The following is a 70,610-nucleotide window of genomic DNA, read 5'->3' as shown; positions in this document are numbered from 1 at the left end:
TTAAAAGAGACATTCTTAATTTAAGGCAAAGTGATTCCATCACATGTTAATGTCTATCCCTTCCCTAAAGTAAAGAATATGTAATTTGAGAGCAAACAGTGTCTGAACTGACTTAATGATTGTATTCTATAAAGTATTTTTAATCCAAAAACTACAATGAAAGGGAATAAAGTAGTTTTTTGAGGACACTATAGGAAAGCAACAGAATGGGGTAAAAACCGATGATGGGAAGGGAAAGAAAGGAAATTTCCTGACTTCTAGGAAGAAACAAGAAGACTGAATGGTTTTCTATGAAAGGAACTAATTTACTGTAATATTTTTATCAGGGGTTTTCAGGAAAAATTAATCTATCTTACCTTTTCTTCATAATCTGTGAAATTTCACTATAGATGAATTTAGCCCATTGTTACTCAAGGTCATTTCAAAAACTAGCAGGACAGACATTTGGAGACTAAGCATTTTTCAACAGAATCATGTGTCATGCAGGATATATTGCTTTCAGATTTATCAGAAAGGCTGAAGAGCAGCAGAGATGTCTGCCACACCTGTGTAAAGTCATTATGTTCAATCCGAATCTCATGTGGAAAAAAAGCAAATAACAGAACTGCTGTAGCAGGTCTAAAGGAAACCTGAAAAGCAAGAAAGCTTCACTGAAGTAAATGTCTCATATTCTACTCAAATCCTGCCTTTAGTTTTTCTCAAAAGCACAGGGCTATGAAACTGTTTAAATCTGCCCGCTGCTCATATTTAAACAGCTGGAAGTTCGTTCTTCCAAAGTTCAGGGTCCTGACTCTGCTCCTCACCAAGGCAATGCTCCTCAGGATCACAAACCCCCAGGGCACAGTCACTACAGCCCAGGCTGCTCCACTCTTCATTCCTGATGAGCTTTTTGTGCATGTGAGCACCAGGTCCAGTAGCACTTCTCCTCTGGCAGTGCCTGCACCAAGAAGTGGTCCCTGACACTCTCTGGGGATGGCTCAGAGCCAGCTGTGCTCCCTCCCTGCAGACAGCCCAGAGGACTGAAACCCCAGCAGGATGAGAGCTTGGGAGCAAGATGCTGCTGGAGCTGAAACAAGAGAGCCAGCAGGGCCCACAGGTCAGACCCCTGGAGCAGATCCCGAGCATGAGGTGCCCTCTGTTGGTCTGGTCTTTGATTTGTGCCCACAAGCTCTCAGCCTGCTCTGGCTGTTCCTCAGAGGAACAGAGGCTGCTCCTCTTCACAATCAATCCATTCCTTAACACAGAGCACAACACACACACACCTCCTGCCCAGCCTAGCGCTGTAAATGCACCTATTTACAGGTATTTCCCTGTTGCTTCCCAAAATGTTGGAGTTTCCTGGCTCCTCTCTGACACTTGGGAGTACATCCCCTTTCCCTGTCAAATCTAATTTAAAGGTCTGCTTCTAAGTCTAGCCAGAAGGCTGTAGCCAAGTGGGGGGTTGGTCTCTTCTCCTAGGTAACAAGTGATAGGACAAGGAAACAGCCTCAAGTTGCACCAGGAGAGGTTTAAGCTGGATACAAAGAAAAATTTCTTCCCCAGAATGGTTCTCAAGCACTGAAGAACAGGCTGACCAGGGAAGTGATGGAGTCACCATTCCTAGAGGAATTTAAAGGACATGTGGCACTTGGGGGAATGGTATAGTGGTGGCTCTTTTACACTACAGCAGGGAGACAACTGGCATTTTTTTTCATTTACAGCTGTGGGGAGTTTGCCTACTTTGTGCAGAGCCCCTGGGACCTCACTCCTTAGGAGGGTTTGCACTTGGAGTGATGATGCCCTGGACCCGCTGAACGGGGTGGGACAAAGTCTGGGGCTTCCAGCTGGGTGATGTCACTCTGATGGCTGTGACACCACTGGAGACAGCTCACAATGGGAGCTGTCAGCAGGGCCATCATCATCTTGTCAGCCAGAATATGAGGCTCTGGTGGTTGTGACATCATTCAGGACGGGCCACAATGGGACCTATCACCAGGGGCATCCACAGGCAGCCTCAGCCCCACTGCAGCTGGACTTGGACAAACAGCAGGTTGTCATGCAGGGGAAAGGCCGAGCTGGGTGGGGGACCAGGGTGACCCCCAGGGTGTTTCTAACCCAGAGAGAGAGCTGAGTGCCCAGAGAGACTCTGAGGATGAGCTGTGTGCCCTCAGCTCCCTACTCCCTCCCACCTGATGAGCCCCCCTTTCCTCTCACCTCCTTCAGGCCATGTCCTTGATGACAACGTTGTTTCTGCTTCTGCTGGCTGCCCAGCCTGTCCTGAAGGAGGAGAACAAAAAAGACGTGGCCATAACCAGAAAGATGCTGGAGCGTGAGGTGCATCTGCGTCAGGAGATGATTCGCCTCATCCAGGAGATTGAGGAGAACACAGAGGAAAGCACACTCTTTTCCACACTGAGCTGGCAGTGTCTGTTTTGGACAGCTCTAGCAGCCCTGGTCCTGGTCACTGTGGTCCTCTGGCCAGACAGGCCAGGGATGCTTCATGAGCCTCCTCAGTTATTCATAGCCCACTGTTCTGGTGTCCCACAAGATGTCTCCACGTTTGAAATCAAGCTGATAATTGGTGAGCAAAATGCTTCCACTGGAAGCAAGAAAGTGTTGTCGAAGGCCTCTAGTCTATGATCCTTTGAATCATTTGTGCACCTTCACAAGGTTAAATAGATCTGTGCAGAGCCAGAAGGCACCAGTTTCTATGTGGTGGCAGTAGTAATCTGCCAACAGACTCCTCTCTTTGGAATAATATAAAATATTATATACACATATAACACTACAAATTACTCTCTTTTTACAAGTGTCATCAGAGTGTCAAATCCATCCAGCCAGTCCAGTCTCCCCATCTCTGCTGTCATAATGCACGTGTGAATCTAGAGATTTGCACTTTTCTAGGAATATCATTGTATGAGAAACAACACTTGTTGTGAAACACAGGGGTGGGTACTTGGGCACACAGAAGTATCAGCACTGCAGACTATGAGCAGTGCAGATCTGGGACTCCAGTGTAGCCTTTTTGCTGGCTTTTGGAACACACTGCTCTGCAGGCATGGCATTGCCACTTCCTGCAAAGCCAGAATGATTCTTCAGGGATCAATGTGGAGACCTGTGGGGCTGCAGCTCCTGTTTACAGTGATGCTTTTGGGCAGCAGGAAATGAACTGCAGAGGGAGGCATCAAGGACAGAGCCATGCCAGACACCAGGCTGCTGTCACACTGGCTCAGGTCAGGATGTGCCCCCTGAGGCTTCCACTCATCACCTCACAATGGTGCCTCGAGGGAGCTGCCCCCAGCTCCTCCTGCAGCCCTCAGAAGGTGCTGTCAGAATCGAGGGTGTGGGGGTTTGCTCTTCTCTTACCTCCTCTTTTTTCCTCAGGCCCTCAGGAGAAGCAGGACGACGCCTCAAGACAATGAAAGGAAAGGGTTTGGACTGCTATGTAAATAAAGAGCCACCTGTTGGGAACCTGAAAAAAGGGTTTTCATTAAGAAATCTTCATGAGGAAATCTTCATGAAGAAATTTTCACTAAGGGGGAGTGCTGCTGCAATGAGAAGGTACCTTAAAAGACAACCCAACTAGTGCAGGGTATAACAAATGTCTGCAATAGCAAACACCAAGAAACCTAGGAAAAAATCCCAGGCTGTGGTACTCCATCCCTTTAACTGCTTTAACCTTGCTGCTGGAAAAGGATCAGATTCCTTTTTCACCCCAGAATACACATCTCAATTGAGACTTTTTTTTTGTTTTGAGACAGAATGTGCACTGTGGGTACAGGGCTGTTTATGACAGCAGCAAACTCAAATGTTGATAACGGCCTTTCCAAAGAGAACAGACCAATTTCCTTGCTCAGATTTAATGTGGAGTTTTGTCTAGCATCTCCAGCTCCATAGCCCTGGAACAGATGTGGGAGCAGCCCATGAAGGGGTGCTGTGACCCAGGAGGGGATGCTGCAGCTCATGAAGAGATGCTGTGGACCACGAAGGGATGCTGCTGCTCATGAAGGGATGCTATGGACCACGAAGGGATGCTGCTGCTCATGAAGGGATGCTATGGACCACGAAGGGATGCTGCTGCTCATGAAGAGATGCTGTGGACCACGAAGGGATGCTGCTGCTCATGAAGAGATGCTGTGGACCATGAAGGGATGCTGCTGCTCATGAAGGGATGCTGCCTGCTCCTGGCAGCAAGTTGCCATGGCTACAAGGTGAGGTACTTTGGGGGAAAAAAAGGAAAAGATGAACTCTGGCAGGCCTGCTAGTTTGCAGCCTGCCCTGAGAGTCACAGTGATGCCTTGTGTGGACAGGATAAGGGTAGGAGAAGCTCTAACCTCTCAAAAAGCCACCAGGGCTTCCAGCTTGGTTGTCAGATGCAAATTTAGAAGAGGAAAAAATTATTAGTTCAAACCTGATCAGTTCATTTTCTCATTCCTCACATACACTCCTTAGCCTTTCAAGCTTAATTAAAAAGGGGCAAAAAGATTGTGCTGGCAAGGGGAGCTCACAGCATTCTCCTCACAGCAAACACCAGATTTTGTGCTACAAACAGGGGAAAACAGCCTGTGTGTCATGAGACTGCAAAGTGTCTGCTCCTTCCTTATGCTGGGTGTCCAAACCTTGTCCTGCTGCTTTTCAGTGAGACATATTCAAGACTTTTATGCTTTATTGGGGGGTTTTGTGGTTATTTTTATTTGTTTGGGGTTTTTTGTTTGGTTTTTTGTGTGTTTTTTGTGTTTTTTTTTGTTTTGTTGTTATTGTTTGTTTGTTTGTTTGTTTTTTTAATATTGCATTTTAGAATCTTTTGAATGCTGAGAAAACTGCTCCAGGGGTGTGGAATACTACAAAAAAATTTCTTCACTTGAAAGAGTGATTAAGCACTGAAACAGTCTCTCCAGGGAAATGGCTGAGTCACCATCCTTGGAAGTATTCAAGGAATGAGTAGACATGGCACTTCAAAAAATGGTTTAATGGGCATAATGGTATTTGGCTTAAGGCTGGCCTTGATGATCTTGGAGGCCTTTTCCAACCTTAAGGATTCTCTGATTTTATGACTGGCTTGAGCTTACATTAGTTGACAGCTCAGCTGGCAATCTCCTGGCTTGTTTGCTTCTGAAAATCCTTTGGCCATGCCTTCACTGCAGGACAAGGTACTCCTGCTCCCTAGAAGTCCTTCCTAGGGCAGGTTCTGGGAATGGCCAGCTTTCCCCAAAACTATGATAAAGAACGATGGAGAAAAACTGTTTTTTTTAAAAAAAGGTATATGGTTCTGTATGCCCTATTTTTCAAACTCATGTAACTGCAGCACTTCAAATCCTATTGGAAATTATTTATACTGTAAAATTGCAGAAAAGTTATGTACTCAGAGTTCAAATGGAATATTAAAAGTCTGTGTTTGAGGACTTACTACGAATCCTAAGGGAAATGGCAATTTAAATTGGACAGATCCATCTTGCAAATTTCTGGAATATTCATTGCCACTGAACTATTGTATCTTTTTTCTTGAAATTTTTTTGTCTTAATTTGTCAATAACCTGTTGCATTCAAATGTAGCCAACCAAGGTAAGATCAGAATTTTAAGTTAGGGGTTTCTTTTTCTTTTCCTCTTTATGTGGAATTTTGTGGAATTGAACCTTGGGAAATATTTTACCTGTCTCTGTAAGAATGTTACTGTTCCATTCAGTATTTTGCATGGTCAGGACAGCCTCATATCTGTCAACAGGACCAAACTACATCAAGGCATTGCTTCTCAGGCTGTAAAGGTGGTCATGATCAACTAACACCAGCTACCAGCTTCACTCAGAAAAACAGCAATCATTTTCTCCTGCCTATTAAATACTTCATGTTACTTGTGTTTGCTAAGAGAAAGATTGTGACTTTATGCATTTTTGCTCAATCTTTTTATGACTCCTGAATACACTGGTATTCCCACAATGCAATTTTCATAAAGGTACTCTCTTTTCTTGTATAACTCCAAAGAGGATAAAAACCCTTTTATATTTCACAATATTTTGATTTTTTTGTTGTTTGTTTCATTTGGTTTTATTTGAGAAAATCAGAACAGTTTGCTCCTGTCTGTGGCAAGGCTGATATCTGTTCTTTGTGCTCCTTCCTGAAGGGTTGGTTTTAGGGCCTGCATCATCCAATACCCCAATAACTTTTTAACCAGGAAGTATTTGGGCACTAAAACCTAACAACAGCAGAAAGTGACCTACTTTTAAATTTGAGAAGAGCAAGTACTTTGCCCTTGATAAGTACTTCCTTGAACATCAACTGATAGGAGTCCAAGGTATCATACATTAATGCTATTTTTCTTACAAGGAAAAAAGGGCATCATGCTTTCCTTTTATTGCTAGATAGCATGGCTCTTCACAATGAGGTAGCCAACTGATGGCAATCAGGAGAGCTCAGTAAGAAGAATTTGTTACCATTTCATTGCATCACTTGTTCAATGAAGCCAGCTGCCACTGCTTGTTCACTTTATTTCTCAAGATAAAGTCACTTTAGCTTCTCTACTAACTTTAAATTTAATTTCCTGAATAGTCAATGCCTTTTAAAGAGTGCAGTGCTGGTCTTCCCCAGCCAATGTTCCTTCAAGGTACTGTGAATCACAGAGCTAGAAAAGGCAGATGTGCAGGGAAAGTGACACATCTTGCTGTCCTACTTAAGGCTCAAGTCAGGGAATAAAAGTAATGAACAGGATATAAAGCAATATGGGAACACCATTGTCACTTAACAGCAAACTCCTTTCATTATTTACAAAAAGCTTTAATGTACTTGTGGATATAAAAAGTGAGTGGCAAGCCAACAAAGGAGTTATTTTGTACCTCTGAGATGCCATTGATTACTCTGACCTAGAGCAGCTGGTGAGAATGTATTTTCTAGGAACATTTCACCAGAATGGAAATTACTGTACAGGAACATGTCAGCTGCAGTGAGGAATCCATGCACATAATGCTTCAAAAGGTTTTCCTAGAACCTTTTATTTCAGCACAAGAAAAAGTGCATCATGGGTGCCCTACCAGCATTGTCATTTTTTCAGCTAGAGTTCATCTCAGGCAGGAAGTGAGACATATTGCTTCAGAATTACAGAGGAGATACTACTGGTTTCTTGGAGGAGCTGTTGACTCTCATCACACCTACTGAGGTCTTGGTCCCAGCCACAGCATGACTGCAGATGCACTGCAGGTACAGGAAGATTTGGAATGCTAACCCACAGCTAAATCCCCTTGTGGACTCATAGGAAGCACTTGTCTCAGTTGGCACTAATAGCTGAGAGATGATGAGGAGCATGTTTGCACATTTCCATTCAGCTCTTCCTGCCCACGGGTCTGTTTACTGAGCATCACTGCAAAGCTGGAGCATGAGGCTTTAATTTCACCTGTGGCTTTACCCAAATATCACTCACAGCTGGATATCACAACTCACCTCAATAGCCAAGCCTCCAGACTTCAAAACCCCACAGGAGGGAGCATGTGCTCAGTCCTTGTTACCCTGAAGGATCATTATTTCAGCTGAAAGTCAATTGCATCCAATGACAGAAATGAGCTCCACATCTGCTGGAGTTTCTGAGCTGGGCACAAAAGTTCCCTCATTATCTACTAAATGAGAGGTGGATCTGACCAGAGACAACAACAAAAGCATGTCCCCTCTGGAAAGAGTTGTTTAATAGATAAAAGTTTCTTTCCTTTGGCAATGCAGAAGAGCACAGCCATGAAAACTACCACAGCAAGTCACTGCAATGCTTCTCCTCATAATCTCTGCAAAAAAAGAGGGACTTGAATACCCTCACCTTTATTAGCAGAAATCCCAGCAGATCCTCTTGTCATTAACGTCATATAAGAGGATAACCTGCCTCTGGCTTCTCAGACTCTTCTTAGGCTGTTGCTGCTCTTCTTTTCCTCCCTCTACAGGGATATCAAGAATAAAATATGAATGAGCACTCTCCAGAACAAAATTGGCTGAAAATGGTATCTAGGGATAAGCAAATATGAAGAAAGAAAAAAATGCACATCTCTTGGATATTTATTGGCTTCTCAGGGTTAAGAAAGCTGAATTAATTTGGGAAAACTTTCCAAGGAATAATCACTTATGTTTATAATGAACTGCAGCATAGCCTGTGTGTGAGGGCTAGAATATCTTTGCAGCCTCGATCTTCTTGAAGATAATAAATACTCTTATATATTGGACATAAGACTATACATGACAGTCCATACTAGTAGTAGTTATTTTTTAATTAAAATATTTGAAATTGCAAGTTAAGATATTGCTTTGGTTAGTGTTGAGAGTTTAACATTGTTCAAATTTCATCTCCTTAGAGGAAACAGTAAATTAAACTGTTCACATATTGTTCTCACAGTCACTTCTATTAGTCAGAGGCAATCCCTTGATTTTTTGGTAGCATAACAGTTCTTAAATGCACATGATACCACTCAGTATCAAATTATGAGGTATCCATACTCTGAAAATATTTGAAAGAGTAGTATTGTATACCTCCTGTGCTGCTTTCCATGGTGTAGCCTGGATCTACCCAGTACCATGCTGTCATAATATCTCTTCAAAAGTCTTGCTCTTAGAGGTATCTGCCAGCATTATTTGTGTTGATGTACCACTCCAGGGGTAGGGGAGGGGGTAAGAGAGGCTGTGACCAGGTAGAGAATCATGAAGGGCAGGGTTCCAGTGCCCCCAGTCCAACCTTATGGTGCAGCTTCCAATGCAGCATGAAGTCCCCAGGAAGGGCCCCTGACTTCTACTGAAAGAGGGTGTCTTGGTTTGAAAAGACAGGTGTCTGCTAAGGAAGGCAGGAGCCTCCCCTGAAATGGAAAATGTAGACCCCCCCCTCCCTCCAAATTGTTATAATTTTGAAATTAAGGGGCTCTCAGGCAAAGATATAGGAGCAGGAATAACAGTTGTTTATTGGGAAGATAATAAAAATAAAATAAACAGTGCAGTAATACAAAACAACACTGACAGAGTCAGAATACAACCTGACCTCCTGTGGGTCAGCAGTCCCCTTCAATGGTGGCTGCAGCCCTCCTGCAGTGACAGGTGTGGTTGGATCACTGTTGGAGCAGTGATCCTGTAGAAGAGTGGAGTTTTCCAAATGAAGATCCAGTGGTGGTGTAGATGAGCCTCATCTTCCTCTGGGAATCCAGTGGGAAAGGCTGGCTACGGTGTTGCAAATCTCAGCTTATATCCAGGTAGGAATGCTTGGCTCCTCCCCCCGGGTGAAGCACCTCCCAGTGGGATGATGGAATTTCATCTGTGACACTCAATGGCCCATGAACAGCAGATGTCTCCCTGGAGGGAGGATTGGTTGTGTAAGAGATAAAGAAAAACTGCCCAATTAACAGAAGATAACTGCCCCACCTCTAACAGTCAGGAATAGAACACACCCCCCATTTCCAGCCTAAGACAGAGTCTCTAACAAACCATCATCTGCTCTGAAACACCACTGAAACCTGCCTAGTGGCACTGTGACACTGTCCAAAAGAATAAAAATGTCACTGATTATGATTATTACTCATGGCATTTAAGGCACTAACCACAGGAAAAGCTTGGATGATCCACATCTTGTCACTCCAGGGGTAAGCATACTCCAGATCCCATTATTGTGCACATCCCTCAGCCACTCCCTGCAGCCCCATAACATCTGCTCTGGGGCTGAATGAGGTCTGAGCTCTGTCCTATCTCCTGGCAGAGACACATCATGGGGTGGGCTGCATCCAGACAGGTTCTGATGGTTCCCCTCATTTGGAGTACCACATGTCACCACTTGGTGCAACTGAATTGTTAATAACTGTAATAGCAATAAAAATGATCAATAAAAGGTCAGGAATATTTTGTTACTGCAAGGAATTGCATCAATTACAAGTCGTGAAATCTCTCCCTGCAAAAGCAGCATGCACATGAGTTACTTGCAACCTCAAGGCTTTAGTCCTTTTTTCCTTGAGGGTTTTTCCCTTTGGGAAAAAAGAAGTTACCAATTAACTCAATCCTGTTAAATGTGGCATGGAGAAACTTATTGAAGAATGAGCTTTGGAAAAAAAAGATGGCACAATTAAGTACCTGTAACCAGATACAGGAAAAAAGGGGTTTATACCTTCACACAAAAACTAAACTGAGTTTACTGATTGCCAGAAGTAGTCATAGCAAGGAAGGATTACTCCATACAGGAATGCTTCCTCACACTTTTTCTTGGACATCAGTTATTGATCAACATTAAAAACAAGATATTTTTCTAAGTAGAACTTTATTCTAAACCATGTATTAAGTCATAGGTGTCATGACTCATAAATCATGTTTTTAATACACTTTCTGGATGAAGGAATTGTCTATATTTCTTAGGAGAGAGAGAGAGAGAATTTGTAGAAGAAGCAGAAAACTTTCATGCTCAGTTCAGGACTGCTCAGATCTGATATTTTGCAAAAATTCAGAAATTTTGCACAAATGACCTACAGCTCCATCTTACTTGGAAGACATCTAAACAACAACTTCCTCAGAAGTACCACACTCCATCGTGCTGGGGGTGGTCCTTTCTAGATTTTGCAGTATTGCCCAACCAAGTAGGAATTCATGCCTAAATTTTCCACTGCAAAACACTTCTGGTCCAAGAACATATTTAGGCAAATCCCATAGAAAAATAAGACTGCTCAATGTAATAAACTCCAAGTAAATATATGATTCAGCAATGTACAAATAGATGTTTTGCCAGCACATATTGAAATTGATTCTAATGCAATACCATTAAGGAAAGGATGTGATAAAAGGCAAATAAGTGTCTATCAGGCAGTTTTAGAGGCACAGAAAAATACAATAATGTTGTTCCATTAAATGTTTATTTTCCAAGCCTCATGTTATTAGCTGCTTGAGAGGTGCAGTTTTTCCAGGCAAAATATACTTCTCATTGATAATTTTAGTTTTAAATTGAAAATTACCTTTAAATTTTATTTTTTTTTAAAGAATAACCATAATATTAGCTGTAGGGAGTTCCTATAAGTGTGTTAAGGGATTTTAAGACACCATGAAACCTTTTTCTTCTCCTGACAACTCTCTGCTGAATGGTCCCAATACCTGTATATGATATCTCCAGTTTCCTGTGCCAGTGCAACCAACAAGAACTCCAAGGATGCCATTTCTAGCTGCTGATCCTGTTGTCATGGAAACAGGTGTCAGAAGTAGGTACTTTTAAACTAATCTCAGTTTCACGTAAAAAAAATGAGAAACTGTAATTGTGTATGAGTGTCCCCCCTCTTCTGGTTTTTTTGAATGATCTTTGATAGATGTTTTCCCTCCACTGATTATTTGCTACACTTTTGGTGCACTCATTGGAGTGAGAGCTAATGAGTTCCAATCCATGCTTGTTTGAGGTGCTTGGCACAGTCTCCAGGTAACAAATTACAAGTCCTTACCATATCTTTATATAATTGATGTGGTATGAATCTGCTAGTGCTACTGCAATTGTTTTGAAATTCAGATCTATTTTAGCACATTACTGAACACAAAATCCAATCAGTCACTCCTAGTTATTTCCTTGCTGCTTTTTTGATGAAGTGACACCAGTGTCATACCATAATAGATTGGCTTTCCTCACTTGCTGAGTATCCAAAAGTCACTTCTATCTGGATCAGGTCTGGCTGGGTCCCACCAGCCTCAGCCAGTCTGGTAATATCCACTGGCCAGTGTAAAGAAAAGCAGCTGCAGATGATCCATTTTTTTTTTTTTTTTTGGCCCAAAAGGCAATACTGGTCCAGTTTCAAAAACAAATGTTCTTTTCTGTGGGATCTTTTTCAATAAGCTCATCTAGCAGAGGAGACAAACAATTAGCCAGAAAGAAAAACAGTGAAATTCTGATTTCTGTGATGATATACAAGTTTAATCTGGGAGATTGTGGGTGTGAAATTGTCTATCTAATCTTAATGCAGCTATATACCTGCAAAGAGAGTGATTAGATTGCAGGAAACCTAAAATCATAAGGTGAAATGAAGCATCTGATTTACTAAGTGAGCAGGTGCAATCCATATAACAGCAGCAAGTAATATGGCTTAGTATCAGAAATAAGAGGTATGTAATTGGAAATGCAGGATATCTAAAACAGGGAGGACACAAGCAACCTAATTCATAGGTAAATTCTTATTTGCCAGAAGAACTAACCAGGTTTTCATGTGGACACCATTATCTCCCTACCTGCTGCTACCTGCCCAATCACACAGTTCCACCTGACAAAATATGAGAACTGTGAAACTCACAGGAAAATGTCAGAGACCTCCTAGAAGTGATGAAGATAAACAAGAAACCACCACATCCTTTTGATCACAGGCTCTAGAAACATCTTCCACATATAAAAACTTTTGGTGAGACCTTTACACTGAGCAGTACCTTCCTTAAACAAGCTGGACAGTCAGAGGAGAGAAGTGCTACTGGGCTAACTGAGGTACAATAATATAAAAGATAACAAGAACTGTGTAAGTTCACAACAAATGATCTGCCATACCTAGAGGTAAACTGCTTAATATCCTGCTCAAACCCCTCCAGATGCTGCAGGAAGTGTGCAGTTAGTTCTGTAAAAGAACTAAGTCCTACTCCTTTAAAGAGCATAAGAGTTTGTTTCTCATGAATTGTGCTCTTTGGGTGAAAAACGAATGACAAGTATTAAGCAAGTTACCACTTGGGTGTAAATGAGGAAACAATTTCTGGTATTCAGGCTGCTGCTAGGGAAAGCCTGCAATGCAGATTGCAGTGCTTTAAAAGCCCAATGACAAAAATCCAGAAGAGCCATGATTAATACTCATTTTTCACTATCATGACTTAAACTAATTTTACAGAACACCCAAATGATGATTTTTCCTGCTCCCCCTGCCCCATTTCACCAAGTCTCTGAAGGATCTGTAATGCACACTGCAGCATATCAATATTTATTTTACAGATCTCCCTCTGAAGGCAGTGTGCTTTCAGCTGCCAGCCAGGCTGCTCATTACACACTGTGCTGGGGACCCTGCCCCCGTGGCAGCTCTGAGGGAAGGGGAGGCTGCTGGCCCTGCACCACACCTGAAAATCCTGACCAGCCCCAGCAGGGGCTGCAGCCCCTGCCCAAGCTGACCTATACTCAAACATGTCCCCAGTTCAGTCTCAGGCTCAGAGTCCTGGGCTGGCCATGGAGCTGTGCCATAGGTGGATGGATCCCAAGAATGCACATTTAGCTTGTCCCCAGCCTGTCTTTGTCCCTGTATCCTGGATGGACTTTGGACCCATGTACCAGCCTTGTCTATAACTCTGTCTCCATTTGCTCCAGATCTGAGTTTGGTCCCTGGATTTGGTTCATTACTTGCCTGGTCTGGTACTGTTGATGAACTCTGTTATCATCATCCATCTCTGTCCACCACATTCAGAGAGGACATGAAGACATTCTTCTTACGAAGACAGGCTGAGAGAGCTGGGATTGTCCAGCCTGGAGAAGACAAGACTCCAGGGTGAAATTAGAGCACATTCCAGTACCCAAAGGGGGTAATAAAAATAAGGAAGAGTGACTTTTTACACAGGCAGATAGTGATAGGATAAGGGGCAATGGTTTTAAACTAAAAGAGAAGACTTAAATTAGATGTTAGGAAGGAATTCTTTGCTCAGAGGGTGGTGAAACATTGGAACAGGCTGCCCAGAGAAGCTGTGCATGCCCTGTCCCCAGATTCAAAGATTGGATGGGGCTTTGAACAACCTGGTCTAGAGAAAGATGTGCCTGCCCACGGCAGGGGGTTTGGAACAAGATTGTCTTTAAGGTCCCTTCCAACCCAAACCATTCCATGATTCTAAGTTCAGCCATCAGTAAGGACACTCACCAGGCTGGAGTCATCCTCTGCTCCTGGCTCACCTTCCCTTATGGAGCAACCAGCCCTTTCTGCTCCCTGACAATTATTTTGCAGTACCCAAAGATTTATGCAATTTTTAACTTTCCTTCTGCCTTTATTCTGCCCACAGGAAAACAGAAAATAATTAATTAAATTATACTATTTTCTTTCCCTTGTGAAAAACAACGGGGCAATACATACAAGATCATTTATAACAGGACCTTGATAAAGTATGTACCCTGTTTTTCAGACTTAGCACAAACCAAGGAGTCATAGGGACTGAATTAACTTCTAGACAGCAGAACTGGGGCTAAACCTAAAAGATGAGAAAGACAAAAAGAAATCCTTTGTCTTCAGCCAGACAGGCAGGAGCTTCGTAGCACGCAGACACAGGCGATTATCCCACCAGCTGTAGAGGCTTTAGCTGCCTGCACAAAAAAACCCTTCTTTATTAGCACATGAGATAAATGCACTTAGGTTTTGCAAATAAAGCCGTAGGACCAGACTAACGCTGGGAGCAGCCTCACACCATCCTTTCCCGTTCCGTGTCTGCAGATGATGCAGGGCAAGTTTCTCTTCTCTGTTACCAGAGCTCCCCTGTGTGTCGAACATCTGAGTAACAGCTTTAGCTGCACAATTTACTGAGCATCTACCTCGGGTCCAGTCCCTCAGGTTCTGGCATGCAAGGGCCATGTGGTCACTCAGTGTACAGTGGAGCATATTTATTACATGTTGGAGTGTAAACTCAGTACTGAAACACTCTGCTAGAAAAGTGTGTAACATATTTTCTTCTTACAGCTATAGGAGGGGTTCTGAGGAGAAAACCAAAGCACCTGGCAAGAAAAAAACAAAGGTCACGTGGCAAGAAAAAACACTCTATTGTCAGTTATCAGTCTAAAGATCTCACACCAGGCATTGGGAAACTACTTTGCCTTTTGACATTTTCAATTTTACCAGAGTAACTCCACAAACAGTTTTGGTACTAGGGCAAATGGCAAAATAAACAGTTAGATCCACAAAGTTCTTGTTCAAGTTAATGGAAACTATAAATATTCATAATGCAGGTTTGAGTGGCAGGTTGTGATTAATTCACAGGCTGTTGAATTCAGTCCAACATGTTTCCCTTTTTTGGGGGGTTTTTGTTTTTTTTTCTGAATGGTGTAGAGGACTCTCCAAATAAACCATAGGATATCTGGACTGTTCCAAGAGAGAAGACAATATTACCACTTGCAGGACATGGCACTGCCAAAATATTTCTTGAAGACCAATGGTTTGCAAGGAAGAGACTGATACAGGAGAGCTCACAGTGCTTTCTATAAATAACTAGCTCCCTCCAAGTAGAATTGGGAGCATGGAAAAGCCTTGGGCAAAATTCTCTCTGGCCCAGCCAGTTCCACTCCTGAAGCTCAGGGGAGCATGTGCTTCTCTGGGAATATTGCCACTGTCTGAATGTGTTCAGCAAGTGCTGTCACTGCACTTGTCATGAGAGGGTGGGGAAAGGTTCAGTTCATCTCCATCACTCCTTCAGAACTGGAAAAAACAGCACTGCCTTTTACCAAGAGAGTCCTTCAGGATTGTTTAAACACAGCTGCTGGTGTTTTGTGTAAAAGCACAGAGAGAGTGAGCTTGTGACATTTGTTACACAGCTTAAAATGTCCTTTCTGATCTGTGCAGATTTTCAGCTTGTGCTGACCTTCACCATTACCAAATGCAGTATCTGCCATACCTGTGCAGTCAGGGACATATCCAGAAAGTCTAAAACCACATTTGAAGTGATTGCTTTCAGCTGACCTCTCAACTTTCAAAGGGCTCAGCCCACAGGGAATAGCTATGGACACAGCTGACATGTAACTCCATCTAGACCTCACAGAGTAAAATTAAAGTTCTCTGTAGAATTCTTATTTCTCCAGGAAAGAAGCACTGATTCCTGCTCTTGCTGTGTGAGGAGCATTTACTTTGAACTTGTGGTATAACCAAATTGTTTCTCACTATTTCAGAAAAGATGACTAATTCTTCTTCAGAGATATTTAACAAGAATAGAAATTCTGTGTGCATGTAAAAGTTAAAAAAAAATCCTAAGCAACTTACCTTCCTCCGAGTTTTATTTGCCTTGGCTGGCAGCTACTGTTACTGTTTGTTTGCTTTTTTTTTCCCACTGGGTCAAGCACCTACATTGTGACGTTTGTATCATTGTACCACAGATGTTGCATCACCTGTGATAACAGAAGTCACTGACAGCCACAGGACAAATGGCAAGGTTGCCACCCACTTCAGTGGGCTGGGATGTCACAGTGTGTTCCATCACAACACCACAGCAGGAACAGCACTGTCCTAGGATCCTGCCACAGCAGAGTGACACTCAAAACCAAACAAGGGGCTTTTTAGCCTGTTATCTTGGTCAAGGCTTGAATGGTTGGCCCAAGGATGGGGTTTGGTGTGGGTAGTCTTCACATCACTCAACTCTGTTTGTTCATTTCTTAACCTGCCACAATAAAGTATTTGAGATCTGTGAATTATGGGGAGTGGGACATAATTTTTTGACTTCAACATTGTCATGAGCAGTGTTTTCTGCCTGTAACTTCAGGAAAATCCCTCTTCCTCCCATCAGAACATTAGCTCTCACTGGGCATTTAATGTGAGTGTATAAAGTCTTCAGTAAACTCTAGATTAAAAAGTAATCAGGCTGACTTGAATCTTAGCCTCTTCACGATAGCAACCTTGTTGTAACAAACATGACAAAAGAAAACAAAATAACATTCTGCACTTCTTAAAATACAGTGCTGAAAAAGTATGAAGTTTTACAAAGAGCAACTGATAGGAGATTATGTTGTCCTTTTCATGTACTAATTAACTGCTCCTTCTCCTCTGTAAAGCTGACTCAGAGAGGCTTTATTGATAGGCAATGCTCTGGGTTTATAAAATAAATTCTGTTTCCTTCTGGTTTGGCTCAGAGCTTCCTAGCATGAGCTGGGCTGAGGAGGGAGAGGTGCAAGTGTTAGAGATGGCCAGAGCAGAGAGCACAGTCCAGGATAAGTGGTTCAAGGAAGCAATAGCTGAGACAGAAAGGGAAAAGCAACAACAATAAAGGGGACATGAGGGTGGCTGGATTCTGGAATAGGGTGCCCACAAAAGTTATGGACTCTGCATTCTTGACCATCTTCAAAGTTCTGGACAGACTGATCTTGCTGACCCTGCTTGAGTAGAGCAAGTTTGACCAGCAGTTCTCAAGAGGTCCCTTCCATCCTGAGCTGGCACTACAGCAGAGAGGTCAGCTGGATCCAGAGATCAGGACTGAAAGGGAGAAAGACATTGCCAAAGCTAGCTAAAATAAGGCCAGGAACCATTTTTATAAAGATACTATGACATGAATGTCTTGTATGCTCCAAAATGGGGAATAGATAATTTCTGAAGGGACCACTCATACAATCAAATTCCTAACGTGTAGCAGCCAACTCCACATATGAAGTGCTAAAAGCTCCAGAGTTCAACTCCATTCTTTTAGCATAAGAAGTGCTAAAAGCTCCTGTCTTCCTTAGAAAGTAACATGGAGGCATGGACACTTGAACTATGCCCACATCTTCTAATGTCTTCACACATGAAGAGACCCCCCTTCAGACTCTTTCAATAGTATGGCTATAGGGAGCACTGTAGAAACACAACACTGGCTCATGTTCATAGATTTGCCCTTCCAGCCCAGAGTATTCTGACTGATTAAGAACATGCAATAGGCACCTGCAAGAACTGTTCCCATAAAAACCTGGAAAGTACTCCTGCTAACAAGGCTTCCAACAACTTAAATTTTAGATTAAACAAGGCACAGTGCCAAAGCTGGCAGATGTTAGAGCAAATTGTCCTCACATCTTCCATTAACCCAGAGGACTGCAGTGATCAGCACAAGAGACCATGGGCTGGGAAGTTTGGTGTGGACCTGCTGTATTAGGTTTGAATGGCCTGGTTTTGGCAGCAGGGTGGCTGTACAGGGCTGGCTGTCCAGCAATCCCTGGCAGCTCCAAGCTGGACGTGCTGCTGGCCAAGGCTGGGCCAATTAGGAATGGTGATAACACCTCTGTGATAACATAACTAAGAAGAAGAAATAAGCTCTTGTGCAGATGTAGCTGCAGCCAGAGAAGAGCAGGATGAGAATATGTGATGGGAACAGCTCTGCAGACACCAAGGTCAGTGAAGAAGGAGGGACAGGAGCTGCTCCAGGCACCAGAGCTGGGATTCCCTTGCAGCCTGTGCAGACCATGCTGAGGCAGCTATGCCCCTGCAGCCCATGGAAGAAAGAGCACAGGGATGCAGAGATCCACTTGCAGCCCCTGGAGGAAACCCAAACCAGAGCAAGGGGATGTCTGAGAGCAGGCTGTGACCCCGTGGGAGCAGGGTCTTGGCAGAAGCCTGCAGACTTGTGGAGAGAGGAGCTCAAGTGGAGCAGGTGTCCTGGCAGGACTTGTGACTCTGTAGGGGACCATGCTGGAGCAGCCCATCCTTGAAGGGCTGACCACATGGAAGAAAGACCCACTATGGAGCAGTCTGAAGAGAAGTGTTGCCCATAGGATGATCTCACGTTGGAGGAGTTCATGGAGAACTGTCTCCTGTGAGAAGGACCCCATGCTGGAGCAGGGGAAGGACTCCTCTCCCTGAGCAGTGACAGAAACAACGTGTGATGTACTGACCATAACCCCCATTCCCATCTGTCTGCACTGCTGGTGGGGAGCAGTTAGAGCTGGGAAGGAAAAAAGGTTGGGGGAAGGTGTCTTTAAGGTCTTACACTACATCTGATCATCCTATTCAGATTTTGTCAGCAATAAGTTCAATTGATATCTCTAACTGGAGTCCAGTTTGCTTGTGACAGTATTTGGTGAGTGATCTCTCTCTGTCCTTACCTCAACTCATGAACCTCCATTATTGTATTTTCTCTCCCCTGTCCAGGTGTGGAGGGGAGTGACACAGGATTTGTTAGTGTATGGCACTCAGACTGGCCCACCCACTACACCTGTGTGATGCTGTTCACTCACTCCAAGCCAGTCTGTTCAGCTTTAAGCCCAAATTCATCTTGCAGTCAAGCTGCCTGGTTTCCAGTCCAAGCTCAGAAGCACATGTTTATGTCATGGTGATATTTGGGACAGTTAGAAAGAAAGCCTGAGCTCATCCAGATGCTCAGCACAGGCTCTGCCACGTGTTCCCTGCAGTGCAGTTTGGCAGGACACCAGCAGCCCACCAGACTTCTCCATTCCCAACCTCCCGGGGCTTTCAAGAGATGTCATTTGGCCAATGACAAGTGGACAAATTGGCCAATTCTCCTTCCCAGAACCTGTCTGCCAATCCTGTGCTGCTCTGGTGGGTACAAGGGACACCAGCAACATCCCAGCTTGGCACAGCTCCTCTTGGAAGGATTATTCATTTTCTTCTCCTGTCTTCTAGGCCATAAAGAGGAATCACAGGCAAAGCAGACTTCTCCCTGCTGAGCTCACTACATTTCCATTCCTCTGCAAGTCTACAGGCTCTGAATCTTCCTGTGGCCCAGGCAGCACCAACCACTGTTTCTGTTTCAGAACAGTTTGGAGCACAGGCTCATCACATTTTTATCTGCAAAACAGTGGGGTTCCAGAGCAGAATTACTACATATACAAGCATCTGCACTAGGGTGCTCAGGCTACAGATGTCAAAATCCAAAGCTTCAAAACAACAGAGAGGACCAGAAAGGTCCTTATTGTGCTTCTTGCCAGCTATGGCTGACACAGGACAAAACATTACCACTGCCTTGCGGGATTATGTAAAGGTCTTGGAGACAGAAGAAAGGATGGACCATTTCATGGCACAGACTTCCTAATGAGATCTCCAGGTTTATGAATCAGGAAGCTCAGAGAGAGCTCAGAGTAGCACACATGAGCAAGCCTTGCTGTTCTTTTGAGAAATCTTTCTCCCAGAGATGTGCAGGACAGGCACTAGAGCTCTGCAGACTTGTGAGATTAAGTCACTGGAATCACTGTGCTTCTTCCCTGATGCAGCTGAGCACAAGGGAAGGGACACACTCCACAGCTTCAGGGCAAACATTAGCAATGTGTCTCTGGACAATGGGCCTCACCAGGCTCTGCCCCATTTATTAGTGGAGCAGTTCTTGGTGTAACTACCAGACAAATCACCCAGTTCTTAGGCAAAAGAAGGGAGAAGTCCTCTGTAGCCACACACTGTTAATTAAAAATTTTAAGCCAAAGAAAATTAGGAGGAGGTGGAAATGTCAAGGTAGTTAATCACAGATCCATTGCTTCAGTTTGTATTCTGCTTTAGGCAATCAATATTCCCTTCTTTCTCAGCTATCTTATCTGAAAAATGTGGTAATACATGACTCACAGGCAGGTTGGGACAGTGAATTAGGCTTTTGTTTACTGCATGGAGTGCCCCAGCATGCTGCAGCAGCATTAGGAATGGTTACTATGTGAAAGAGGGAACTACTTAAAAAATAGTCTCTTTGATCTGAATTCTCTCTTACCCTCAAAGAGTTGGGATAACCTTGGGCCTACATTTATCAAGCACTCTGGCACTGTTCTCAGTGGAATCAAGTGTGGCACAAAATTCTTCAAACTGTCACCAAGATCTTATGCAGGATCCATAAGAGGTCAATGGGAACTGTTGGGTTTTCTGTGTGAAGGTAAGATGATGTAGCTAAAGGAAGCTAGCTGGAAGAACAAGAAAAACAGCCAATGGAAAATTCACTCAATCACGTACAACTTTGTGTCATTGGCATAGTAACACAAGTGGAAATTCAGAGAGAATCTGAACTGTTATTGCTGTCTTTAGAGTGACAGATAAACAATGGTCTATACAAAACCCCTGCATGATAGGCAAGTGATCAGCAAGCTGGAGACAGGGGTCAGGAGAGCATTTGAGAGATCTGTTTGTTACTGCTACTTTGTGGGGCACAACCAGCTTTACCTCCTTGCCAGAAATCCCTATGATGAAAGCACCCTTCACAGGTTTTACAAAAATAACAGTTTGTTAGAGATAAATCTGTGCTTGGAAGTGATTCAGTTAATTTGTCTGCCTTTGCACTGAAATGGACAAAGACCACTCCAAGTATCTGTTCTGCTGGTTCAGCCATCAGACCAGGAACCACAAGGAAGCCAGAGTGGAAACACCACCCTAACCCAGGAGAGCACTTCCATAGTGATTGTCCAACAGCTGGCTGTGTCACCACCTTCTTATTTCAGTGATGGAACACATGACAAGGCTACACAGAATAGGAGACAACTACACTTGGGAAACACTTTATGATGGAACAAATCATAGCTCAGGCCATCTACTATCTCATTAACACAGCTTAGCTGTAAGGGCTGTTCCAAAGAGCATACACTGAGATCAGTCTCCAGCTTTACAGTCAAAGTTCAGTCACGCTCTGATCAAAGGGAGAGTGGACCAATAGCATGTGATTAAATGTGTCACTGTTACCCCATGACAAAGCTGTGTCCCTCACCATGGTAGATAAAGGGACATTCTTGGGTAATGTCATTCATTGTTCAGTGGGGCATCTTTAAGCACAAAAAGTTCTCCATAAACACTTGAATATCAAAGTCTAATACTGGTTTTCTGGTGTGTTCCTGAAAACAAGTTTTCTCAAAATCCCTTTTCTGACCAAGGTTTATAAAATTAATCTAACTTGTCTGTTCCACCCCTTTACTAGAGACAATGTCCTATCCTAGCCATCCCACTAATGGGTAAAGCAAAGCTTAAAGTTCTTCCTCACTTTGATGGTTTGGGATCAATTTCTTATGACAAATCACAGGTTCTGGCGCCCTGTGTCATCAGAGGCACAGCTGTTAGCTCACCAATAACATTGAAAGTCTTTCTGGCATGTATTTTGCAGCCCTCAGGGCTTTTTTAAAGAGCAAGCTTCATAACTTTTGACATGTTGGGTAAGAGGGGGTGGATGCAAAGGTAAACAGTCACACTGTGGGAATTGCCAAATCAAACCCAGGGATCCTGGCAGGGAGGTGAGGGAGGGAGAAGGACTGTGCTGGAGCAACACTCAGAGCAGAGACTGAGGCTTCAGCCTATCCCAAAGTAACTGTTCTTATCCCTATCATAACAACCATTAAGTAGTAAGCCTGCTTTGATACTGAATGCATAAAACATTGATTTTGCTGTCCACTTTGTAAACATTTTCACAATGTTTGTCTCCTTTGTACTGTGTTTTTCTGAGAGTTCCTAGATGTGAATAGCAACTTTAACTTTTTACTGCATTTCAGGGCTGGATGTGGCTCTGAGCTGGGCAGAAAGGTCTGCTCAGCCATTTCTCATCATATAATCCCTTTTCCATTTTTTCCCCCTCCTTTTCCAGCATTTTGATCTCAGGATGAAAATTAAGAATAAATGTTAAAGAACATATTCTTACTTAGAGACATGATGTGCATAACTTCTGAGGAAAAATCCCAGCTTGACTGCCACATCAGGCAAGTTAGAAATACAAAAGGACTTCCTGCTCTGACAAAAGAAGGTTAGTCTGATTTTCTGGCATAAGTATATTTAGAATTCATGAGTCTGTCCCTTCCTGAAAATTAGAATCTGGATCAAAACTAAAGAAGTGATAGAAGAAATTGTTTGGAAGTATTCTTAGTTCCTTTCCTGCAATAAATTTGGGTAATATTCAAAGTTTTATCTGTCATCATGGCATATGTATTATTGAAAAGCTGGGGCATTAAGAAAAGCAAGAAGGGAGGATTATTGCTCACACACATGTAAATCATGCAAATTAGCACTACTGGGTAGGAATCTCCAGTTCCTGATGGCAACAGTGTCTTCGCTCACTCTGCAAGTAAGGTCACTTGAATATTTTGAACAAAAAGGCTTTCTTTTTTTTTTTTTTCTTTCCCTGCCTGATATTTTTACACTGTAATCCTGGGTGTTAGGTCTATTTTTGACAAAAAGTTGGTTTTGTGAGCTTATCCAGTCCTTAGCTGAAGGAGCTCATGTTTTGTGGGGTTTTTTTCCTTAACATTGGGTCATTTTGCTCTCCAAGAGTTTGTTCAGGCCTTAGATAAAGGCAACAGAAGAAACAACCAAGGCACAGAATTTTAAGCAGCCTAGAAAAATCACTCCTCTTGACCAATTGTGTAATCTGAGTTTTGACTGTATAATATTGCAAGTGCCTGTTGCTGCATTCCAGGAAATACAGGGAATACATAATGAAGGGGAAAAAGAAGTTTCTTATAGCTTTTCGTATTTATTTCTATTTAACATATAAAAGCCTCAAACCACAATGTTTTCTCTCTTTTCCAAGTCCCTCCTAAGGAGAAATTTCTGACCTTTTATCCTACAATTACAACATGCTGTTAAGGTAATTTAACCACCTCAATATTAATAAGGTAATTTAATACCCTCAACAGAAAAAAAAAAAGCAGAAAAAGCAGAAAAAAACCAGAAAATATGTCACTTTTTAGTGTATTAAAAGAAACACAAAGGTAACTTATCCTTAGTTGAGTTTTGAACTATATATGGTTTATATTCCCCTCCTAGAATGCCGAAGAAGCAACTTTAAAGCCTCTGACCTTCTAAAACAGAAGGGCCTGTATATTTCTATCCTCACAGTTCTGTGCCCTAGGTGGAAGCTGCAAGACCTGCATGTCTCTCATCTCAAAATCCGAGAGCTCCCCAAATCCCTTTGTGAGCTGATTACATTTCGGAGTAGCAGGATTGAAAGTTTTCTCAGCAAACTCTTTGGAACAGATACTTTGTTTCTCCAAACCTAAGCATTCTATGTAAAGCAAAAGTCTATGTGAAAGCATTTCACACAGGCCTTTTAAACCTCAAATTCTCAGCAGGAACACTAAATGCTGTTCTAGCATTCAGTCCTGATTTTCCATAGCTTGATGATTTGCAGTGAGATTATCCCATTTCTCTGCTGTACTGCCAACATGTGGCAGATGTTGCTAGGTCCCAAAACAGAAAGAGCACAGATTTACTGGAGGCACAGGGATGTGCTACGACTCCCCAACAGCAATCTAACACTGTGGGGTCAGCCCAGCAGCAATCCCCATCAGCCAGTTCTCTGCCCCAAAACTCTTTATCAGCAGTTTCTTGAGTCATGGATCTGTTCTCTAACTTAGTGTGCTAGAGATTAGCAGGGAACACTGATGAGTTCCTTAACAGTTCTCTGGGTCACAGCATTATCTTGCCTGGGCAAGTCTGTCTCAGTGATATTCAACTGCTTTTTCCATCCCCAGCTCTGGCTGGATGCTAATCACTCATTTGCCAGATGTGTGAGAAAACCACTGACAACAGCTCTCTAAGAAAGGTCCTAAAACAGGTGCACTGGTCTGCAGAGTAAGGGAAAGCATTAGTTATACAAATAACAGTACATGTGGACAACTGCATGGATCTGACAGGAAAATACCACCTTCACCAGTTCTAATGGGATTATTTAGTGTAAATACATCCCTTGAAGGCCGCTGTTAGGAACCTGTTTCTCACTCTTGAAAACTTTTATGAATTTAGGCCACAATCCCAACCTCCTTTTAATTGCCCTCCTTCTGGTCAGCCACTGGTTTGGCAACTCTATGTTGGACAAATGTGTTGAAATCCTGAAAATTAAAATTACTTATTTTTATACAAATAAGAATGAGGGATGCTTTACAAGGGCATGTAGCAATGGAACAAGGGGGAATGGCTTCAAAGCAAAAAGTGGGTAGATTTAGATATTGGGAATTCTTTACTGTGTGGGTGCTGAGGCCCTGGCACAGGGTGCCCAGAGCAGCTGTGGCTGCCCCATCCAGGCTGGGCAGGGTCTGGTGGGAGGTGCCCCTGGCTTTGGGGTGAAACTGGATGATCTTTTAAGTCCCCTCCAACCCAAACCACTCTGTGAACTTGTAATTCTGCTCCTAACTTCTACTCTTGGCATGACCTGTTACAAGAACCACAAGAGGACAAGAGACACAGATTATTCTTATACCGATGTGAGATTTTCCTATTTATTCGCTGTACACAGCCCAGCTCAGCTGAAACGTTCAGCTCCCTCTGGGGCTGCCCTCTCCCTCCCGCTCTCCGCGGAGCAGCACCGGGCACGCCCGGGAGCGCTGCCTCGGAGCCGTTCTGGAGGCCGCTTTGGCGGCCATTTCGCCGCGGCGCTCGGCGCCGCTCCCCCGCCCTGCAGCCGGGCCGCGGGCGGGACATGGAGCGGCCTCAGCCCCGGCGCCCTCGCTGAGGGGCGGGACACGGAGCGGCCCCGGCCCCGCTGCCCGCGCTGAGGGAGCCGCGGAGGGGCGGGACGGGGGCAGCGCTTGCGCGGCGGGGCCGCGGGAAGTTCGGGCCACGTGGGGCGGGAGTGAGGCGGCGGCGGGCACAGCGCGACCCGCAGAGTGCGCCGGAGCCCCGCCGCGCTCACCTCTGCAGGCCCGCTGCTCGCCCGCCCTCCGGCCCTCGCCATGGCCCCCGCCGAGATCCTCAGCGGCAAGATTGTCTCCGGGTACGTAGTGGGGCCACCCGCCCGCCCTGCCCGCAGCTCGGCCGCGTCCCCTCGCCAGGGAAGGTCCGGAAGCCGCGGGGCTTCTGCCCTTCGGAGTCGCCGGGAACTGAGGGGGCCCCCAGTGTGCTGGGGCTGGGGGGGCTTTGACTCTGGCACTGTGGACGAAACAGGTTTGGAGACACTCTACAGCTTTTTCAGTAGGTTGCAGCCAAAGCTGTCTTCTTCCTGGCTGTAAACTGGGAGTTACTGGACGAAGTGCGGTGTTAAAGGTCTCAAGGAGAGTGCAAAGTGCCCCAGAACGCACCTGGTGCTGCTCAGCATGGATGAGATGAGAGCCCAGGCAGGTGTGAAGCCACGGGCTGACCTGCAGCTTCTGTGCCTGCAGGCTGGGTTGGTGGGATGCTTTATGAGCAGGAGTTGGGAACATGTGCTTTAGGTATGGGCTCTGTTTTCATACTCTACAAGCATTGACTATTCCTTTTTAAGGCAAAATAAGTTAATCCACGTGTTGGATAACACATAGTTGAATGGTCACAGGTGTCCTGCCAAAGCTATTTAAAAGGTTTGGGAAACCTTAAAATAAAAAGTGTTCCTGTAGTTTTCAGGATTTACTTAGCTGGCAAGCCCTGGGTATAGGTGAGCCTGCATTGTTTCTTTAAAAAAAAAACCAAAACTTTTGCTTGTTTTTCCTGCTGCCATGCAACACACACATTTGGTAAGAAAGCCAAATAAATGTCCCTAATCCTGGGGGAAATGCAGTACAGTGGTTCTGTTATATCCTGTGGAAACAGGGTTTGATTAGGTAGGTTCATTGGGTATCTCCTGTGGATATAATCAGGGAATTCAGGTAGAAAGGTTACATGTGAAAAGGTATAAGGTAATCTCAGTAAAGCAGTTAGTCATTCTCTTAGGTATTGCTGTGTATGACACAGCTACATCTAACCAACAGTGGAGCAGTACTGAAAAGTAGGCCTAATGTGCCTTGAATTTGAATATCCATGAGGAAAGGCTGCTTGCATGTTTTTTACCTGGTATTTTTGGAGCCAGTACCACCTGTGTTTTGCAGTCTCTCAGACTTACATGCTTCATACCACCTGATCCTTTTGGCAGTGTTGGGGCCAGCACACTCTGTAATGCCTGTGCTTGCTGCTGGTGGGACTTCATGATTTGCCTGTTGTAGGTTTCTTTCCTGTCATAGAAAGTCACCCTGAAGTGCAATAGGTCCTGGAAAGATGCTAGATGGGGTACAATGATAGTTCACATTAAAACTTCTAGCTTCCTTGGCATGGCATGTTGCATTATTTACTTAATTTTAAAGATATGGAGTGAAATTTTTTATTTCTGTTTCCTGTGTTATAGTAGCAGCTATAAACTGCCAATTCTCAGAGGACACTCATGATGTGCAAATACCTGGGCAGAGGCATGAACTTTTAATAGGCACATGCAGGAGAAAGGTTTCATTAACTTCCAGCACATCTCTTAATGTGTTTGGCCGAAGTCTTCTTCCAGAGTCATCAAATCTTGACCTGAAGACACCACAAAATGGAAAAATAATTGCAGTTGTTCAGCTGTCCTTCAGTTCCTTTATTTGTGCTGTATTTATGTTCAATATAGCAAAAGCATCACCTGCTCCCTGTGGGCCTTAGGTAGTTCTGCCTTTTTCTGGTGGAGTTCTTGAAGGAGTCATGAGGAATTGGGCTGTCCAGCCTGGAGACAGCTGTGCCTTTCTTCCAGACCCCTGGAGAAGTGCTGGTCCAAGGGATTCTCACTGTTCAGAGTTCACCTCCAGGCCAAGAGTCTGGCAGCAGCAGAAGTGATAGGCATGTGGTTTTTCTAGGAATTTTCAACTGAACTGCCTGTTGTAGAAAGGGAATGTCCCTGACTTTACATCAGCTGCAAAACGTTTTCACTGTCTTGTAGGGGGTGGATTTTGTGACTTTACCCTTTAATCAAGAAAAATGTTTATTTGTAAGCCAGTCAAATATTGACAAATGAGTTGAATCAAACAAGTAGTGTTCAGCTATGTAATGCTGGGCTTCTGTGTGTGTTTTAAATCAAAGCTCGTAAGTATTGTGAACTTTCTCCTCCAGCCATCAAGCACCCCTTCCTCAAAATAGATGAAAAAATACCTAATTCACAATCATGCCAGCTATTTAAACAAAAATCAGGTGGATACTGGCATTCTTATTCTTGTGAAACATGTAAAGAGAATAAGTACTTTGAGAGAGTTTCCTTGCCTCTATAAATAAGGAAAACTTAATGAAGTGATAAAGGTAGTTCACACCTTTGGAAGGCTCAGAAGAGTTAGGAAGGAAAATTGACATTTTCAGTGGCTTTGAGTATTACCTGTGAGGATGGAAAATGTGTTTAGGCTGGGCATGGGAAGGAGAACACAGCAGGGACTGTTTTCTCTGTAGGATTTTGGTGTTGATTTTAATGCATCAACATCAAAATGCATCTAGTCTGCTTCTGTCAGTACAAACAAGAAGCTTGCACAGTCTGTGAAATATATTAAATATTGGATGGGTTCTGCATCAATCTGAGTTGGCTGGTTACCTCAGGATGGTTTTCCTCTACTTCTCTGAGTGGCTGTTCAGTAATTCTGTCTGAGATCTTGCTACAAGTTAAATTTGCCTCATTGGCAAATGAGTTACGAAAGATGAGTTATTGTATAACAGCACAGTAAACAAATGACTGATGGGAGGAAGAAAAGCAGTGCTTTAAGTGTGCAGGATATGGTGGGTTGAAGGTAATAAAAATACAGTATTCTCCACCTTTTATTGCTGGTATTCCCAGAAGAAAAAACAATCTCTGTTTCTGTGTCTAAAGAGATAATCAGTGCAAAACATTGTAGTGGCTCTTCTTTACAGTTTATGTGCCCTGCAGTGAGCTGTGAGTTCAGGCTTTACCATCTGAAAGAGCCCAAGTTTGGAAAACTCTGGCTTGGCCCAAATTGGTTGGTAGGACCAGGAGTGGACCAACATTTCTGCTCTGGAGGAGTGGCTGATGAGTTGTGATGGCAGGGAAGACTTAGCACCCCTCACAGCTCCTGGGGGTGGGCCAGGTAGTGCTTTGGGTTTAGAGTGCTCGATTAAGTGGTTATCAGGCTGAACTTACAGCTGGGGGTAACAGTGCAGTAAACAATTCCTCAGCCTTTTCAGTCTGGGCCTAATTTTTTTATTTTTTTAGTTCCTACTGTAACTCCAGGTAAATCTAGTCTGAAGTGGAAAAAAATTCCCTGATCCCTGATCTTTCTTTTACCTACCCACAGTGTTTCAGGCTTGCACTGAAGGGTCCCACACTGTGGATGGGCTGAGTTAAAGTGAACTGCCAGTGCTATTGGGTGGCCCCAAATATGAGCAAGAACCCTTGTGTTCAGTGCTGTGCAGACTCAGTTTAAAAAAATGGGACCCTGCTCTAAATAGTTCATAAGAGAGGAGAAAACATTGTCTGGTGGACAACAGGGCCACAGATCTGTGATCTGTGCACATCAGCACCAGCTTACAGGGAGGGCAAAGAACATCTGGGGACTGCTGTGTCCCCCTTTGTGGAATGAGTGAAATCTCAATATTGTTCCTTCAGAAGGCAAACCTTTGTAGATAAGGCCTAGAATATTGTCTGAAGTGCTGGCAGCCACTCAGTCCAAAGGTGGATTGAGTCCTTACCTATTGTTCTTGTGTTTTCTGCTGGTTAAATCACCTGATAGTAGGGTATTATATGCAGTACCCATTTTGGGAAGCAGGCCTGCATGTGTGTTGCTGCATGGGAAAGTGGTATGGGACAAACTCTTCTAAGTTATAAAGACTCAGCTTTGTGTTAAACTCTGTTGTTCTGTTGTCAGTCATCCACATTTGCAAAGTACCTCAATTGCTGCCCATCTCTCAGACCCACCTTGGACATGATGAAAAAGCATCTAAAAATCAGAATTAATGTCTTTGTGTGTTTATCTGGTCTGTCTGAAGAGAGCTCATGTGTGTATTTGTGCTGACACAGCCAATAAGGTGGTTAAAAAACCTTGTGAGTGTGGAAGTGGTAGAAAGTAGCAGGCTTTTTTCCTAGGAGATAATGACAGTGTGCCAGGAGCATGCAGTTGTGGAGCATGAGACAAGAGGGTGGAGACATGTGAACTCATTCCAGCTCTAAATGTTGTTTTCCTGCAGCTGGAGCCAGCTGTTGAATTGCCAGCAGTGTTCAGGTGGTCTTTCCCAGGTATTTCCTATCCCAGTGCCACTCATTGAGCCAACCTGTGACTTCCCTGAGGAGAGACTCCTCTGTGCCTTCTTTGGGTGCATGTGGAATGTTCTGTGACGTTCTTCTCTGCAGTCCCCTCACAGCATTTTAAGACAATGCAGTTGTCCTGACCTTGGACATGGTGCCATGGTGGTTTGGAGATGGGAAAGTTTGTTTTTCCACATTATGGTGTTGCTCATGGGAGCAGCAGGAGGTGAGCAGTGGCAGTGCTGCAGGCTGTAAGGAGGAATGGCTGCAGGGACAACAGCTCTGACCAGGATGGTGCAGGACCTGGGGAGGACCATCAGCCTCATGCAGCTGTTTCTGCAGGGCTGCAGCAGGAGCATTTCTGCTGCATGTTTGTGAATCCCTTGAGGGATCTGTGATCCAGGCAATAAAGCCAGACCCTCCCCTTTGGGGACAGGCTTCTTCTGGAGCATCACTGTCTCTGAGGAGGTGTTTGCCAAGTCCTATGTTTGGCACTCTTTACATAGACTTTTGACCCTGTTACTCACAGGAGGGACAGAAACACAACCTGGTAACCTGGTGTCATCTTCAGTATGGTGCTGTATGTCCTCTCCAGCTGAGCACTGAGTCCATAATCCCACGGGAGGGTGTGGGGTTCTGCTAGAACATGGGAACCATGTTCTCTCCATTTCCAGCAGAGCTAATGGAGTGTGGTTTGTCCTTTGTCTGAATTTCTGGGAAATTCACTTAATGAATTTAAATTCAGCTCGCTGTTGCAGTCCAGAGAAAGAAATGCCAGCAAGTTCTTTAATCTTTGGAGCTGGCTGTTGCATTGTATGCTTAGAACCATGTGCTGTCCTTAACCTGTGTGGACCCTGGACTTTTGTTTGCTGCATGAATTTGTTTGTGGAAGGGCACGTGGGCACAGGAGGGGGCTTAGAGTCAGAGAGAAGGCTTTTGGGGAAGCAGACACATAGAATTGCAAATTTTCTATTTGAAGACTTAAAAGACTCTTCATACAGCTAGTAAAAAGTAGTGTTGATTTATCAATATGAACTTTTATCTTTGGGAAGGCCTGAGGTCCACAACAGAATTTTGTAGACTGTATAACTAAATAGCTGCTGGTTTGCAAAGATTATTTTATGGCTTTTGTAAGTCTATGGGTAAAAACAATTATTTCTTCTTTTTTTCTTGAATTTTCTCTTAAACCTTTGCCCATGTGGTTTTTGTGAGCACTGGAGAGCCGTGGTACCCAACGCTAGGTGGCTGTCTAACAAGTGATTTCTTGATTCAAGGCTCCTAAAGAAAATCACACTGACAGCACCACGTTTGTGTGTTTGTGTGTGTTGCCTTTCTCCGGGAGCTGAAGGGGAGGTGACCTAGCAGCTAATTACAGAGAATGACAGCGATGCAATGTGTGAACAGCTGTGGCTGCTGGGGGTGAAAGCACACCACAGCCCTGCTTCCAGGAGGAAGTTGGGTGGGCTCATTTCTCTTCAACTGAGAAGACTGCAATAAAAGTAATACCTAAACCTGGGGCCCTTTCTAATATTTCATGTTTGTTTGTATTTCTTTTTGTTTGCTGGCCACGAACCAGTGCTGGAACTTACTGGAACACCAGAGACCTCAGAAATAGTTCCCTTGGAGAGTTGCCCACAGCCCCCACTCACTGGCCATGTGCAGGGGGTTTCTGATGCTCCTTGACATTGTTGTGTTGTTAGAAGCTGCTCATGAGCCAGCTCAGGTGCTCCCTAGGGGCTTACAGCTGCAGTGTAAGGAGAGGCAGTTGGGGATTTTGCTGCCCAGCAGATGAATTTCTGTCACTTAAGCACAAAGAATTGCTAGGATAAGGTTTGCTGTGTCCTGATGCCAAGTGTTCTACTGAGGTGACAGCTGAAGGAAGGCTCAGAACTATGGTTTCTTAAATAAGGCTGAAAACAGTTGCTTCCACTGAGACTTTGAACTACTTGGCCAGATGCAAGCACCTGTGCATACTCTGAACTCACTCCTCAGGTGCAGCAGAGCTCTGACTGTGTGATTCAGGATGCAGCAGGAGAAAGGCACGATTTGGGATGTAGCTGGAGGCTGTGACTCCCTCTGAGATGAGCCTTTAAACAGCCTTAGGGCTGCTTCTAGCTGGGCCAGCTGTACTGTCCCCTGGGATCAGTGCTGCTGGGTTGAGAGAGCTGTGTGCTGCTCCCATTTCCCTGTCTTCCTGCCTCTGGCAGGTCTAATTTGGAGCTCACAGTTGCAGGGTAGAGTGGCCTGGTTATTTGTTTTCCTGGAGTTTTCCTCTATGCAGGAATCACAGTCTCCCAGCTGGCATCTGCTATGTACCCTGTCCCTGTACCCTTGCCATTCACCTTTTTAATGAACTGGCACCAACACCACCTGCTCCAGTCTGGGAAGTCTGGTCCCACTTGGGCAGTAGCAGACCTGGTGATACTGATCTGAGGCTAAATGAGCACAAGGAGACCTGTGTTTTATACAAAAGGCTGTTTGGTGCAGGGTGGATTTGCTGAGTGTGGTGGTGGCACCTTCTCATCTCTGAGAATGGGGATGGGACACAGGATGGCGTTCACATGGACAGACCTGTTGAGCCCCTCATGTCCTGTGAGGTTTTGCTTACCTGGCTTTTGCTTCTGAGTGTCTCTTAAATTTGCAGTGCAGTGCCATGAGCCCATGAGGTGGACAGAACTGATCAGTTCTTTCAGAATCCTGACTGCCTCTGGTGAGGAGATGGAGCAGTTGGGCCTCCACCTTCCCTGGTGAAGGATTATGCCTGTGGGGCCAGAAGGTGGTTGAGAAATTAGAGAGGAGTGCTGTGCTGTGAAGAGGTGATAACAGTGACTTCTGAGCTGTCTGTGGCTAATTTCAGTGCTGGGTACTCATTATTAAAATGTTCCATGGTAAATGGGGTGTGAGTTCACATCTGAGCTAGAACAACCAATCAGTGCTCAGTTTCAAAGTTGTGGGTTTTTTACAACTGTATCCTTAAACCTTCCTTTACTGAAGAGTTGACCTGTGTACCAGGGTTTGGTGACTTTTCCTCACCTCCGTCCACCTCCCATTCTCCTCCCTGCTTTATCTTTGGATACCTCCTGCTTGTTTAGTTATTTCCCAGAATTTTACCATTGTAGATTCATAATCCCTTACCAGGACAGCTTGTGTGACAGTGACAACTGGTGCCTCTGGGATTCAGGTAATTTTAGTACAGCATAGGTGGAAAGAGGATTTCTTTTTGAGAAAGGAGTTTGAAATCCCGAGAGTTTCCATGCCAAATTTTGAACCTTTTTTTTTTTACCCTTGTATCCTCTGACAGCGTGAAGAAGCACAATGTGGACTTCGAAAAAATAAAGTTATTTAAATAAATTTGAATTAACCTGGTTCCAGAGTGTCTCAGTAATTTGTGGACATCAGTTTTATTTGGAGATTGCTGAGAGCTGTGTACTCGAGGCATAAGTGCATGTTTGCCAGTCTGCCCATCTGTCACTTTTACAACTCCTGACTGTATCAGAACAACTCCATCACTGTATCAGGATTCAGCCCTGTGATTAACTTCTGCCTTGTATTTGTCTTCATTTTTTCCCCTTTTCAGACAAGTGAGAGAGAGACTAAAGCAGCAAGTTATTGAGATGACTGAGAAATTTCCAGGCTTCAGACCAGGACTTGCCATTTTACAGGTATTGTTTTCTTTAATGCCAACTAGAGAAAATATGAGTTGCTTTGCAGTGGTAAGGGCACAGCTGATGAGCTTCATCAAAGCTGCCTTGTAGTTGGTAGCATTTTGTTAGGAACAGTGTTCTCTGTGAAATGGTGACACAGTCCTGTTATGTCTTTTTGCCAAGTATCAGAGCCCAACAATTTTTGGGTTAAGTTGTTTTATTTCTTTCTTCAGACTCTGTCCTCTGTTGGAGTATTGTTTTTGTGAAATGGTAAAATCAAGCTGTTTGCCTGTTAAGAGCAAGCAGTGCTTGTAGACTCCATTTGAAATCTCTGCACTTGAGTGAGCCCTGAAGTTTGGCAGCTTTCAGAGATGTGTTTGTACCAGAAATCCTCCAAATGGGATGTTTATTAAGTGATCTGGTCTGCTGTTATGTCAAAGCATAGAGAAAAAAGATGGGTAGAGGAGGGAAGGGAACCCAAATGAAACTAAAACTACCTTTGGCCAAGATGACTTTGAGTAGAAGGGATGGAACAGCATCCTTTTGCTGAATTGGATATCCCTCAGAAGTGAGCAAGTTTTAGAGCTTACAGAAAAAGGCTTGCAGAGGTAAAAGCACATAACAGGTACAGGGGTTTGACCTGTGTTTGGCATCAATTTTTCCTTTCCTTAGCTGCCTTTCCTTTGCAGCTATAAAAAGATGGAAACTGTGCTTAGGTCAGAAGGTGACTAGCAGTAGCAAGTGTCATGCTACAGGAAGGACCTGTGTGTCCACAAAAGCTAGAGGGAATGTAAGTGGCTGCTTAGAGCAGTGACTTGTGTCCTTATTCAGTATTTTGAGCTCCTGCAGAGCCTTTGGTGCCTGTCTGTAGATTCCAGTGCTAATACCACCATAGCACACAAAGGCCATGCTCCTCTTCGATGCCAGGAACAAATTTGTGCTTGTGTTTTGTTTTGGGGTTTTTTTTTTTTCCCTGGTTTTCCTTTCTATTAGCTTTAAGCAGATTGTCTCTACAGAAGCTTTGTCTGCAGATGCTTAGAAGGAAGGAAGGAGGGTGTAAACATTTAGTAGTGCTTTGATGAAAGCTGCTGAACTGTTCACCTCATAAACTGTGTTGAAAAATTGCTGTCTTGTGGCACTATTGGGTTGTTTTCCTGGTGGGCTTTGTATTCAGTCCTGGATTGTCTCAGAGTCCTTTACAACCTGTTTGCTCTTTGGCTGTCTGACACTTTTGTAAGCTGTCAAACAATCTGGTCTTGGAGTTCATCTCCTAATATTGATATTTGCAGCTGTCTGTTTTTCAGTGAACTCAGGACAATGAGCTGGTTTTTATTTGCAGCACACCATACATTATGTGCTCTGTTCTTGGGAGGTATCTGGTGTCCTCTGAGCTCAAAGAATAAGTCAGTTAATCTTTATTTTTTTTGTCCTGTAGTCAGTAATTCCTTATTCACAAAACATAATGTTTGCTGACATCTCCTGCTTCTCTGCCCTGTAGAAGCAAACCTTTTCCTAAATCCAGCAGACATTGCAGGGAGACAGCCCCTTTATCTGTACCTAGGAGGAAGAACCAATGTGCTCTGGGTGATCAGGTCACCCCTGCAGCTTGTAGTCCATGTGAGAACCAGGGATGGCTCCCAAGTGCCAGGGAACAGAATTTCAAGAGCTTGCTTATCAGCTTTTCCTTATTTCACCCCTATTTTCTTAAGGTTAGAAGGAATATTACCTTTAACAAAACATACTGGATGATGCAAGTGGTCTCCTGAAATGCAGTTGTACTGTGAGCATCTAGTACTGCCAAAAACTGCAGGCATTTGTTCCACTTGCTGCTTTTTCTTTGTGCACCACTTTGTCCTTGTTTTGGTTTTTGTTTGGCAGGAAAATTCCCAAGGTCCAAAACTGCAAGGGAAGAAATGTCTCTATCAAAGCACACATGTATATAAAATTAAGATTCCCGAATATCAAAGAGGCCCAACGTTTTTGAAAGCCTTAATCAGATAATTGAATGTTATCAGCACCTGCTGATGATGTTAATTAGCTAAGGATTTAACTTTCTCAGATCAGATGGCAGGCAGTATTTTCTGCTTTGGAGACCACTGTGTTTTTAAGGTTTTTCAACAGGTGCAAATAGTTTGTGCAGAAGATCAGACAACTTGTCTTTAACTGCCTTGTACTTGAAAGAACTTTCTTGTTAGCTCCAGCTGTTTACATCCTCTATCAGTGTGTTTTACAGTAATTCAGGAATACCTCTGTCTCCTTGATGTAGATCCAAGGAAGCTGAGGGTTAAGCCCATCTCAGCCTGTGTCTAGGTCTATTCTGTGCTGTAATTCAATTGTCTTTTCATCCTTAGGTTGGAAATCGGGATGATTCAAACCTCTACATTCACATGAAGCTGAAGGCTGCTGCTGAGGTAATCCTGGACTTTTAGGACTACTCTTTACCTTCCTACAGTTGGTCAGATCTGAATATGAAAAACCAGATGCAAGTCAATAGTTTTGTCTAAGTTTTTCCTGTATTAGAGAAAGCAGTGTTGGCCTGAGTTCTCAGTTACAAGAATGTGGTGTAGGTGTGTAACCTCAGAGCCAAGTCGGGTGCTCTGGTCACAGCAATGTGCCTTGGTGCCACTTTATGTGTGATCATCACAGATTACATTTTTCTCAAGTGCTGTGTCTTTCCTGACCCATGGCCTTGTTCTTATCTTCCCTGCCTGTAGGAAGATAAGAACAAGGTACCTGCAGTTGCTTTGTGCTTGTCACAGGTAGAACATTACATGCTACAACAGGGCAGGGACACAGATGAGTGCATTTTTCCCTAAGTGATACCTGGCATTTCTGCTGGTATTTTAAGGCAGTGTGCTGTCAAGCAAAGCTGATGTTGTTCATGTCAAAAGGTGAATAGGACAGTTAAAGGACAGACTCAGTAGGCAAAGCACTAATCTTTCTTTGATGGTATTTTTAAATCATAGGACTTGGAGCCTCAGGAACAGGAGAGAGACTTGGGAAATGTGACAGAATGCAGCTGTGATTTAGCTGGATAGAGAGATTAGCCAGATCAATTGGATGTCAATTCAGAAATCAGATAATTTGTTGTTATTCTCATTTGCAGATTGGGATCAGTGCCAATCACATAAAATTGCCAAACACAGCAACAGAAGCTGATGTAAGTAATACAGCCAGTGATGAAAAAATACATAACTTCAGTGTTGTGCTGAAGATATCTTTGCTCTGTCATTGTATAAAAAGGACTACTTGCCTATTGCTACTAACTAATGAAAAAAGAATTGGAACCTGGTGAGGTGTTTTTGTGGTTTTTTTAAAGAAAGCTAAAACATTACAATGTAAAATTTAGAGATTTTAGGAGCTTTTTTTTTAAATAAAGAATGTAATTGGTTTATACTTGTGGGTGGAAAAACTAAACATAAAGTTTGTATATTTTAATCCAGATAAGATTGTTTTTTCTTTTGCATCAGTCGTATTTCAGTTCATCAGCCATTAGTTTTTTGGTGTTTGCTGTTGTAGGTGCTCAAGTGCATTGCCTCTTTGAATGCAGACCCAGCTGTTCATGGCTTTATAGTGCAGCTGCCACTTGACTCTGATAATCCCATCAACACAGAAAAAATAACCAATGCTGTTGCACCTGAGAAGGACGTGGATGGGTAAGCTGGCTTCACCTCTGGAGAGCATGACAGCTACTCCAGAAAGAAATTTTTTTCTTTATTTTCTCTTCAACAGTGAGGCTGGGTTAACTTACTTGGCCTTTTTTATTTCAAAATACAGCTTAAGTAGCATCAATGCTGGGAAACTCTCTAGAGGGGACCTTGGAGACTGCTTTATTCCATGTACGCCAAAGGGATGCATGGAACTTATCAGGCAGACAGGTAAGGAGGTTTCCATACACTATTCATGAGTGCAGTAATCTTCAATAAGTGTAGAAATCACACACATTGTGAGGCTCTGCTTCACAGCTTTTGCTGAGATATCACATTTCATCTCTGCTGCCCTAGATAGTAAAAGAACTAGGTTAAAATGGTCTTTCCTTCCTCTCTCCCAACTGCAATTCCCTACCCCACACAACAAAGAAGAACAGAATTCTGAAGTACCAGAACCAGAGTTAAACTGACCAAGACTCCAGAGCAGCTTGAGTTAGTGTGTACCAGGCTGCACAGTGACCTTTTTGTGCTCTCTGTGACTCTGTGTGGTGCAGGTGTCCAGGTGGCAGGCAAGAGAGCCGTGGTGATCGGCCGCAGTAAGATCGTGGGGGCTCCCATGCACGACCTGCTGCTCTGGAATAACGCAACAGTCACCACCTGCCATTCCAAGACCTCCACCCTGGCTGAGGAGGTAAGGGCAGGCTGTAGTTATTTGTCCCAGGCCACTCTGCTCCATGCTCAGTGTGCTGCTGCTGTGAGCCATTAGGTCTGGTGTCATCTGAATTGGTTTCCTGGTCCTGCTCATTGCATGGTTGTGTAAATACTTCTGCTGGAATAGAATTTTGATTATTTTTGGCACTTAATTAGAGGGGTTTAATTATAACAATAAAATTATTATTTTTGTTGTCTTTGAGCAAGTGCTGAGAATTTAATCATCCCTTCCTAATCTCCATGTAGGGGTTAGCAAAACAGCATATGTTTTTGTTGTTTTGATTAGTTTTTTTACCAAAAAGACCAGGTGGTCTTCTGCTCTAATGGCTGAGAAACGTTAGGCCAAATGATTTCTCAGTTGGTTTATTTTTTTCAGTCGATTTTCTATGACAGGGAGTCGGTACCATTTTCCACTTCAGCAGTGAGAGTGACAGAAATAGTGTTTTGCTGTGCTGCCACCTACTTGGATTTCGTAGAGCCATCAGCACTGCCAGGCTCTGTAGGCAAGTATTAAAGCTGAAAAAGGGAGTAGGAGTGTTTGAATATAACTCACAAAGTAGATCAGAAACACTGCAATGCTTCACGCCGTTAAGTTGCTGTTCAGTAAGACCATCATTAGGTTGATTAAAAATTGAAGTGCTCATACTTAATGATATCTTAAAAATAGTTTATCTCCCTTGAAGATTAAAGGAAAATAAATCAAGGGATAGCAGCTTTCTCAGCAAATGTGAATGAAGCAGTGCAGGAACTGACAACAAGCTTTAGTTGGAGTCTTTAACACCAGCTTCATGACTGGATCTGTCAAATTTACTGAATAGTCCCTGAATGAATATTAGTGCTGAAATACAGTCAGCTTCCCCTGGAGTTGTGTGTTATGCAGTCCTGGACATGAAAAGCACAAGACAGTGCTGTCACCAGTGAAGTGCTGCTTAGTTCTGTGCAGGGGTTGTTCTTGGCTGAACAAGATGAGTTCTTGCTGTCTGATGAGTGCTGGGTATATTTCTAGCACTGAATGTGCAGGGATATTTGAAGGAAGAGAAGAATATTCAGAAGGCTTTAATTTTATCTAAATGTAGCCTGTATGATCCACTTGGGAATCATGGAGGAGTTCAGAGGAGGTTGTGAAGTGTTGACTAGCAATAGTTCAGGGTAGGAGTGTGAAAATAGGCCATTATTTCTAGCTGCAGGAATCTGTCCTTGCCAAGGAACTGGCAGCAACCTTTAAATGCTGAGAGCGCCCTTCCATGCCTCCAATGGCAATGGGTGAGCACAGTTTCACTGCAGCTCAAGCTGATTTAACTTGCTGCAGAAGCAGCTCTGCATTTCTCCCCTGCCAGTGTGATACACGATTGTTTGTTGTTTTTTAATTTCTTTATAGGTTGGCAAAGCTGACATCCTGGTGGTTGCAGCTGGGAGAGCTGAAATGGTAAAAGGTGAATGGATCAAGCCTGGTGCAATCGTAATAGATTGTGGAATTAACCATGTGCCAGGTGCGTGGGCAATGTATAACAAGTGGGGATGTGTTTGTTTGTGTATAAATGCAGTTGCTAAGCTCGTGATTACTGTTTCCTTGGTGTCTCTGGTCCACATGGACTTCTTTCTCCTGTAAGTCTGTCTTAAGTAGTGATGACAACCTCTGACAATGCCAGAGTAAAGAGACCACTGGTCTGAAGCACTCTCCTAAAGCAGATCAGTGGCAGTTTTTGATTCAGCCTTCAACGAGGCTGATGATTAATAGAGGAAAGAGGAGGCCTTGGAAATATTGCAACAGAATATCCATTTAATTTGCTCCAGCTACATGGTGAAGTCTTGTCACTGTTGTCACTCTGGAGCTCAGGGCTTTGCTGTCATTACTTCGTGCTTGGATCTGTTGAAGCAGTTCCCTTTGAAGTACAGAAATGACAAGCAGTCTCTTAAAGTAGCTGTGGATTTGTTGAATCACAGCATTAACTTCTTAGGCTTGAATGGCTGTTGTCTTGAAACAAAGCAGATTGTGCAAGAGTATTGGTGACAATGGCTCGGGCAGAGAATAAAGTGCTTTAACATAATGGATTTTAGGGTAGGGTTTCACTTAGCTGCACCTTCCTTATAAAGATGCTACCGACAGTCTGGCAATTTCTGTTTTCATCTCATTTTAAATCCAAATTATAGATATTGAATGATATGGAAAATTAGTCACTCTTACTGTGCTACACCCACAAGGCTTTTAAAAGGTAGTTTTCATAATTAATCAGTCATTTTGTTGCCATTATTTAACAGAATGTAAAGAAATTTCTGTTCAGTGGTCTTGTTACTCAAAGTTGACATTAGGCTGCTTTTAAAAACATTAGTCCTGTATCTAATTAAAACTAAAAAGTCATCTGCTGTTCTGTTTGTTGCTTGATGGTTTTGTTCCAAACAACCCAAACTTAGGCCATTTGCCAAAACCCACAAGGTCACTGCTGATGTGCATGAAACAGAATGGGCTGGAGTCTCCCCAGCTGACATGTTGCAAGTAAAACCCCCATTGTGCTTCTGATATATGATGATATGACCTTTTCTCAGGCTTTATTTGAACTGCATCTCTGAGGACACATCCCTGTTCCTTTGCAATTAGCCTGCCTTGAGCTTCTTGTGCACCCAGCCCAGTCAGTGTCACGTGGAGTACACTTAATGGCATTGAGATTTGATAATTGAGACTTGATAGAGTATCATGGAAACTGTCACATTTTTAAATGATGGGTATTATAGGCTCTGGTTTGGTTTTTTTTTCCCTGTGGTTTTCTGAAGCTGCTGAGTTTTCCTGACTTTTTTCCCCTCTGTTATGTTGTGAAAAGGTTTTCAGATGAATCTTTTGGGAAATTAGTAGCAGAATTGTGGGAATTGCAGCGCTACAGAAAGAACAACAGCCCAGCTGTGGCCTTCTCCAGCTAAGTCACTGTGCAGATAGAATATTGCTGCTGGCTGTGATGGTGCTTTGAATGTGGTGTGGTGAGAGCACATGGATCTTACCACAGGTGTAAGTGCACCCAGCTGGGAGCCTCCCAGGTGCAGCTGGAGGACATGGCAATCTCTGCATATGCTTTTGGTTTGCTAGTCAGGGTACCCCATGCATGCAGATCCCAAACTGTTTGATATATCAGGACGTATCCTCATGCTGTCTTGCCAAGCTGGAGTTAGGACAAGTTACAGCCATGTAGCACCATCCAAATGCAACTGTTGTGCTTTTGAATGGAGGGTGCCTGAACGCTCCAAGGGTGCTGGTTTGGAGGCTGGAAGAGACACTTCAGCCACATCTGGTTTGGTGTGCTGCAGTTAACAGGATTGCCTTCAGGTAGGCAGAGAGGAACAATCAATCTCCTGAAACCTCTACTAGAGCAGGCAAGTGCCTCTTACTTTCCAAACTGGGTTGTATTTGTCTCTTCCCACTGCTGATCCAGCAAATATCTGGATGCCTTGTTCCAGGCCTGTAGAAGATGCTTTGCTACAGAAAGGGAAAGCAGTGCAGGTAGAGGATATTCCCAGAAATGGCAGTCCCTGGAATGTCCCTCTCTGAGTCCTGAGGGAGGAAGTAACTCTCCTCAAAGTTGCCTGCTATGGGATTTTGCAACACTTGCTAACAAGAAGCCATGAGAGTGGAATATGAGAGCAGCTTTTTTGCAACATAGTTATAGTGTCACTGATACTCCCTGCAATTAGTTTGTATTTTTTTAAGAGTGGGATGATGAATATTGAAAAGGTGAAATTATGGGGAGAGATGGCAAGTATTGTGTGTGAGCTTTCTCTCAAAAGAATATTTTCAGGTAATTGAATAGCTCCTAGGCTGTGCTCAGCAGTGCCTGGAGTGAGGTGCAGATGCAGAAGCAGGGACTGAGGGGTTGTTTGGCCTGTGCTCATCTCTGTGTCTGTGGAACAGATGAGGCAGTTTGGAGTGCCAGCTTGTTTGCCTTGTTCTTGGGCTGAGAGCCTTCCTGGCCAGGATGGCTGATGAGCCTGCTTGGCATCCTTGGAAGAAAATAAAATTACATTATTTACTGTTTGCAGCCTTAATTAAATTGGTCTCTAGGGGGGAAGGCCAGGCTGGTCTGCAGTTCAGGCAGCAAACTGACAGCAGGCTGCAGAAACACTGGTTACCAGCTGTGATGATGTTCAGGCTTTGAGCTTTAGGGAGAAGTAGTGTTGCTTAAAAAACACAGCAAAGCATCCAAGCTGCTAATTGTCAGTAACAATGCAGCTAAAAAATAATGTTGGCTTTTGTTCTCTCTTTGGTTTTAGCATAATCTGCTGTTGGGGAGTTTGGTTTCTGCTCCACTCCTCCCCCTCACCAGATGTATATGAAAGTTAGTGATTGTGTTCTGTTCAAATACACACTTATTGTATGCAATATAACATATCAATACAACAACATTAGAATCTATTTTCAGATTTTCACACTGGTTAGAAGCTCCCTAGAGTCCTTTATCTGAAGTGAGAATCTGCTATTCCAGGAGCAGCTTAAATTTCCTAGTTTTATGTGCTGTAATCAGTGGCTTCCTTAGGTGACTGTGCTAGTTTACTAATTCATTTTGTCTCTTCCTCTCTTTATTGGGTGAGTTTAAAGGTCACCACTGGAAAAAAGGACTATGTCTGCTTCTGAGCTGTCAGGTCATAGAGTGCAGCAGGATATAGCAAAATACATTGCCTGAGAGAAAGATTATCCTACTGAAGCTTTCTTAAGGCACCTGTGAAGTTTGTTTTGACAAGTCTGATCTCTGTGAACTGCAGTATTTACTGGTCCATCATTAAACTAGCAGTGATAACTGAAAAGCTCAGCACTTTCTGCCTTCAGTTTCTGTAAAACCAGGTGATTTTATTCCGTAGAAAGGCCCAGATGCCCTCCAAAATGGAACAGAGCAAATGTAAACCTGGGGGTTTTGGAACAAGTCAGCCATGTTTCATCTCTCACCTCTTCATGACTGTTGGTTTATGTCTCATTCAAACTGCCCTGTGGGCAATGAGCCACTGAGAAAAGACTTGCATCCTCCGGGAAAGGGAGATCTGTCTGGCTGAGGATAAATGGTGCTTAATGGGAGGATGTGTTGCATGAGCTGTTGACACTCTGCAAGTGAAGTATGATGATAACAGCTTCATCTTGTGATGTTGTCTTAGCTGTTTTATCTTTCTTTGCAGCTTTCTGGGTACTCAGCTTCTATTTTGTTTGCTCCAGCAGAATTAAAGACTTCAGCTTCAGTCAGTGCTGTCTCCTCTGTTGTGCTGAAATGTGATGTGTAACTTACTTTTCTTCTTAAATCCCCAGACAGCACAAAGGCCAGTGGAAAAAGAGTTGTGGGAGATGTGGCATACAATTCAGCAAAGGAAAAGGCTTCCTTCATCACCCCAGTTCCTGGTGGTGTTGGGCCCATGACTGTGGCCATGTTAATGCAGGTACTGAGCAGACTGTGGTCGTCTCCTCTGTGTTTGCTTTGGGGGGTGTTGCTGCTGGCCATCAGCACACTGCCAAAGCTGCTGTGCTCCCTTCTTGCTCTTGAAAAATCTAGTTAGGATTTCCAGCTTCTAGTCCAGATAATGTGGATACAGTTAACTGAAAAAGAAGATGGACTTCAAGGAAATGTTAGAACAGAGGTTTCTGGTTGGTCAGTTTTGGGAGGTTTTTTAGGGGTTTTTGAGCATGGTCACTCAAAACCATAAGAAATGGGCCTGTCTTATAATGCTCTAGCTGTAATTCTGAAATCATCCTTAGGGTGATTGGATAAAAAGGAGAGTAACAGTATAAACCAGCTCCCTCTGTTTCCATGCTTTGCTTAAGAAACCCTCCTGGCACAGAGCACCCCAAAAAATCCAGCACACTGGAAGATCAGTAGAGAGATAGATATGGTGGGATTTTTTTCTTTTTAAGAAAACAACAAGCAGAATCTCATTTTGGATTATTAGCAAATGCTTTAATAAAAGCACTTTGGTTTAAACCCAAACTGAGACAGATAGGAGGGGCAAACCTTTCTGGTCTCTTTGTTAACCAGTGCAGTTTGTGCAATGATGGTTCCTTTAATGCATTCACTTGTTTGTTTTAGAGCACTGTGGAGAGTGCACAGCGTTTTCTGGAGAAGTTCCAGCCTGGAAAATGGACCATCCAATACAACCAGCTTACCCTAAAGACGCCTGTTCCAAGGTAATGCTGTCAAATTAAGGCACTCTAAGGTCTTCCTGAGGAAGCAGAGCTAAGCTGCAGTGGTGCTGTGATATCTCTTGAAGTGTCTTGAAGTCTTCTTGGACTTTCACAGACTTCAGGCCAGCTAGATGATTGCTGATTCAGGAAATAGTGAAAAACTTGTATTTTGGAAAATTTTCAGTCTGGCATGCCAAGACAGTAGTATCTTCAAATAGGAGTTGCTCAAATCCCCAAGGAGCAGCTGAAAATATGCAAAATACCATATGGGATCATAACACATTGCCTACAAAAGGCATTCAGGAAAGTGGGGAGGTTGAGGAAAGGGGTTGTTTGTTCTGGGTTTGGCTTTTATTTTTAGGAAGGCAACTCTGAGAATGTGTCTGTTGTAATGTATCTGATTAGTTTAATTAGGGGGGTTTAAAGATTGACTTCTAAAACATAGATTAAGTGTTTGTGGTTTATTCCCTCCAGAAGCAGGGAACTTGTGGAAGTCTTTGACTTACAAACTCATCTTGCTCTTTTTCTTTAAGTGATATTGAAATCTCCAAGTCCTACATGCCCAAGCCCATTGAACAAGTTGCAAAAGAAGTTGGCCTTTTTCCTGATGAGGTGGAGCTCTATGGCCAAACTAAAGCCAAGGTTCAGCTCTCAGTGCTGAAACGTCTGCAGAACCAGCCAGATGGCAAATATGTCGTTGTTACTGGGTAGGTGCCTCCTGAACTGACACATCACTTACAAGATGAAATTTTATTAGCATGGCTTGTTGTTGAATTGTCTTTTGGTGGGGTTGACTGTATGGGGTGCTCTGGGTTTTAGTAAATCACACTGTGAAAATGTAGTAGTTGGGCAAGTAGATGGATGTGGCAAACAGTGGGGACGTAGCTTAACATTTCTCTCCAGCAGATGAATTGTTTTGGTCTACAGGTCAGGGTTATGAAGGGTAGACTGGTTCCTAGCCAAACTTCCCCTGGTCCAGTAGTCTGCCTTCAGTAGGAACTAAGAAATTGTTTCAGAGCAAAGTTGTCAGCAGTTATGTAATGATTTGCCAATTCATTCCAGTTTTGAATTGATGAAGATTAGCTGAAGTATAAGCCAGTTCAGAATTTGAATTCTCATTAACTGCAATCACTGGGTGACTGTTTTATCCCTGGGATTTGATTCTCACCCACTGCAAGGGTGTAATTGTGTCTTTTCTGCTTTGTTGCTGCAGAATAACTCCCACTCCCCTGGGAGAGGGGAAGAGCACCACCACTGTTGGCCTTGTCCAAGCCTTAGGAGCACACCTTCACCAGAATGTCTTTGCCTGTGTTCGGCAGCCTTCTCAGGGGCCAACTTTTGGCATAAAAGGTATGATTGTTCTGTTGCTTGCAGCTGGCCTAAATGGACAAAGATGGCATTCAGAAATACTATTCTGCAGTGTAGTTTTACATTATTTCTAGTTACAAGTGCATTTATTTTAAGAAAAAATAGCTTTGGGTAAGTTCTTCAGTTTTGTCTTCAAGGTACTGTGTTGGGACTTAAACTCAGCTGCTCAGTGGTAGCTGCTCTCTTGGAGCCATTAAGCAAACAGATGAAATAGCACTGGGCTGGAGACACCTGGATTGGTGTGGTCTGACTGTTGTCTCTCTGCAGGTGGAGCTGCAGGTGGTGGCTATTGTCAAGTTGTCCCAATGGAAGAGGTAATTCTTTATACAAAGCCTCATTGCTCTCACAGCTCACAGACCCTGAAGAGATACTGCAGTCAGATAACTTAGCAAATGTATGAGTTTATGACCTAGTGTAGCACTTGATAGAACTGGGTGCTTGATTTCAGTAAAGCCTGGGTTTTTTAGCAAACAACCATCCCTATGTTGTTTCAAAAGTGTGCCTTCATGGTCAGGGAACTTGATAGAGCTAGGAATTCCCAGTTCCTCTCTTCCCTCCCCTTCTCTGCCTTGAATTGCTGTGTACCCTGGAGCAAAGTACATCCTGTGCCTCGTTTTCCAGTGCTGAAATGAAGATGATAATGGCTTAATGAATTTTGGAAGAATATTGCATAGTTCTGTCAGCTTTGGTGACCACCGACTCTTTCCGTGAGCTATTTTGGAGTACTTGTGTTTTAGATTACTAACGTGAACAGGGAAAAAGGAATTTGGGAATCAGCAATGCCAAGACCTCAGCCTGTGGGGGGCTGGCACTGGAGCATATTTCTGGTGTGACTTGGCAACAAGTAAAATTCTGTGTTTGGAGGCAGGGAATTAAGAAGCACGTGTAGCATGTGCTCTCGTGCCTCTCTCAGCTCTCAGAGTAATTGCCTGTAGAATTCTGCCTTTGTCTCATGCATTGTAGATTGACACAGGACAATTTCAGGAAGAAAAGTAAAAACAATCAAAAGGGCTGTTTGTTCTAATTGATGCAGCAAGTCCATAAAAGATAAAGATGTTCAGGAGGCAGAATATTGATTTAGTCACGTGCCAAGAGCATGTGTGAAGAATAAATGTGACAGGAAAAATAACCTCCTCCTCTTTGGGAGTGTTAGTAAGACAAGACAAAATACCCGACTGTGTGCTGCCGTGGGAAACAGCCACACTCTAGGAACCAAACTGGCTGGAATGACTTTTCTTAAGTATGACCCACGTGATACAAATACATAGAGTTTTGTGGAGATGTTTTAGTCAATGCATGTTTGGTAAAATTTAAAGTATCTGGAGTCACTAGTTAAAATAATGACCTTGATACATCATTTAATAATTCTGTATGCAGTTTTCATCCTATGAAAAAAAATAGCAAGTGAAAAACTTTTGAGTTCATACTGCAGAACAAAGATAATAATAGTTGCTTCTTGTTGCACGTATGCAGAATGAGACAACAATTATCATTTACTAATTAGAATTTATAATTGGTGTGTGACTAGCTGCATTCTGTTTTAGCTTTGTGGGTTTTGAGACCACGGTAACAAGACTTCAGTAAAATGGTGTTGTAAGGTATTCTGTCATATCACCTTTTCTAATATCCCCTTTTCATCTTCTGCCTTTGCTGTTTGGCTAGAGATTAAGAGGATTGTTTTACCCACACCTTTCTTCACCTGCCATAATCATTGGATCATTTAGGTTGGAAAAGACCTTTAAGCAAGTCCAACCATTCCTCCAGCACTGCCAAGCCTACCACTAAATCATGTCCCCAAGTGCCACTGCATATTTCTGAAGTACCTCCAGGAATGGTGACCCCACCACTTTCCTGGGCAGCCTGTTCTCGTGCTTGACAACCCTTTCCATGAAGAAATTTTCCCTCATAGCCAATCTAAATCCTTCACCAGCTTCACAGCTACAGTGCAGCCAGATAACTCATGTAGGCAAACCCACTCAAACTATGTTTTAATGAGATAGAACTAAGAAAACTACTAGCAGTGTCACTGTGTAGTACGTGGTCTACAAGCTCTGCCTGTGATTCTATGTTTGGGTGGTTACCTTAAGCAGAGCTCTGTGCAACCACAGAGCTCCACTGCTAGTGCTGCACAAGGTTGCTCGTTCCAGTTTAGCTCAGACTCCCCTGTGGGAGCAGCAGCCACTTCAGCTAATGTATGTGTGAAACCTGCTGTGCAAATGAGGGGGTCAGTAGGAGGGTGAAGGAGGAGCAATGCAGAACACAGTGTGTTCTGAGTGGGGTCTTTTAAGTGCCAAGGACCCTGTGAGAGGTGTTCTGGTGGAGGGGAAAAGAAAAAAAACAAACAACCTTTTATTTGGGAGCTTTGTTTTAGAAGTTTGTAAAATGACATGAGTGTGGGGGAGGCATTTTTATGTTTTAAAGAAATTCTTTCCTCTCTTCCACATACTGCACTGAGCAATCTCTCCCCCTCCACCCTCACCCACTTTAACATTACTATTAATACTCCTCTTTCCATCTGTCTACGGTGAGTTGGAATAAATGAAAATTGCAGCAGGATGAGGTAACTGATATGTTCCATGTCCTCTAGTTTAACCTTCACCTCACTGGTGACATCCATGCCATCACTGCAGCCAACAACCTGGTCGCTGCCGCTATTGATGCACGCATGTTCCACGAGCTGACTCAGTCTGACCAGGTACAGTCCTTCCTTACCATGTGTCTGACCCCAGCCCACTTTGGCCAGGCTGTTTTGGATGTGCTTGTTAATCAGTGCTGATTCAATGCTTGTTTTATTTTGCAAGGCTCTCTACAACCGTTTGGTGCCATCTGTCAATGGTGTCAGGAAGTTCTCAGACATTCAGATCCGAAGGCTACAGGTGAGCTCGCTGCTTTCTCCTTGGTTTCTGGTTCTGTTCCATTTACTTATTCTTTAGGTAGGCAGAGCTATGTTACAGAAACCCCTGTGTTGTCCCTTGGGTCATTCTTCTGGCATTTGTTTTTTTGCACAAAGTGTGCAGAAGTGTGGTAACCCTTCATACAGCACAGAAAACAGATGTAGGAAGGGGAGGAATCACTGCTATAACTCTGTCATATACTCCATGATTAACACAATGGGAAGAAATAGAGCTTAGTGTCCTTTGTTAGTGGCGTCAGTGTCCTTAATGCAGTTTAAGAAAGGACCAGAATCAGTCTCTACCTAACACACAGTACAGCTAGAGATTAGTGGTTCCCATGTGACAGCTGTGTCAATAGCAGCACAAAAAAAAAACCAATTCATAAAATTCAGCAAAAAGAGAACATACAGAATTCTCTTTGTTTTACCCATAGTCAGAAAACAAAGAAAAATGAAAAAAATACCTGTTACCTACCTGGCAAATTTCTCCTCTGAAAAAAAAAAATAAAATTCCTGGTTAGATAAGTAGCCCTGTCATTGAATGGCAGTCCCTGAGCAGCCCACAGCTCCTCTGATCCTCAAAACTTAAGGGCATGTACAATTTCACATTGGCTTCTGCAGAAATTAGGATTAGCAGATGAATAGTTTTGCACTGGGCTTTTGAACCTTGCAGCTAGGAGGGAGGACACACTGAGCCCTGCTGAGCTCATTCAAGGTACAAGCCTGTTTTCTAGAGTGTTCAGGCTGGATCAGTTGCCCATTTGTAAGTCAGGACTACTTGGGAAGGTAAAACCCTGACATATTAATTGGCTATAATGTCTTAAACCATTAGAGAATGTGTGGTTTGCTTCCATTGCTGAGCAAGAAATGATGTCATACTGCTTGGTGTTCCTGATGGACTGCTGAGGAACTCTACCCTAACCACTCTTCTGATTATTAAATGTCAAGATGTGAACAGAATGCTAATACTCCAGAAAGATGGTATCTCTGTCATTGTTGTTGTTTATTTCCTTTTCTAAATGATATGCTTGAAGAGGAAAAGAACAGACTTTCTTCTTCCCTGCTGTTCTTCAGAAGAAAAATACGACTTAACTGTCTGGTTAATTAAAAAACCTTGCTTGTTCATAAATCAACTGTATCGTTTCCCTCATGCCTAAGCTTGTGCTTCTATCAGGCTTCTTGAGATAATTCTTCTCTCAATTAAGCAACTTGGCAAAGTGCCCATCCTCTCAGTGTGTTCAAGATCAGCTTTCTGGGATGCTGACAGCCTTGTGACTAAATTGTTTAATTCCTCCTTTGTGCTGCTTTAACCAGCATGCTGAAAGCAGTGGCTTTAATCCGTGTGGCTGTGTGCTGTGACCCCAGGCAAACTAAGGAGAAATGGATGTAAGCATGTGAGGCTAATGATGAGGACAAGGCGTGGAAGGAAGTGCAGAGCTGTCTCTTACTCCTTCTGTAGGTGCCTTGCACAAAGCTTGGTGACACCCTGCCCTAATGAGCTCCTTTGTGTGCCTTGTCCTTTCCAAGCTGGGCAGCAGCAAGCTCTGTCCAGTATATGCTGATATGGATCATCTTATGTTGTTGTGGGGTCTGGAAGAAAGGCTCACAAAAAGGCAGCTCCTCCTTATTTCTGAATGTGCAAATGCTGATGCCAAATCCTCAATGCTGCAGTAAAAGGTTCATTCCTGTGGATATTTTTACTATAGACCTCTAATTTGTCTTTTCTTCCCATAGAAACTGGGCATTAACAAAACGGATCCTATGGCTCTGACAAAGGAAGAAGTAAATGCATTTGTGAGACTGGACATTGACCCAGGCACCATAACATGGCAAAGAGGTACTAGAGACATTAAATAAAAGAAAACATGTCAAAAGAGACATTTGTAGTTGCAGCTGAAACTGTGTTTCCTGGGAAAATGGGAAAGAGGGCAGAGCTGGTTCCTCCCTCCTTAAGTTTGGTGGGATAGTTGCCTGCAGCTGGGATCCCATTCCTGAAGGGTCTAACACAGGGGCTTGAGTCTGCTCTGAATTCACAAACATTGAGTCTGCTAATAGGTGACAGTTTGTGTTTCTGGATTTGTCAGTCACTGAGAGAGTTGAATTTGGCAACTGTAGCCAACAGCCTTTTTACCTTTCTGCTCTGTGAGTAAGGAGAGGGTTCTGCTCTGGAATTAAACTCTGTTCTAATCTGCCCACTTGCTCTGTTGGGGACTGACAGCAAATGAAGACGTTTTTTAAAGGTTTTTAAGGGTAGTTGAAGGTAGAATCATTCTCTGGTCTGGCAGATGTAATACTTCACTATCAAAAGAATTGTAAAAGATGACTTTTATCCTGAGTTAGGCTCCAAGTGTATTGCTTTTTCTTCTTTCTTTTGAAATACAGTATGAAATGTATTCTTCAGAATTTGCTTCATAACCTGTAATGAGACTAAAGTAGTCTGCCTCATGGGAAATACTTCATAAAACACTTGGAATATTTCAAGCATATAGAAGGAAACAGCAAATTTAAGCCAGTGTTTCATAGTTTGTGTTTCCAAGGTAATTTGACTTAATGGAGCTATATAAAACAATTCTCAGTAAATGATAGTATCTGACCATTTTATCACTTAACTTATAAAGTGTTAATTTTATTTCTTTTTGACTGCAGTAGTTTCCTGGATTCATATTGGTTAATGATGGTGAAAAATCAATTGGAATAATATTATCAGTTCTGCTTTTCAGAGAAGCTTTGGTCTGGTCATTAATGCACACAAAGGGATGCAGACTCCCTCTGAATGTAGTGCAGGCTCTGGTGTATCTCTGGGTATCTTAATTTCATTGCAGTTTTGTGTAAGAATCATGCTGAGAAGCACTTGCCGTTCTTCAGGAGAGGATGGTTTCTCAAACTGCCATCTTCTCTTCATTGGTGACCTGGCTGGGTGTTTGTCACAGGGCAAAGATGTGAATTTATGACTTGGCAGTGTGGCATCTTACCTCTCTGCATTCCTTGCAGTACTGGATACAAATGACAGATTCCTTAGGAAAATCACTATTGGACAGTCTGCAACAGAGAAAGGCTTCTCACGGACGGTAATTGTTCCCTTTTCTCACATGTCTTAAAAAGTACTTTGAAAAAGGTGTTCCTGGAGGAAGTTTAGCTGTAGCTCCAGTTATTTGCATCTTTGACCATTATCTTGTTAAATAGAAAGCAGAAAGTCTTCTCAACTGAGCAGTGAAATTTGCTACCAGGGCTGTGTTTAGTTTCAATTGTCTCGTCCCTCCTTCCCTGTTGTCTCCTGAATATTGGCTTCCCAAACTGGGATGTGTGTGGCATAACAGTGGTACAGGAGTGCCCTTTGTAAAGCTGGTCATGACAGTGGTTCATCTTCACCACTGCAGATGTTTTGGGTGGGGTTTATCCAGCCAAAACTAGACACAGAATCTGAGCTTGTCTAGATTTATTGTATAATCAATGGAGTGAAAGAGGAAATTGGGCTGTGACTCCCCTTATCCCTTAAGTAACTGTCAAATTTATAGTTCAAATGAATTGTGCTCAGAAAAGCCTCTTTCTTTTGACTTGAAATGTCCTTAGGGTGCTTTGCTTCTCTAAGGTGGAAGTGTCTGCATTATGTCAGATGAATTTTGCCCTACGTTTCCTATAGAATCTGGTTTTTCTGCTGGTGGGCTTTTTGTCTTTTACTGTATTGTTTAGCAATGATCAGATGAGTTAGTGAGCTCAGTCTTGAAAAATATAATTTGTTAGCGTTACGTGTTCTTACATGAATCACTAATGTTCGTGCCAGGAGAGACACGTAATAGCAACAGAATGAGTAGGTTTTGTTTAATTTTGCAGGAAAAAAATCCAGTTTGAATGGCCAAAATACATGAAGTGTTCTGAGAGCAATGCTGTGGATTTCTTGTATATTCTGTGTCTGTACTTTTTTCTTTCTTTTCTTCATTACAATGGTGATGATTTGCCTTGTTTCAAGAATTGAACAGAGGCAAGAATTGCTGGGAGGGAATCTTAATGAGTTCACGTCCTTCATTCATCTCTTGCAGGCTCAGTTTGACATCACAGTGAGCAGTGAAATCATGGCAGTCCTAGCCCTGGCTGATGGGTTGGATGATATGAAAAAGCGATTTGGCAGAATGGTGGTAGCTTCCAGCAAAAAAGGACAACCAGTTACAGCTGATGACCTTGTAAGAGTCAATGCCATTAAATGCTTTTCTCTATTATTTCTGAAAGTCCTTGGATTAAAAAGCAGAGAGACAGTTGTATGAAAAAAAAAAGAAATTAACGCATAGAAGAGCAAAGATAAAATCCTGGCCGCTGCAGTTAATGATGCAGTTAATGCAGTTATTTTCCTTCAGTGAGGCACCTTCACACCTTATCCAGAGAGGGTGTGTGTGTGATCTGGGCAGGGACAAGGGTCCTGTGGGATGTGCTGTGCGTCAAGTTGCAGCTGACACCATAGGAGTTACAGGGGAAATACGTGGTGGCTTCTACGTAAAAAGCATGTTTATGAATCAGAACTCAAAATGCATCCTGCTGGCCATCCTGTTTCTTAGGCTCCCTGGAGTGAGGAAAGCATTGAGCAGGAGCAAAGCGTTTGGAAATTCAATTAGAGACAATGAAATATCTTCTTCTGGGAGTCTGTGAATGCTATAAAAGCCAAAGCATTTGCAAAAAGGGTGTGTTCTCTGTAAGGCAGCCTTTGATGAGGGACACAAATGTTTAATTTCCTTTCATGAAATGCTGAATGTCATAGTGCTGGTGATGCCTGTTACCAGTGTGTAAAGCAGCCCTAAGCAGCAGTTGCAAGCTGCAGCACTGCTTTGCAGCTCTCCCTCCAATAATTGTTAGTTCTTGGCAGGTCTGTGGAGTGTGTCAAATAGCATTTTCCCAGATGGTACTTCAGCATGGTTTCAGGGCAATGCCCTGTGTCCCAGGCAGTTCTTCCTGGCCTGTGTTTCCAGCTAGGTGGGACAGGGCATTAAGGCTTACTCAGCTCTTGCTATCTTGCTGCAGGTTTTTTGTTCCCTTATGTGCTGGGGGGATGTGGGAGTGTGGTTTATTTGTTTTACTTCCTCCCAGGATAAGGCTAAGAAACAGTAGATTGATGGCCTGACTCTGGCCTTGCAGGAAAACTGCCTGGCTGGAACAATTTATCTGTAAATCCCTATGTGAGACATTTGTTGGGAATGAGAAAGAGCATGAGCCAAAGTTCTGTAGGCAGCTTTGAGATTTTAATTCCTACACCTAGCATGCTGCCAGTTTAACTTAAGTAACTGAGTTAAACCCTTTTTCTGGAAAACAGGAGTGTTTCTTACTGCCCATCAGCCTTGTAGGCAGATGGTGCTTGACTTGGGAGTTTCTTTGACTTTTCTGTAGAGTCCAGGTGATAGAAGTCTTTCATCTGAATTTTTTTAAACTTTTAAAAAAATCTAATTATATTTAATTCTGCCTATTCCAATTGCAGAATGGAGGATGGTATCAGACATCCAACAGTTTCTCTTGTCTGTTATGTTTGCACTTGATGGCAGCCAGTGGCTGATGTTGTTAGGACCGTGTTACCCTCTCCTCATGCAGGCAGAAATGTGATTGCAGAGACCAGGCTGGGTCCTGCTGCTGTGATGCAACCAATGTCATGGGTGTGCTACCAGGAAATGCAAAAAAAAATCTGGGAAGGAATCAAAAACTGACTTCAGGTTTTAGGGATGAGATGTATGGAAGTGTGCTGAGCGACACGGGTCTGAAATGTCACCATGGAAATCTTGCTCTGCAGTTTTCATTATTGTGGAGATGAGTGAAGTTTAAAGATTTTCCATTAAATGTTAAATAGGCTTTCATGTGGCAAGATTGAAACTAATGAAACAAAGCAGTGAATGTCTTAGAAAGAAATAGTCTTTCATGTCTGTGAGTGCTGCAATTCAGTTGAAATTGAAAGGGAAGAAAGAGATTATGGGTCAAGGTTTTCATAACTGCTGTGAACATTTGGCTCAGGACTCATGACAGCAATTTTAGTTACTTTTTCAAGTGCTGGATAACAGCTGGTTTGGTTTCCACTGGACTGTCAGTCACAAAAATGGCCAAACCCACATCTTCTCTTCCCAAAGCATATAGGGATGAAATCATAAGCTTTTGTTGCTCAGGAAGCAGAATTCAGCAGGGTACATGGCTGCACCTGGGAGGAAATGTGGGCTCCAGTGTTTGCTTTCATGTCAGTCTGGTTGTTCTCATCAGCACAGAGGTTCACTTTAAAAGTTATTTCTGCACAAGAGACTTGAGCAGGATGTAGCAGGTTGTTATGACATTTTAAGGGCCAGTATGTAGACAAAGTTGCTGAAAAGAAGGAGGAAAAATCTGGGATAAAAGGACCTACAAAACCTAAGAATATTGCTTTCTGCTGCTGCATGGGCTGCAGTAAACCATACTTACTGAGAGGTTATTGCCTTGCTGCTCTTAGCTGCTAACCCTGCCATAGCATTGAAACATGAATTAATTGTTCTTTACGCCTTTGCTACAAAGTGATGGTCCAGCAAGGTCACAACCAAGAGGCTGCTCCCACCAGAAATCACAGCTCCTCCTACAGGACTGTAAAGGTCATTTTTCTGCTTTGCCCTGACTAGAGTTAGTTGTATGTTGAGCAGCTTCTGGTACCAAAAGCCCTCGAGGACAAAATCGGAGCCTTTACGCTGCATAGGAGCCATCTCAAGGTCTTGGTACATCTGGAAACTGATTGTCTTTTTTTCTTTTAGGGAGTAACTGGAGCTCTGGCTGTCTTGATGAAAGATACTGTTAAACCAAACCTCATGCAGACACTAGAGGTGAGCACAGGTTATTTGGTTCTTGGCTCTGAGAAGGCACTTAGAGCAACTGATTTAGTTAATTCATCACAGTCAGTGTGGCTCTGCTCAGCTCAGAGTTGGGGGTTTACTGTGGTTTTGTGCTCAGGCTAGGGGAGAGGGCTGGGTTCCTCCTAGGTCTGCCACTGGCATGTGGGATGACCCTGAGCAAATGCACTAAAATTTGCTGTGTCTTTGGTCTGTTGTCTTTAATGTCAAGAAGTGTTTTGGGAATTTAAATGGTGTGGATGAAGGAGAATGACAAAGAGTTGCTGGGTTTAGCCATCCTTTTCCTAAGCGGATTAATACCTCCACTTGTGGAGATTATTATAATCCTGTTTGCCCTGTAGTCCTTATTGCTGATAACAAATGTCTGATCAGAAGGCTTTAAGATCTATCTTCTAAAAGTGTTTTTCTTTGCTTTCAAATACCACAGTACTTAGCTCCTGACATGCTGCATATTTGCAAAATTGCACTTTCTGATTTCCTCTTTCTCTCCCTCCTGCATCCCCCTTGTTCTAGGGAACACCAGTGTTTGTTCATGCTGGACCTTTTGCCAATATTGCACATGGGAATTCCTCTGTGTTGGCAGACAAAATAGCATTGAAGCTTGTGGGTAAAGACGGTTTTGTTGGTAAGTGTGTGGAGTGTGGGGTATTTTTGTTTGCTTTTTGTTTTGGAGGGATCTGTCTTTTTTTATCATGACTGTCTTTGGGCTTTTTTAATTTTATTTTTTTTCTTGGAAGAAGTTACTGATTTATATAATCAGGATATTATTTCTGCACCCAGAAATCTTTCACAAACTTCTTTTTTTATTTCCTACTCTAGTTACAGAAGCAGGATTTGGTGCAGACATAGGCATGGAGAAATTCTTCAACATTAAGTGCCGCTACTCTGGTCTCCGGCCCCATGTGGTGGTGTTGGTTGCTACTGTCCGAGCTCTGAAAATGCATGGGGGAGGACCTGCAGTAAGTACTGGGGAAGGTTTTCAGTGGGTCTGAGGGGCTGTTCCTGTAGTTCTGTTCCAGTCACTTACAGCCTTGTAGCATTTGAGCAGCTTGAAGTTGTCTTGAAATTCAGAGTTGTAAAAGGAACTGATATTTCCCTGTTTGTCAACAGCTTCATTGTAGTATGTTCCAGGTTCATACCTGCTTGTTTTATTGCCCTAGTGAAGTGCCTGCATGCTGGGCCACTTGTAACAGTTCCAGAGTGAGTCATGTATTTTATCATGCAGTCTTTTTTCCTTCCTTTTATTTTTTTTTCTTAGAAATAAAAAGGATCAGCATGGAATAGAATGTTGTATCTTGCTACTGTTTAATAAGAATCAAGCAGGGATTGCTGTCATGGATAAAAGTTTCATGGGACTCCATTTCTTTCCCTTTTTCCACAGGTCACTGCTGGGGTACCTTTGCCAAAGGAATACACAGAAGAGGTAATCTTTAAGCTGTTGTGACAGTGGACCAGCTAACTGTGGTCATGACATGATGGTGTCATGCAGTGCATGCCTGGATTACTACTGTGTCACTTATTTAGCTGCCACAGAAAGGCTTCTTCATGCAAGCTGTAATGTTCCTTTTTTTTTTAAATGATGTTACTTTGGCTCTGCTCTTTCAAACATTTATTGTCCTTGACCTAGCCAGTGTTCAGAGCCTTTATTTCTCCTTAACTCATGCAGTTGTCTGTATGCTTGGTTTTTCATAGTAGTATCTATTCTGTTTCCCCAACCCTCTCAATGCAGAGTAATTGCTTAGCTGAAATATTGTCACTGAAAATATCCAGAGTGCCTCTCTAATTACTCTCTTCTTAGCAGCAGATATTGTTTTTATCCCCCCCTCATTTGCAAGCAAGGAAAGTGAACTAAAGTCTCACCTTCCATCCTTATGCCTTGAATGGTTGTGTACCCTTTGGATAATTGATCAGGCTCTTTACATTGCTGCAGCTCTTTCACTCATGGAGCTTCTGTATATGTTATCTTTGCATAGGAAGGGATGAAATGTCTGAATTTCCAGGAATAGTCTCTGATGCTGCAAAATGTAAATATATGTAAACTAAAAGCTGTTGCCACAGACTTCAAATGGATTTCATGAAATTCACTGCTGGTGATATTTAATATATAAAGAGAAATGTGTCAGAGAGGAAACTGAGGCTTTACTGTGGGGAGTTAATGAGAACAGGTATTAACTTTTTAAGCATAACAAAAGGTTATAAAAAATGGTTTCTCTTACCTTGACTTGGGAGCTGAAACCAGTGATCATTAGAAGTAGTTACTCATTTTCCTGTCTCCTGGTCTGGACTGTTCCAAAAGCAGCATTGGGGATTTGCCTTTGTGGTTTCATTCCCATTTTGACATTTTTACCGTTAGCTTCTGGTTTAGTGGGTTTGGGAAAAAAGTTTCCCTGCCTTTGATAAAATATGCTTCCTGCCTGCTGCCTTCTCTGCAGAATCTTCAGCTGGTGGCAAAAGGCTGCAGCAACCTCAACAAGCAAATCCAGAACGCGCGGATGTTTGGTGTCCCGGTGGTCGTGGCTGTCAATGCTTTCAAGTGAGTGAGCTGGCATGGGGAGGTGCAGGGTGTAACACTGTGCCACTTCAAATACTGTGTTTAACACAAACTCTTGTTCTCAGTCCTGTTGATGTGTTGTTAGCAGCATTTCCATAGAGTCATAAAACCATAGGATGGCCTGGGTTGGAAAGAACCTTAAAGATCATCCAGTTCCACTCCCTTGGCATGAGTAGGGATACCTTTCACAAGAGAAGGCTGCTCAGAGCCCCATCCAGCCTGGCCTTGAATACTTTCAGGAGCAATTTCAACACTTGGGCAAGCTGCTCCAGTGCCTCAGCACCCTCACAGTAAAGAATTTTTTCCTAGTATCCAATCTAAACCTACTCTGTCAGTTTGAAACCATTCCCCCTTGTTCCTGTTACTACATGCTCTTGTAAGAAGTTTTTCTCCAGCTCTCTTGTAAGCTCCCTTCAGATACTAGAAGGTCACAGTTTTGCATTGTTGGAAAATGAATGAATTGGGCTCTGCATGTTGTACTGCACAGCAGACAACCACTGTGTGGACTTTTTATTCAGCAGAAGTACTTTGAGCTGTGGTGTTGAAGCTGAAGCCAGCCAAGGAGGAGGCTGTGGTTGATAACCCCTGAGCAGCTTTCTGCTGCTGTGATTTCTTGGGACACATTTTGGATCTTGTCAAGAACAAACATTAATTTACTGTGTATGCATCCTGGTAAAAACATGCAAATTTCTCCTTGCAGGACAGATACAAAGGCTGAGCTGGCCCTGGTAGTACAACATGCAAAGGAGGCAGGAGCATTCGATGCTGTGGAGTGCACTCACTGGGCAGAGGGAGGGAAAGGGGCCCTGGCCCTGGCCCGAGCTGTTCAGAGAGCATCCCAGGCACCCAACAACTTCAGGTTCCTCTATAATGTGGAGGTAGGAACTTGCACTATTACAGGGATGTTTTGTTTGTATCAGTTGGTTTCACTAGCTTAAGTTGTTTAGGGCTAAAAGGCTGCCTGAGAAATTGAGAAGAAATGTGGTGTTAGAATTGAAACATTGATTCCACAAGTCTCACAGACCTAGTTAGTCAGTTCTTACTGTTTTGGCTACCCATTGAAATACTGAAACATGTTTTGAAAGCTCTCAAATTACTCTGTATTTTGTTCTACGGCAAATGGAATTAAGCCTTATGTCTGTAGAAGTGCACTTGATGACACATGTGGGGACCTGAAACTGCTGTGATGCTGCAGGGCTTTGTGCCTTGGCCATGCTGACTTGCCTGTCTTTTTTGTTTTTCTAGCTACCTATTGTAGACAAGATCAGGCTTATTGCCCAGCAGGTCTATGGGGCAAGAGACATTGAGCTACTTCCAGAAGCACAGGAGAAAGTTGCCCTGTACACCAAGCAGGTGAGTTTTCCACACCACCTGGTAGCAGTGGTGCTTTTGATTCAAAATTATCATACTGAACAGGGGTATTCAAGCTGTATTGCAAGGGAATCCTCACTCAAATCTTGTCCTTATCCAGGACTCATTAAATGGCTGCTATGGCAGACAAAGAAAAGGATGTGGGAAAGGAGAAACTGACTTTGTCTTCTAGTGAAGAAGACAGAACTCACTGATGTGGCCCAGTACCACCTATCTGTGATAGTTTTGGGGAGAAGGGCTAGGAGGATTTAGAAATCTTTCCTTACTATACTCTCCACTCTTTCAGCATTTAGAGAATTAGGGAATTACAACTAATTACGCTGGTTTTAAATAGTTTCTGATTATTTTTCTGTCTTGTTCCATTGAGATCAAGCTCCACTAATCAGTTTTTGAGTCCATGTGGATTTTTCTCAGTCACAATTACTCTGGGGAAAGAGTTCTGTGGGTTATACAAGACTTAATGTGGAAAGTTTTTTAAGTTTTGAACCTGCCATCTGGTTGTTGAATTCAATGTTTTCAGGTTGCTGTGTTGCTTTTGCTCTTCTTAAATGTGAAATTGTTGTCAATTTTCCTGCTTCTGCATTATTAAAGGTCTTTGAAGAGAAAAGCAATGTGAGGACTGGCAATTCATTGGCTTCAGGGTGCTGTAACCAATTTTCCTTTTGCAGTCCACTTACTACTGGCATATAGAGCTTTTCACTTTTGTGCTTCTTATATATTCCTTCAAAATCCCAAAGGCATGCAATTGCCACTTCCTCACAACCTGCAATTGTATTGATCAAACACTTCTAATTAACTGACTTCATCTGAACAAAACTTTAACTCTGAGCTGTTCAACATTTTGGGAAGAGAGTAGGCTGAAGAGAGTTGGCTGTCAAGGTTGTACATCAGACACTTCCATACCATTAATTTTTTCCTCAGCTGGATGTGCCAAGGGACATGGTGGTTCTTTCTTTAGTACTTAACAGGGAGTGGGGAGAGAATTTGAGAGAGAAGCAGTGGGGCTGTAGAATGATCAGTGGATCTGACAGGCTGAGGATGAAGCACTTGTTGGGGAATAAAATGCCTGATGTCTGCAGAGAGTGGCACAATAGAGCAATTAGATTTTTGTACTGGAAAAATTACTGGTTTTTCCACTTATGTCATTCATTTTCTTTCTCTTTTCCCAGGGATTTGGAAACCTGCCAATCTGCATGGCTAAAACTCATTTGTCATTGTCTCATGACCCTGAACAAAAAGGAGCACCTACAGGTTTTGTTCTGCCAATCCGAGACATTCGGGCCAGCGTTGGGGCTGGGTTCTTGTATCCCCTGGTGGGAACGGTATGTGGTAGCTGTGGGGTGAGGAAAAAACCTTCTTGTGCATTCCAGGAGTCACTTACTGTTCAGTGTCTTAAATTAGGAGAGTCCTTGTCATTTACAGCTGGTGTTTTAGCAGTCCAGTGTATCAGATGCCTTAATAGGGGTTTTTCTCAGAGGGAGGAGGGAGGCTGAAATAGACCATTTCACATTTGAATAATTAGCAAGCCCCTGCTGTATTCCTCAGGTCCCACATCTCTTTTCCTTAATTTTGAGGAAAGGGTGAGCTCTGTAGTTTGTGAGTTGTAGGAACAGCAGGCTGGTAGAGGGAGAAATCCTTGGCCCACCTGGTTGCTGTTGAGACTTTGCATTCCTGGTGAAGCATTTTGCAGGTGACCTCTGTGTACAGCTGTGGATCAGGGCAGAGCAAGGCAACCCCTCCTAAGCTTACAGAGCAGATGTCTCTGGGTGAGACCCCTCCAAAGCAAAGCTGAGCTGTGCTATCAATCATTTATCAGGCTCCCCTCCTCTTTGTTTCTCGCGGTTTTGCTGGCCATCTGTTTGCTGTTCAGCCTGCAACAATTCCAACAACTCATTTCACTGTGCCCTTCAGTTTTTAGTTTCTGTTCTTTGATATGATTGGCATATTGTCAGCTGAGAGGGGAGAGAGTAGCAACAATGGAAACAGGATCCTGGAGCAGCTTTGTTGTGAATTGCCTGGCAGAAAGAGAAGCTATCTGCAAAATGAACCCACGTTCAGCTTTGCATCTGTAGAAGCAACACTAGGACGAAAGGATCCACTGGAAATCTTACCTGGGGAATCTCTTCTGGGCAAATGTTGAGCAACTAGTTAGATTACCTTAGGGCATGAGGCAGTTGGAGCAAGCAGCTCTTCTTCATGTTTACTAGCCCTGAACCTTTTCCTGAGGTCTTCATGGCAACATGTTTGTTATACATAAAGTTTCAGAAACATTAGGGGTGCATGACTCAGTTGATGAAGTTTACTGATTTAAGAGTTGGATCCTCTCTCCTTCAAATGCTAGCTAGAGCCAAATATTTACTGCCTTTTTATTTTAATTCTTTTTTTAAACAAAAAAAAGGTAGTTAAGGTTTCCAGATTATCCAGCATAAATAAGGTAATCACATCCCTGATTAAAGTCTGGCTCATCCATGTTCTAAAGACTAATGTGAGTTTTGGGATAGAATGAAAGATAGCATGTCTGTTCCTGTTATAAATGGCATTTTTTGCAAGCCAAGATTTAGTCCAAACAATGATTTATTTTATTATTTATTCCATAAGCATTGGAGAAGGAAAGGGTACACTGCATTAATGAGTAAACAAGAGGGAGATGTTTTCAGACATTAAAACTAACATTTTGGCTCTTTTTCTGATGTCTTCAGTTTCTATGGAGTTGGACTTTTTCCTTTCTGCTCCTGTACCCATTTCCTGATGTTTTCTTGGCTATGTAGCAAATCATGGTGTTAATTCTGCCAGTTAACAATAAGTCTTCTGGCTGGGACGTGATCACTCTGCTGTGGTGTCTAAAGCCCAGGGAATGGATGTCCTTTTGAGAAACAATCTGGGGCATTTTGAATCAGATCACTATTTTAAACCCATTCAGCCGGGGATGTGTTAGCCTCAGAATAAATTTTAAGCATCAGCCATTGAAGTGTGAGCTGAAAATGCAACAAATATGTAGCTCTATGCAAAAGCTTTTAGGATAAATGTGAGGTGAAATTAATCACTGGTGTGTGCCTATTCTTTTTATCTGAAGTTAATCACAAAGGCACATCATGCTTTATTTTTTTCTCAGCTTCTGAGGTTTGGAATTTTCCTTTCTGGCTGAAAGTTGAAACTGTTGTACCTCCATGAAATTCTGTGAAATTTTTAAGGAAATATAATTTCAAAGGTTATCTAGATTTAAATGAAATAAATCATTGGACTCAGATTGATTTGGTTTCCTTTCTGGTGCTGCTGCTGAATTGAAAACAATTCTGTTATTCAGCTCTGGTTTTTTAGATCCTAAATGGCATTTATTTTGAGAGATCCACAAGAGCAACAAATATATGTTTGGTTGGTATTGGTTTTATTTGAAATCTTGCAAGGGGTTTGATTATAGCCAGGTGGTCTAAGTTTTTCTTGTAAGTAAATAGTGTGAATTGCCCTGTGTTCTTTTTGAGCACATGTGGTATTTAAAGGGGAGGAGGATAAATGAGAAAAAGTTCATTCCTTCAGCTCTGAAAATAACTGCATGAAGCATTGTAGACACTTGTACAGAAAATTAGTAGCCTGGATGGAAATTATTCTGCACTGCATGGAAATTTGGGGTTTAAGCAGACTGCCTTAAAGTAATAGATAACAGAGTAGCCACTGTGGGCTGCCCTCTGGATAGGAAAGGAGGAAAAATTGACTGTTCATTTCAAAATAGAAAGTGCAAGAAATGGCAAAGTCAGGCACATTTTCAGCACCTCCTACTCTATTGAATGGCACCCTCTGAGCTCCTGCTGTGGCCCTCTGAATCTGGAGGTGGAGATCTGCAAAGCTCCATGATTCTCCAGTGGTACATAAATAAATAGGAAGTTTCTTGCTCTTCATGGCCAGAGACTGGGAGCTGAGAACAGGAAAACCCCTCTGGGCACTTTGAACCTCTTAAAACTTCTGTGAGATGTTCTTAAGAGCAAAATATTTATGCAGCTGAGCACAAAGACTAGGAATGGGGGTCCTCTCTGTGACCCTCCTCTTCTCTGTCTGGGAAGGCAGTGGCTCTCATAAAAAGCTAATGCAGCCCCAGAATTCATCACAAAGAGGGGACTTTAGTGATTTTTACCTTTGCATAACCCATGAAAGACTTGCAGTGGTACAGTACATGTGGGACTGGTGTTTTAGCACTTGTAAATGGCTGAGGAAAATGGGCTGGGACTCCAAAAGCTCCCTGACCAGTTTTGAGAGCTGAAGGAAAGACCTCACCAACAGAGCTTTGCCTTCTTGCCGCTTAGCTTATTATCAAAAGGAAGATGGGGAGGTAATTTGATTAGCGTGCAAAATACTTGCTCAGGGAGAAAATACCAGGTTGCCAAAGAGATGTTTAATCTAATGGAGACAGGCATAACAATACTGACTGTGAGAGCTGAGGCAGGGTGATGCAGATAGAAAATGAGACCTTTCAAGTTCTCCTTTTTTATAAAAGCACTTAATGACCACTGGCACCAGCTACCAAACATGGTCACAGACCTTTGTAGAGTCCATGTTCAGCCTGTGTGTGTGCTGCTGGGCTAAATGCTGCCTTAGGGGAGGGGAAATGCTGTCAGCTGCAAGGATAAATCAGGCCAGGTGTAGTTCCTGCCAGCCTTGTTCTGCATCCCTGAAACTGGGTACTCAGCTGTGGGACAAGTGCAGAGGACTGGCCTGAGACAGAAGTGCTGGCAGCTGCTTTGTGAGCTTCAGTTCTGCCTCTGAACAGCCCTTCTGAGTGTGCTCCAGTAATTATTCCTAATTATTTAACATGTCTAGTTCTAGATTCTCAAAGAACAAATCAACTGAGACTTTACAGCTGGCAAAGTTGTATTAAAATTTGTATCTTCACTTTAGTACTCAGAAAACTTCAGAAGTAATTGTCTCATCACAGCAAAGTCCATAAACACTCCTCCAACAGTGAACTGATCAGCTGCATAGCCAAGTACTTTGCCAAATCTTGGGCTCAGTTACTTGCAGCTGCAGAAACCAAATTTAATTCTCATAAAAAGCAAAAACTTCATATCTGTCTACTGAGCCAGGAGTTTCTGGTTCTCATGGGGTGCTTCAAAACAGTCCCATGACGATCATTCTCTGGTCTGTTGGTGTTCAGTGAGCTATTGCCATCCAGGTCTTCAGTGTTGGATCCCAACAGTGTTGTGCCCAAAAATGCTGCCCCTGCCACTTTAACATTCTGTCTCTTGTTGTCCAGATGAGCACTATGCCAGGACTTCCTACAAGACCCTGCTTCTATGATATAGACCTGGACCCAGTGTCAGGAGAAGTAAACGGGCTCTTCTGAAAGGAATGATTAAGGTTAGTGCCTTCTTGAAAGCCTTCAATATCTGGCTTTATTTTTGCAAAGATCTTGAGATAATGGAGTTAAGCCAATCCCATATTATGCCATATGTTTCCAAATGACATTTTATTATAATTCAGCCTGAAAGTTGCCTGCAGTACTATATAATAGTAATTAAATTTTATTTTTGTTTTTAGCTCCCAGAAGAACACCTGATGAGTCATGTAAATGGAACTGTGCTCTGATCTTTTTTTAAAGTCAGAATAAGACATCAGTGAGAATATAGTGCAAGAAGTGACTGGAAGGAGAAGTACTGAAGAATCAACCAGTAACTTTTAATCTGTAATAATTTTTAAACTCCTGCCTTCCAAGCTAGTTGACACTGACCATATAAAGCAAACTTCCTCTGCAGACCTCCCTCTTCATGATTGTAGCTGAAGCAGAATACAGAAGCTTGTCTTTAATGACCTCTTTTGATTCAGAGACATGATTTTAATAATTAAAAATCCTAAAGCTGGAGCTGTTTGAAACAATCTTGGGACTTTAATTGTCTTAACCATCAGGGTTTTGCAGCATGTATTATCTTTAGAAGTCTTGCTGGCTGCAGTTTCCCCTTTGTGGAATCCTCTGTTCCCCTTCTCGTACCACGGGAGAGCTGCTGTGCCCTGGCACTGCTCCAGTGTCATTTCAAAGGAGCAGGGAGGATCCCCTTTGCTTCCCAGAGCTCTCCACAAGTGCTTCCCCTGCCTTCTGCTGGGAGTTTCTCCTGCAGGCACCTGAACCACATCAGATGGCCCAAGCCCAGCTGTGACTGCTGTGTTCTTCTGTCCATGGAATGAAAGCTCTGCAGAGCAGATCTGGAGGGAATGGCCCATATCTGTGGCTTCTACCAAATGTGTCCTTTGAACCATTTTCTGCTCAACCATAAGTGCAGTTACACCATTGACAGGCCTTGTTTCACCTGGTACCTTATTGATCAATAGAGACAACGTGAATAGTGATCAAGTGATTTGTAGCAGGTTTTGTCAGCAGGCCAAAAATCATTTTGTAACATAAAGATAGCATTGCTGCCAATTTTTTAACTAATACAAATAAACTGGCAAATACTTCAAGTGCTTTTTGGGTTTTAATGTATGCACTGAGATTACTGAATTAGGATTTATTTCTGTGATTAACTACACACAACAGCAATCACTGTATTGACAAGTAGGAGTGATTATTGCAGTAATAAGTAGCCTGCAATGCACCAGGGTGTGTGTGTTTTAATCTGGTTTCCTTCCCTAGATGATGTATGTTGTCTGTAGGAAATAAACTACCTGAATTATTCTGTGAATGTGAGATACTTGCATCTGACTGCAGAATATCTGAATTAACAGTCATGAGGCCCATCTGCTTGTATCAGAACTGAATCTAAAAACATTCCAAATTTGGTGAGAACTGGGAGGATCAGGATGTAGGTGTGCACCAACGTAGGAGAGCATTTGTAGTACACAGATACTGTGTGTGAATACATATATATATATATGGATATGGAGAGAAAGATCTCTATCTCCTCAGTTATTCAGGAGGGGAGAATAATTACATAAAAGTTACCTGGATGTGACACAAGCAGACAGAACACTTAAAATGGTTATGAGAGCATTTGAGATGCATTCACAGCCTCCTAAAACGTTCCTTTTGATGTTATCCAGCCAAGGATTTCCTGGCAGCCGGGAGAGCAGGCTCAGTGCCCTTGCAGGGGGTCAGGAGGGGCTCCCCCACTGCTGCCCAGCCCCCCAGCCTGGCTGAGGGTACCTGCAGCTCCTGGGCCCAGCCTTCCCTGGAGCAGGGTGCCAGAGCGGATGCTGCCAAGTCTGCTGTCAGTTCCTACATTTAATCTTCCCTGCTACACTGCTTTCCTGCAAGTGCTCTGTGTTCCACCTTCATTTTATGCTTATGAAAGATGGGATAAGTGCAAATTTATGCTAAGATTAGCCTCCTTTTAGTTTAGCATGAGATCATAGCCATGTGCTTGAGAGAGATGGCTCAAGAGGTTGCTAGTCCCCCTCCTGCAGTGAGGCACAGCGCCGGATCAGGCACGAGCTTTTGAAGGGTTTGCTGCACAACAACAAAGCACAAGGGCCAAAAAAACAGCCCCAAGCATCTCCAGAGATCAATGGGGAATGTTTTCTAACCTGCACTTCCAACCTCTCTTTTCTCTTGCAGGATGGATACATAAATAGGTTATTTTTTTAATACTCTCCTTTGCAGCTAAGGGTGCCAGCTAGGTCTTGTCCTATCATATAGGACACAGGGGACACCTAATTTCTCCTAGCTAAGTACTCAGCAGTTCTCTTCTCCTCCTGTTGCTTAGAGAAAAAACTAATTATGTACAAATTTCTTCTCTGTGGGCTATTTGTGGGCCTGGTCCTTAGCTGGTGTTAATGGCCATCCATCCCCGTGCTGTGCTGTTGTGAGAGCACTGCATCACATCCTGTAAGAAGTAACACAGATTTATAGTTTTGGGTAGTACTGGGGACAAGAAAGGGGAGAAGGTGTTGCTTGGTTGGCTTGTTGTGTGTCACCAGCACCACAGAAAGAAAACAGGATCCAGCTGGGCCAGGATCTCTTGTCCAGCTTACCCAGCTTCTGACCTGATGCTTTGTTTGGCTTTTATTTCCCTTTCACCACAGCCATTGGTGCTGCCATCTGCCCCTGGAGAGTCAGCAATAATTGGATTCCATGCAAAGTGCTCCCGAGGGGATTCATGGCAGCTTGCCTCCATCACACCACCACATTCCCCAGCCTCACATTACCATCCTCATTGTCTGCTTCCCTCCCTCCTGCCTCCAACTGCAACGAGGGAAAAGCTCCTTGCATTGAAGGGCCTCACTTGGCTTTAATAAAGCAGTGGATCATAATTAGAACCCACCACCCACCTCAGGAGAGAAGCTGTTTCCAAATGAAGTTTATTATCCTGAGTGAATGCGAGCAAACACATCTCAGAGGGGAGCTTTTAAAAAGGCAATTCCTTGTGATGCTCAATGCACTTTTTCAGCCCTCCTGGCTGGCGTTTCAGCCCAACTAATCCATTTTGTACCTTTTTTCCCATGAAGAAGCTGAGGAGGGGGGTGGCCATGTGTGTTTTTCTAAGCCTGGCCTACACTGGAAGCCACTTGCAAGTTCAGAGTGCTGCTTTGCTCGGTTTCTCGTGTGCAAACACGCTGCGAAGCAGTTAATGTCTGTAAAGCCTTTGTGGGCGTCAGCTCCCCGTGGAGATGAATGGGGACGTTCGGGCATCTCAACTGCAGTTTCCTGTAGTTCATCAGCTGCACTGGGAAGTCCTTTTTCTAGAGGATCGCCCATCAATCATCACAGCTGGAGACGTGATTTTTTTAAGTCAGATCTCAGCTGCTTTGGAGAGAAGAAAGGCTCCGATGAAAGAGGCACTTTCTCTGGTGTTTTGGGCATGGATTAGTTTGAAGCCAAGAGCTGGCTGTCTTTATCTCCACCTCCAAAGGTGTAGCTCTTGCAGCACCTCCAACAGTGAGCGGTGAAAGCTGTGAAGATTTTAGGTGGGACACAAAAAACAGCTGCCAAGAGCAGGACCCCTTCCCTTGCCACCAAGCCAGGAACCCCCCAGGGGTCCCTCCTCCCCGCGGGGTGTGCTCCGGGCTCCTTTGCCGCTGGGATCCAAACTACAAACCGCAGCCCGATTGCTGGGAGGACCTTCCCCTCGAGCTGAAGTCGGTGGTTTTCGGGTCTGCAGCTGCTGTGCACAGCCTGGGAGAGGACGGAAGGTTCCTCTGCCAGCGGGCGAGGGATCCTGCCCCGCCAGGGGAAGGGACGCTGATCGGCGAGCAGGCAGCGACGCTTCCCCCGGCGGCAGGAGGCGGCGAGCAGGTGCCGGCCGGGGCGGGGGGCGGGCCGGGGGCTGGCGGGGGGCGGGGGGCTGCGGGAGCGCCCTCCCCGCCGGCCCGGGGGGCGCGGCTGCGGCGGAGGCGGCGGCGGCAGCGCAGCGGCGCGGAGCGGAGCGGGGCCGGGCCGGGCCGTGCTGCAGGTGAGGGCGCGGGGGGCGCGGGGCCGGGGCTGGGGGCGGCTCCGCCTCGGGGGGACCCGCGGGGGCGGCGACAGCAGCGGGGTCCCGGGGCCGCCTCGGCGGTCGCTGCCCTGGGAGCCCCGCGTGGCCTCGGAGGGGTCCGGCCGTGGGGGGCTCCCCGTGGCCGGCGGGGGAGCGGCGCTGCCGGGCGGGTCCTGCTGCGCCCCCGCGACCGCCCCCAAAACTTCCCGGGCGCGGGGGTGGCGGAGCCGGGATGCGGGATGCGCTCGGGGCAGCGGCTGCTGCGCCCGCGCGGCTCTGACAGCTCCGCTCGGTTCCCCTTAAAATAGCCTCATTAAAATCATAATAATTTTTTAAAAACCCAGATGTGCTGCGGGGGAAGCGTGCCCCGGAACCCCCTTTTAATCACCCTACTCCTGAAAAGCAGCGCACGAAATGCCGCGTAAAGCCCTGCCCGGAGCCCCCGAGCCCGTCCTGCAGAAGTTGGTCTGTTTGTGGTAACGCCTTTTTGCATCGTTCTATCCAAAAGGTTCTGATGATATTTTGAGGCAGAGCTTTTTTCCTTTTTTTTCTCTTTTTTTTTTTTTTTTTTTTTTTTGCTAAGGTTGACACACATCTTACAACATCATGTCTTTGATGAGCACACACGGTGTTAATTGAGGTTGCCATGGGAGGCATGCACGTAGTATAAATAAGCTCCCTTCTTGCCATGTGATTTCGCTTTTGTATTCCTCAAGCCTCCTTTTTGTATTCTCTGTTTTTGCATATTGTCATATGGTGCATTAAAGATAAAAATATCTGCTGTCTCAGGGTGTAATTTCCCTAGCTGGAACTATAACTGCATATGGAGCAGTGGGGAGAGGATTTAGCAAACCGTAGGAGAAGGAAATATGTGTGTGCCTGTGTAATAAGTATTCGCCACGATATGGGCAGTTATATAAAAAAAGTCCTTTTTTACCACATAAAATAGCAAAATAGTACTTTCTGTGATGGTACATCACTGTGTTGACATCTTATGGCCTTATTTTGCCTTTGGGTATTCATGCTAATTAGTGAAAAAAATGTGCTATAGTTCATCCAGCCCTGGTCTGCCTCCCAAAATGAAATGTTTAGGGAGAAAAAACTTTTTAGTACTTTTTAAAAATTTCTCTACGGGTCTTATCACTCATTTATTGTGTTCCAGATAAAAAGATGAAAGCCTTGGTCGTGCTTTGCAGCAAATTTCATGTAACACGCGAGGGGAACTGAAGCAGAAACCAAAGCCAAGGCAAAGCAGCATCTGACCTTGTCACTGGGGGGCAGAAAACAGCCGCTGCTTCCACTGGTGCTTCCATCAAGCTCCCTGGGCAATGTGGAATTGCAGAGAGCTCACAAAGTGCAAGTTCCTTCCAGGTCCGTGGGGTGAATAAAAATTGTTAATTCTTGGCTTGATTTGTCATCCTTTGGGGGAAAAAAAAAGGTATGTCAGACTGGCCATTATACAGTTAGACCAAGCACAACTGGAAGTGGGTTGCTCCAGAGATGAGAGTGACTGAGGCCAGCAAAGCCAAGGAGAAGCCTGTTCAGCTGCACATCTCCCCGGGATTCCTTGGAGAGGTGATAAAGTGAGTAATAAGGCAAAGTGGGAGTTACAAAGTGGATGCGACAGCTCCAGCAGAACTTCTTCTCACTGCCACATAGGCTCGTTACAAAGCAGCAAACGTTATTTGGAAATCTGTTTGGGGAAAAAAATGCACTTTGAGCATCTCTGCAGTTCTTGTGTCTGAAGCATTGATCAGGAAAATCGGCAGCACAGCGCCAGCAAAGGAGAAGAGAATATGGTGAAGGCAGCCAAGGAAATTGAAATGGAGAACCCAAGAGAGGCAGAGACTCCCAGCACAGGAGCCACATGTTCCCCACCAGAGGAACAAGCAAAAAAACCCTCCATGCTCTGTTTTAAGAAACGGAAGAAGTCCTGTAAGAAGGGGCTGACTGTGAAGGATGCATGTGAAGGAGCCTCAGAGGAGAAAAGCCAATGTGTCAGCACTGAGCAAGAGGAGGCCAAAACTTCCAATCCATCACGATCCTCCAAGGGAACCTGGGCAGCCATCAAAAACCTCGCCAGGCCTCAGAGAAGGCAGAAGTCCTCCTCACGGAAGAAGGTACCCTCTGATTCCCAAGTGCAGCTGGAGGTGGATGCTGAGGAGAGCTGTGCACAAGACCTCCCAAAGAAACGGGCGAGCTCTGGGGTGAAGATGCCCTGTGTGAGGTTCTCCAGAGGTAAGAAAAAACCCAGCCCCTCAGAAGCAGTGGAGGAGTCAGAGGGCAGTGTTCAAGCAAATGAAGTGATGGGTGTTGTGAATAAGGCTATTGAAGAGCCAGAGGATTTGGCCCCGACAGACAAATCTGAATCCCTCAGCCCAGTCTCTGCACAGGAGGAGCAGGATACAGTGAAGCAGGAGCAGCATAGAATAAAGGAGGACCAGGGTACAAGGAAGAAGGACCAGGATACAATAAAAAAGGACCAGGATTCAGTGAAAGAGGACAACCATACAGCAAAGGAAAGTGACACCTCTGTTGGGAAGAGTGAGCCCTTGACAGAGC

At 43.7% G+C, this 70,610-nt stretch overlaps 2 protein-coding genes across 6 annotated transcripts in view; both read left to right on the top strand.

Annotated features, from left to right (window-relative positions):
* Window positions 1-25,129: 25,129 nt before the first annotated feature.
* On the top strand, window positions 25,130-65,321 carry MTHFD1 (methylenetetrahydrofolate dehydrogenase, cyclohydrolase and formyltetrahydrofolate synthetase 1). Its single transcript, XM_066552483.1, has 28 exons — window positions 25,130-25,278; window positions 33,074-33,158; window positions 35,492-35,551; window positions 36,247-36,300; window positions 36,660-36,796; window positions 36,918-37,018; window positions 37,345-37,481; window positions 38,880-38,991; window positions 42,777-42,904; window positions 43,549-43,646; window positions 44,177-44,350; window positions 44,857-44,993; window positions 45,279-45,325; window positions 47,599-47,706; window positions 47,813-47,887; window positions 49,639-49,741; window positions 50,896-50,972; window positions 51,942-52,082; window positions 54,642-54,710; window positions 55,251-55,362; window positions 55,557-55,696; window positions 56,119-56,160; window positions 57,170-57,270; window positions 57,989-58,166; window positions 58,534-58,641; window positions 59,829-59,981; window positions 63,902-64,005; window positions 64,186-65,321. The coding sequence occupies exons 1-27, from the start codon at window positions 25,238-25,240 to the stop codon at window positions 63,989-63,991; spliced, it is 2,808 nt and encodes a 935-aa protein (XP_066408580.1). The 5' UTR covers window positions 25,130-25,237; the 3' UTR covers window positions 63,992-64,005; window positions 64,186-65,321.
* A 2,473-nt stretch (window positions 65,322-67,794) lies between these two features.
* Window positions 67,795-70,610, top strand: part of AKAP5 (A-kinase anchoring protein 5) — a 6,877-nt gene continuing 4,061 nt past the window's right edge. Inside the window, exons 1-3 of one of the 5 annotated variants that reach the window (XM_066551325.1) lie at window positions 67,795-67,870; window positions 68,393-68,524; window positions 69,211-70,610. The exon at window positions 69,211-70,610 is cut by the window's right edge and continues 4,061 nt beyond it. In XM_066551325.1, the coding sequence (XP_066407422.1) occupies window positions 69,845-70,610 (766 nt within the window). In that variant the 5' untranslated portion in view covers window positions 67,795-67,870; window positions 68,393-68,524; window positions 69,211-69,844. Of the gene's footprint in view, window positions 67,871-67,945; window positions 68,028-68,392; window positions 68,557-69,210 lie in introns of those variants that run through there. The other 4 variants (XM_066551327.1, XM_066551323.1, XM_066551326.1 and 1 more) reach the window with 4 other exon arrangements.

This window comes from Molothrus aeneus, chromosome 6, assembly GCF_037042795.1.
Source record: "Molothrus aeneus isolate 106 chromosome 6, BPBGC_Maene_1.0, whole genome shotgun sequence".
Classification (NCBI taxonomy): Eukaryota; Metazoa; Chordata; class Aves; order Passeriformes; family Icteridae; genus Molothrus; species Molothrus aeneus.
The sequence above is the reverse complement of the archived record's forward strand: the minus strand, read 5'-3'. Positions and strand labels throughout refer to the sequence as shown.

Coding starts and splice junctions, on each gene's coding strand:
- MTHFD1 (XM_066552483.1), top strand. CDS start 25,238: ATGGCCCCCGCCGAGATCCTCAGCGGCAAGATTGTCTCCGG. Junction 37,482..38,879: donor CCTCCACCCTGGCTGAGGAG/GTAAGGGCAGGC, acceptor ATTTCTTTATAG/GTTGGCAAAGCTGACATCCT. Junction 44,351..44,856: donor AAATATGTCGTTGTTACTGG/GTAGGTGCCTCC, acceptor TTGTTGCTGCAG/AATAACTCCCACTCCCCTGG.